General features: G+C 46.4%; 1 protein-coding gene and 2 pseudogenes across 2 annotated transcripts; 2 read left to right on the plus strand and 1 right to left on the minus strand.

Moving 5' to 3' along the window:
- The first annotated feature begins 43,887 nt into the window (after positions 1-43,887).
- Positions 43,888-46,583, plus strand: LOC123136568 (CTD nuclear envelope phosphatase 1 homolog; annotated as a pseudogene).
- Positions 46,584-46,996: 413 nt separating this feature from the next.
- Positions 46,997-52,436, minus strand: LOC123136550 (DYRK-family kinase pom1). Of its 2 annotated transcripts, none has more exons than XM_044555962.1 (8): positions 52,029-52,436; positions 51,193-51,771; positions 50,536-50,776; positions 50,169-50,448; positions 49,826-49,933; positions 49,279-49,557; positions 48,455-48,598; positions 46,997-47,466 (listed from the first exon to the last, which is right to left on the minus strand). In XM_044555962.1, exons 1-8 carry the CDS (start codon positions 52,285-52,287, stop codon positions 47,290-47,292), a joined length of 2,067 nt encoding a protein of 688 aa, XP_044411897.1. In that variant the 5' UTR covers positions 52,288-52,436; the 3' UTR covers positions 46,997-47,289. The 2 variants fall into 2 exon arrangements, with proteins under 2 accessions (XP_044411897.1, XP_044411891.1); XM_044555956.1 differs by having other exon boundaries at positions 50,536-50,836; positions 52,029-52,435.
- Positions 52,437-64,644: 12,208 nt separating this feature from the next.
- On the plus strand, positions 64,645-64,781 carry LOC123151302 (uncharacterized; annotated as a pseudogene).
- Positions 64,782-72,089: the final 7,308 nt, after the last annotated feature.

Raw genomic sequence — 72,089 nt, forward strand, 5'->3', positions numbered from 1 at the left:
GCGAGTGAAAGGCAATAATGATGATATATGATGGACTTATTGGGATGAGAAAAGCTGGTATGAACTCGACCTCTCTTGTTTTTGTAAATATGATGATTCATCGTTCCTGAGTCAGCTATTATGAAGTAAACATATTTGCAATGACATTTAGAGATTATAGTTACTTGTGCCATGCTTGATTAGCTATGAGTTATAATGGTTTACCTTGCGTGCCAACATGCTATTACAATGATTATGATGTGGTATGATGGTATGGTATCCTCCTTCTTTGAATGTATTAAGTGACTCGACTTGGCACATGTTCACACATGTAGTTGAATAAAATTAACATAGCCTTCACGATATTTATGTTCATGGTGGATTATATCCTACTCATGCTTGTATTTGGTGTGAATTAATTTTAATGCATGCTTACGACTGTTGTCGCTCTCTCAGTTGGTCACTTCCCAGTCTTTTGCTAGCCTTCACCTGTACTAAGCGGGAATACTGCTTGTGCATCCAAACTCCTTAAACCCCAAAGTCGTTCCATATGAGTCCACTATACCTACCTATATGCGGTATCTACCTGCCATTCCAAGTAAATTTGTATGTGCCAAACTCCAAACCTTCAAATGAAATTCTATTTTGTATGCTCGAGCAGCTCATGATACAACTAGGGCTGCCTATATCTTCCATGCTAGGTGGGTTATTCTCAGTGGAGTGGACTCCGCTCCTCATTCACGAGAAAGGGCCGGTAACCGGGATGCCCAGTACCATGATCCAAAAAGATCAAAGAAAGTCAAAATAATTAAACAAAACTCCCCCAGGGCTGTTGTATGTTGGAGGCACTCGTTGTTTCGAGCAAGCCATGGATTGATGCTTGTTGGTGGTTGGGGGAGTATAAACCTTTACCGTTCTGTTTGGGAACTACCTATAATGCATGTAGTATGGAAGATACAACCATCTCATAGGTGTTGCATTGACAGCAAAAGTATGCCGCTCAAAATGTTATTCAATCTCTATTTTAAAATCGAGCTCTGGCACCTCTACAAATCCCTGCTTCCCTGTGCGAAGGGCCTATCTATTTACTTTTATGTTGAGTCATCACCCTTCTTATTAAAAGCACCCGCTGGAGAGCACACTGTCATTTGCATTCATTATTATTGGTTTATATTGGGTATGACTTGACTGGATCTCTTTTACCATGAATTACAATGTTTAGTCAGTCCTTGATCTTTAAAGGTGCTCTGCATTTATGTTTTGCAGTCTCAGAAAGGGCTAGCGAGATACCATTTTGTTATATCATGTTATAATTATTTTGAGAAAGTGTTGTCATCTGAGTTTTATTATTATGGCTCGCTAGCTGATTATGCTATTGATATGAGTGATTGTGAGAGCTAAGTATTATTGTGAGTATGGTTAGTTCATAATATTTACTGAAACTTGAATGCTGACTTTTCATGTTTACAACAACAAGAGCAAATAGAGTTTGTAAAAGTTTTTCTTTATCACTATCAGTTTATCAACTGAATTGCTTGAGGACAAGCAAAGGTTTAAGCTTGGGGGAGTTGATACGTCTCCAACGTATCTACTTTTCCAAACACTTTGCCCTTGTTTTGGACTCTAACTTGCATGATTTGAATGAAACTAACTCGGACTGACGCTGTTTTCAGTAGAACTGCCATGATGTTGTTTTATGTGTAGAAAAGAAAAGTTCTCGGAATGTCCTGGAAATCCACGGAGGCACTTTTTGGAATTAATAAGAATTTTTGGCGAAAGAATTAATGCCAGGGGGCCCACAGCCTATCCACGAGATAGGGGGGGCGCCCCCCTAGGGAGCGGCCTCCTATCTCATGGGCCCCCTGGACCTCCTCCGACCTCAACTCCAACTCCATATATTCCATGTCGGGGAGAAAAAAATCAGATAAAAAGTTTCATCGCGTTTTACGACATGGAGCCGCCGCCAAGCCCTAATCTCTCTCGGGAGGGCTGATCTGGAGTTCGTTTGGGGCTTTGGAGAGGGGGATTCGTCGCCGTCGTCATCATCAACCATCCTCCATCACCAATTTCATGATGCTCACCACCGTGCGTGAGTAATTCCGTCATAGGCTTGCTGGACGGTGATGGGTTGGATGAGATTTACCAGGTAATCAAGTTAGTTTTGTTAGGGTTTGATCCCTGGTATCCACTATGTTCTGAGATTGATGTTGCTATGACTTTGCTATGCTTAATGCTTGTCACTAGGGCCCGAGTGCCATGATTTCAGATCTGAACCGATTATGTTTTCATGAATATATGTGTGTTCTTGATCCTATCTTGAAAGTCCATAGTCACCTATTATGTGTTATGATCCGACAACCCCGAAGTGACAATAATCGGGATACTTCTCGGTGATGATCGTAGTTTGAGGAGTTCATGTATTCACTATGTGTTAATGCTTTCGTCCGGTTCTCTATTAAAAGGAGGCCTTAATATCCCTTAGTTTCCGCTAGGACCCCGCTGCCACGGGAGGGTAGGACAAAAGATGTCATGCAAGTTCTTTTCCATAAGCACGTATGACTATTTACGGAATACATGCCTACATTACATTGATGAATTGGAGCTAGTTCTATATCACCCTATGTTATAACTATTGCATGAGGAATCGCATCCGGCATAATTATCCATCACTGATCCATTGCCTACGAGCTTTTCATATATTGTTCTTCGCTTATTTACTTTTCCGTTGCTACTATTACAACTACTACAAAAACCCAAAAACATCTACCTTTACTTTTGCTACCGTTACCTTTATTATCATACCACTTTTGCTACTAAACACTTTGCTGCAGATACTAAGTTATCCAGGTGCGGTTGAATTGACAACTCAACTGGTAATACTCAACAATATTCTTTGGCTCCCCTTGTGTCGAATCAATAAATTTGGGTTTTACTTCACCCTCGAAAGCTGTTGCGATCCCCTACACTTGTGGGTTATCAAGACTAATTTCTTGCTGGCTCCGGCACCTTATCAAGTGCCGTCAAGGGAAGGAAAGGAGAGGAGCGGAGAGGCCCAGAGCGGCCATCATATCGGAGGTGCATCACGCACTGTATTCGGGGAAGTCGGAACCTCCGTATCAGAGGGTGAATGGGGAGGAGAATCTAACGTTCCCTCCCCCGACGGTAAGAGAAGAGCCGCCCTCGAAGGTTGGAAGCCAGAGGCTTCCGAGCGAGGGAAGAAATCCCTATCAGGGGGCCTGAATTCAGGAGGCGATATTGTCGCACAGTGCCCCCATGAGGGCCAGCTCTTAACCGAACCGTAAGTGAACAAGGGTGCTTAATATGCTTACCCTGCTCTTTCCCCGTTTGTGAGGGTAATATTTTGAAACATATGTTTTGCAGTTCGGCCCATAGCCTCCCTCAACAATCTTCGTCCTTGGGGGATCTTCTTCCGGAGATGATGGAGGGCGAGACGCCGCCTCCTACTTCCCCGCCTCATGGGGCGGGTGACCCCGAGGTGTCGTCTCGGAGGATTTCTCCTGAGCCGCGAGGGAGTGGCAGGCCAGAAGATGATTCTTCGGCCACTCGAGGTCCGGGGTGTTCGGCTCCTAAAGGGACCAACAACAAAAGCCCCGGACCGTCCGATATACAATAGGACACATGGATGGATCTACTGCAGCAAGCGCCTATCGCAGAGGAACATTGTACCTTAATGGGTACGGTGATTGAGAGGATTTCATTTGCAAAAAGCGGATTGAATGAAGCTTTTACGAGCCTGCTAAGAGGCTTTGAGGTACGTAATGTAGCCTCTTGTTTGTACTATGGACGCCATGTGCACTTTGTATAGATAGTATCCCCTGAGACTCTGGTTGTCTTCTGAGTGGGACGATCAAAGGATCAAATGAATATGCTGAGGTGATAATTTTGCTAATTTGTACACAGATGGCTGCAGCCCCGGCCGCTGCCCGGGCTGCCCAATTTGCTGAACTGAAGCGGCAACTTGATGTGGCGGATGAGGATATCACGCTCGTGAACAAATGTCTTGATGAGGCGCAAGGTATGTATTTTGGGCAGTCAGTGCATATAAATTAGAGCAAGAAGCTGGAATTTATTGTATGCTTGACTGCAGATGGAGCTGCTGTCGTAGAGACCCTTTGGGCTGAGCTTGCCAGGACCAAAGAGCAAGCCAGGATAAGCAATGCAGCTGCCAAGAAGGCAATTGGTGAATTAAAATCCGAACAGGCTGCTCATCACCTAAGTGAGGAGAAAATTTCCAACATGGCGCTTGAGCTAAGGGACGCTACTAACAAATATGCGCTTCTCAAGAAAGAGACCAAAGAAAAAGCGGCTAACCTTGAGAAGGCCTTACAAGCGGCAAAGAAAACCAGGTCCGAGGCCAGGGCGGCACGAGAACTAAGTTCGGCGATCTGAAATATTCCCCGCTTGATCAAATGTGGAGTTCTTCGGATGCATATTTGGACTTGTCAAAGAGTGCTTCTGATGCATCGCAGTTTTTCCAGGCCCAAGAAGGCCATGAAGCAGAACAACTTTTCTGGTCGCAGTTTATCATGCCAAGGCGTCCATTGCTATTGAATGAGCAAATGGTCGTGTGGGCAGAGCTCCACAGGATATCCGGACTTGCCATGAAAGCTGTCGTGGACCGGCTGTTGCCCGGGGGACCAACTGCTGATAGTTATTTTGGTTTAGTGCAGCAGCTTGTTTGTGCGGTGTCGCATATCAATGTTGTGAAGCGATCAACATGCATAGAAGGTGGACGGATGGCCCTTGCCCGCATGAAGATGTATTGGGCGAAGATGAGCGCCACCGATGTTGCACCAAGGGGTCCACCCGGGGGTAAGGACACGCCAGATCAATATTTTGAAGAAGTATTAGAAGGTGCCCGCTTGATAGAGGGTCAGTGCTCGAAGAATGCTATGTTCGAGTTGTTGGGGAACGTTGCAGAAAATTAAAATTTTTCCTACGGTTTCACCAAGATCCATCTATGAGTTCATCTAAGAAACGATCAAGGGAGTGAGTTTGCATCTACATACCACTTGTAGATCGCGTACGGAAGCGTTAGAGGGAGCGGTGATGATGGAGTCATACTCGCCGTGATTCAGATCACCGGAGATCCTAGCGCCGAACGGACGGCACCTCCGCGTTCAACACACGTACGGAGCGTGTGACGTCTCCTCCTTCTTGATCCAGCAAGGGGGAAGGAGAGGTTGATGATGATGGCTCCAGCAGCAGCACAACGGCGTGGTGGTGGTGGAACAGCAGCACTCCGGCAGGGCTTCGCCAAGCACGTGACGGAGGAGGAAGAGGTGTAGCAGGGAGGAGGGAGGCGCCAGGGCTTATTGGTGCGGCTGCCCCTCCCTCCCCTCCCTTTATATAGGGGCAAGGGAGAGGGGGGGCGCAGCCTTGCCCCTTCCTCCAAGGAAGGGGTGCGGCCAAGAGGGGGGAGGAGTCCATCCTCCCCAAGGCACCTCGGAGGTGCCTTCCCCCTTTAGGACTCTCCCCTCCCCAAGTCTCCTTGGTGCATGGGCTTCTTGGGGCTGATGCCCTTGGCCCACATAGGCCAAGGCGCACCCCCTACAGCCCATGTGGCCCCCCGGGGCAGGTGGACCCCCAGACCCCTTTCGGCACTCCCGGTACAATACCGATAAAGTGCGAAACTTTTCCGGCGACCAAAATAAGACTTCCTATATATAAATCTTTACCTCCGGACCATTCCGGAACTCCTCGTGATGTTCGGGATCTCATCCGGGACTCCGAACAACATTCGGCTTGCTGCATACTCTTATTCATACAACCCTAGCGTCACCGAACCTTAAGTGTGTAGACCCCTACGAGTTCGGGAGACATGCAGACATGACCGAGACGGCTCTCGGGCAATAACCAACAGCGGGATCTGGACACCCATGTTGGCTCCCACATGCTCCTCGATGATCTCATCGGTTGAACCACGATGTCGAGGATTCAAACAACCCCGTATACAATTCCCTTTGTCAATCGGTATTTTACTTGCCCGAGATTCGATCGTCGGTATCCCAATACCTCGTTCAATCTCGTTACCGGCAAGTCACTTTACTCGTACCATAATGCATGATCCCGTGACCAAACACTTGGTCACTTTGAGCTCATTATGATGATGCACTACCGAGTGGGCCCAGTGATACCTCTCCGTCATACGGAGTGACAAATCCCAGTCTCGATCCGTGTCAACCCAACAGACACTTTCGGAGATACCAGTAATGCACCTTTATAGTCACCCAGTTACGTTGTGATGTTTGGTACACCCAAAGCACTCTTACGGTATCCGGGAGTTACACAATCTCATGGTCTAAGGAAGAGATACTTGACATTGGAAAAGCTCTAGCAAAACGAACTACACGATCTTGTGCTATGCTTAGGATTGGGTCTCGTCCATCACGTCATTCTCCTAATGATGTGATCCCGTTGTCAATGACATCTAATGTCCATAGTCAGGAAACCATGACTATTTGTTGACCAACGAGCTAGTCAACTAGAGGCTTACTAGGGACGTATTATGGTCTATGTATTCACACGTGTATTACGATTTCCGGATAATACAATTATAGCATGAATAAAAGACAATTATCATGAACAAGGAAATATAATAATAATCCTTTTATTATTGCCTCTAGGGCATATTTCCAACAGTCTCCCACTTGCACTAGAGTCAATAATCTAGTTACATTGTGATGAATCGACCACCCATAGAGTTCTGGTGTTGATCATGTTTTGCTCGTGAGAGAGGTTTAGTCAACGGATCTGCGACATTCAGATCCGTATGTACTTTGCAAATATCTATGTCTCCATCTTGAACATTTTCGCGGATGGAGTTGAAACGACGCTTGATGTGCCTGGTCTTCTTGTGAAACCTGGGCTCCTTGGCAAGGGCAATAGCTCCAGTGTTGTCACAGAAGAGTTTGATCGGCCCCGACGCATTGGGTATGACTCCTAGGTCGGTGATGAACTCCTTCACCCAAATAGCTTCATGCGCTGCCTCCGAGGCTGCCATGTACTCCGCTTCACATGTAGATCCCGCCACGACGCTCTTCTTGCAGCTGCACCAGCTTACTGCTCCACCATTCAACATATACACGTATCCGGTTTGTGACTTAGAGTCATCCAGATCTGTGTCGAAGCTAGCGTCGACGTAACCCTTTACGACGAGCTCTTCGTCACCTCCATAAACGAGAAACATGTCCTTTGTCCTTTTCAGGTACTTCAGGATATTCTTGACCGCTGTCCAATGTTCCTTGCCGGGATTACTTTGGTAACTTCCTACCAAACTTATGGCCAGGTTTACATCAGGTCTGGTACACAGCATGGCATACATAATAGATCCTATGGCTGAAGCATAGGGGATGACACTCATCTCTTCTTTATCTTTTGCCGTGGTCGGGCATTGAGCCGAGCTCAATCTCACACCTTGCAGTACCGGCAAGAACCCTTTCTTGGACTGATCCATTTTGAACTTCTTCAAAATCTTATCAAGGTATGTACTTTGTGAAAGACCTATGAGGCGTCTCGATCTATTTCTATAGATCTTGATGCCTAATATATAAGCAGCTTCTCCAAGGTCCTTCATTAAAAACACTTATTCAAGTAGGCCTTAATGTTGTCCAAGAATTCTATATCATTTCCCATCAAAAGTATGTCATCTACATATAATATGAGAAATGCTACAGAGCTCCCACTCACTTTCTTGTAAACGAAGGCTTCTCCATAAGTCTACATAAACCCAAACACTTTGATCATCTCATCAAAGCGAATGTCCCAACTCCGAGATTCTTGCACCAGCCCATAAATGGATCGCTGGAGCTTGCATACTTTGTCAGCGTTCTTAGGATCGACAAAACCTTCCGGCTGCATCATATACAGCTCTTCCTTAAGATAACCGTTAAGGAATGCTGTTTTGACGTCCATCTGCCATATCTCATAATCATAGTATGCGGCAATTGCTAACATGATTCGGATGGACTTAAGCTTCGCTACGGGAGAGAAAGTCTCATCATAGTCAATCCCTTGAACTTGCCGATAACCCTTAGCGACAAGTCGAGCTTTATAGATGATAATATTACCATCCGCGTCCGTCTTCTTCTTAAAGATCCAATTGTTTTCTATCGCTCGCCGATCATCGGGCAATTCAGTCAAAGTCCATACTTTGTTTTCATACATGGATTCTATCTCGGATTTCATGGCTTCTAGCCATTTGTTGGAATCTGGGCCCGCCATCGCTTCTTCATAGTTCGAAGGTTCACCGTTGTCTAACAACATGATTTCTAGGACAGGGTTGCTGTACCATTCTGGTGCGGAACGTGTGCTTGTGGACCTACGAAGTTCAGTAGCAACTTGATCCGAAGTACCTTGATCATCATCATTAATTTCCTCTTCAGTTGGTGTAGGCATCACAGGAACATTTTCCTGAGCTGCACTACTATCCTGTTCAAGAGGTAGTACTTCATCGAGTTCTACTTTCCTCCCACTTATTTCTTTCGAGAGAAACTCTTTTTCCAGAAAGGATCCGTTCTTGGCAACAAAGATCCTGCCCTCGGATCTTAAGTAGAAGGTATACCCAATGGTTTCCTTAGGGTATCCTATGAAGACGCATTTTTCTGACTTGGGTTCGAGCTTTTCAGGTTGAAGTTTCTTGACATAAGCATCGCATCCCCAAACTTTTAGAAACGACAGCTTAGGTTTCTTCCCAAACCATAATTCATACGGTGTTGTCTCAACGGATTTAGACGGTGCCCTATTTAAAGTGAATGTAGCTGTCTCTAGAGCGTATCCCCAAAATGATAGCGGTAAATCGGTAAGAGACATCATAGACCGCACCATATCCAATAGAGTGCGATTACGACGTTCGGACACACCGTTTCGCTGAGGTGTTCCAGGCGGCGTGAGTTGTGAAACGATTCCACATTTTCTTAAGTGTGTACCAAATTCGTGACTTAAATATTCTCCTCCACGATCCGATCGTAAGAATTTTATCTTTCAGTCACGTTGATTCTCTACTTCATTCTGAAATTCCTTGAACTTTTCAAAGGTCTCAGACTTGTGTTTCATCAAGTAGACATACCCATATCTACTCAAGTCATCAGTGAGAGTGAGAACATAACGATATCCTCCGCGAGCCTCAACACTCATTGGACTGCACACATCGGTATGTATGATTTCTAACAAGTTGGTTGCTCGCTCCATTGTTCCGGAGAACGGAGTCTTGGTCATTTTGCCCATGAGGCATGGTTCGCATGTGTCAAATGATTCATAATCGAGAGACTCCAAAAGTCCATCAGCATGGAGCTTCTTCATGCGCTTGACACTAATGTGACCAAGGCGGCAGTGCCACAAGTATGTGGGACTATCGTTATCAACTTTACATCTTTTGGTATTCACGCTATGAATATGTGTAACATTACGCTCGAGATTCATCAAGAATAAACCATTGACCATAGGGGCATGACCATAAAACATATCTCTCATATAAATAGAACAACCATTATTCTCGGATTTAAATGAGTAGCCATCTCGTATCAAACGAGATCCAGATACAATGTTCATGCTCAAACTTGGCACCAAATAACAATTATTAAGGTTTATAACTAATCCCGTAGGTAAATGTAGAGGTAGCGTGCCGACGGCGATCACATCGACCTTGGAACCATTCCCGACGCGCATCGTCACCTCGTCCTTCGCCAGTCTCCGCTTATTCCGCAGCTCCTGCTGTGAGTTACAAATATGAGCAACGGCACCGGTATCAATTACCCAGGAGTTACTACGAGTACTGGTAAGGTACACATCAATTACATGTATATCAAATATACCTTTAGTGTTGCCGGCCTTCTTATCCGCTAAGTATTTGGGGCAGTTCCGCTTCCAGTGACCCTTCCCCTTGCAATAAAAGCACTCAGTCTTAGGCTTGGGTCCATTCTTTGACTTCTTCCTGGCAACTGGCTTACCGGGCGCAGCAACATCTTTGTCGTCCTTCTTGAAGTTCTTCTTACCCTTGCCCTTCTTGAACTTAGTGGTCTTATTGACCATCAACACTTGATGTTCTTTCTTGATTTCAACCTCTGCCGACTTCAGCATTGAAAATACTTCGGGAATGGTCTTCACCATCCCCTGCATATTATAGTTCATCACAAAGCTCTTGTAGCTTGGTGGGAGCGACTGAAGGATTCTGTCAATGACCGCCTCATCCGGGAGGTTAATGTCCAGCTGGGACAGGCAGCTGTGCAACCCAGACATTTTGAGTATATGCTCACTGACAGAACTGTTTTCCTCCATCTTACAACTATAGAACTTGTCGGAGACTTCATATCTCTCGACCCGGGCATGAGCTTGGAAAACTAGTTTCAGCTCCTCGAACATCTCATATGCTCCATGTTGCTCAAAACGCTTTTGGAGCCCCGGTTCTAAGCTGTAAAGCATGCCGCACTGAATGAGGGAGTAATCATCAGCACGTGTCTGCCAAACGTTTAAATCGTCTTGCAGTGCTGGGAGAGCAGGTGGGTCACCTAACGGTGCTTCGAGGACATATGCTTTCTTGGCAGCTGTGAGGATGATCCTCAGGTTCCGGACCCAGTCCGTATAGTTGCTGCCATCATCTTTCAGCTTGGTTTTCTCTAGGAACGCGTTGAAGTTCATGTTGACATGAGCGTTGGCCATTTGATCTACAAGACATATTTTGCAAAAAGTTTTAGACTAAGTTCATGTTAATTAAGTTCATCTAATCAAATTATTTTAGTGAACTCCCACTCAGCTTTGACATCCCCTTAGTCATCTAAGTGTTACACGATCCGAGTCGACTAGGCCGCGTCCGATCATCACGTGAGACGGACTAGTCATCGTCGGTGAACATTCTCATGTTGATCGTATCTTCCATACTACTCGTGTTCGACCTTTTGGTCTCCGTGTTCCGAGGCCATGTCTGTACATGCTAGGCTCATCAAGTTAACCCTAAGTGTTTTGCATGTGTAAAATTGTCTTACACCCGTTGTATGTGAACGTAAGGATCTATCACACCCGATCATCACATGGTGCTTCGAAACGACGAACTTTAGCAACGGTGCACAGTTAGGGGAGAACACTTCTTGAAATTGTTGTAAGGGATCATCTTATTTACTACCGTCGTTCTAAGTAAACAAGATGCATAAAACATAATAAAGATCACATGCAATTATATAAAATAGTGGCATGATATGGCCAATATCATATAGCTCCTTTGATCTTCATCTTCGGGGCTCCATGATCATCTTGTCACCGGCTTGACACCATGATCTCCATCATCATGATCTCCATCATCGTGTCTTCATGAAGTTGTCACGCCAACGACTACTTCTACTTTTATGACTAACGCATTTAGCAATAAAGTAAAGTAGTTTACATGGCGTTCTTCAATGACACGCAGGTCATACAAAAATAAAGACAACTCCTATGGCTCCTGCTGGTTGTCATACTCATCGACATGCAAGTCGTGATTCCTATTACAAGAACATGATCTCATACATCACAATATATCATTCATCATTCATCACAACTTCTGGCCATATCACATCACATGACAATTGCTGCAAAAACAAGTTAGACGTCCTCTAATTGTTGTTGCATCTTTTACGTGGCTGCAATTGGGTTCTAGCAAGAATGTTTTCTTACCTATGAATAACCACAACGTGATTTTGTCAACTTCTATTTACCCTTCATAAGGACCCTTTTCATCGAATCCACTCCAACTAAAGTGGGAGAGACAGACACCCGCCAGCCACCTTATGCAACTAGTGCATGTTAGTCGGTGGAACCGGTCTCACGTAAGCGTACGTGTAAGGTTGGTACGGGCCGCTTCATCCCACAATACCGCTGAAGCAAGATAAGACTAGTAGCGGCAAGCAAGTTGACAAGATCTACGCCCACAACAAAATTGAGTTCTACTCGTGCAATAGAGAACTACGCATAGACCTAGGTCATGATGCCACTGTTGGGGAACGTTGCAGAAAATTAAAAATTTTCCTACGGTTTCACCAAGATCCATGTATGAGTTCATCTAAGCAACGAGTCAAGGGAGTGAGTTTGCATCTACATACCACTTGTAGATCGCGTACGGAAGTGTTAGAGGGAGCGGTGATGATGGAGTCGTACTCGCCGTGATTCAGATCACCGGAGATCCTAGCGCCGAACGGACGGCACCTCCGCGTTCAACACACGTACGGAGCGTGTGACGTCTCCTCCTTCTTGATCCAGCAAGGGGGAAGGAGAGGTTGATGATGATGGCTCCAGCAGCAGCACAACGGCGTGGTGGTGGTGGAACAGCAGCACTCCGGCAGGGCTTCGCCAAGCACGCGACGGAGGAGGAAGAGGTGTAGCAGGGAGGAGGGAGGCGCCAGGGCTTATTGGTGCGGCTGCCCCTCCCTCCCCTCCCTTTATATAGGGGCAAGGGAGAGGGGGGACGCAGCCTTGCCCCTTCCTCCAAGGAAGGGGTGCGGCCAAGAGGGGGGAGGAGTCCATCCTCCCCAAGGCACCTCGGAGGTGCCTTCCCCCTTTAGGACTCTCCCCTCCCCAAGTCTCCTTGGCGCATGGGCCTCTTGGGGCTGATGCCCTTGGCCCACATAGGCCAAGGCGCACCCCCTACAGCCCATGTGGCCCCCCGGGGCAGGTGGACCCCCCCGGTGGACCCCCAGACCCCTTTCGGCACTCCCGGTACAATACCGATAAAGTGCGAAACTTTTCCGGCGACCAAAATAAGACTTCCTATATATAAATATTTACCTCCGGACCATTCCGGAACTCCTCGTGATGTCCGAGATCTCATCCGGGACTCCGAACAACATTCGGCTTGCTGCATACTCATATTCATACAACCCTAGCGTCACCGAACCTTAAGTGTGTAGACCCTATGGGTTCGGGAGACATACAGACATGACCGAGACGGCTCTCGGGCAATAACCAACAGGAGGATCTGGACACCCATGTTGGATCCCACATGCTCCTCGATGATCTCATCGGTTGAACCACGATGTCGAGGATTCAAACAACCCCGTATACAATTCCCTTTGTCAATCGGTATTTTACTTGCCCGAGATTCGATCATTGGTATCCCAATACCTCATTCAATCTCGTTACCGGCAAGTCACTTTACTCGTACCGTAATGCATGATCCCGTGACCAAACACTTGGTCACTTTGAGCTCATTATGATGATGCACTACCGAGTGGGCCCAGTGATACCTCTCCGTCATACGGAGTGACAAATCCCAGTCTCGATCCGTGTCAACCCAACAGACACTTTTAGAGATACCTGTAATGCACCTTTATAGTCACCCAGTTACGTTGTGACGTTTGGTACACCCAAAGCACTCTTACGGTATCCAGGAGTTACACGATCTCATGGTCTAAGGAAGAGATACTTGACATTGGAAAAGCTCTAGCAAAACGAACTACACGATCTTGTGCTATGCTTAGGATTGGGTCTCGTCCATCACGTCATTCTCCTAATGATGTGATCCCGTTGTCAATGACATCTAATGTCCATAGTCAGGAAACCATGACTATTTGTTGACCAACGAGCTAGTCAACTAGAGGCTTACTAGGGACGTATTATGGTCTATGTATTCACACGTGTATTATGATTTCCGGATAATACAATTATAGCATGAATAAAAGACAATTATCATGAACAAGGAAATATAATAATCCTTTTATTATTGCCTGTAGGGCATATTTCCAACACGAGTAACATGTATCTAAATTGTAAAAACAATGCTTATGATACTGAAGGCTATTTTTATACTTTTGCCTGTAAAGTATTTTAGTGCCTCCTGTGCGATCGTTTATGTATATATGTATATAACCTGAAAGTTTGCGGTCATCCGCTTCAGCCCCCTTGCATATAACACGGGGGTGTTCGGAAAAGCACTTGATCACACTTGACCCAACGTCTTGGTCCGCTGAAGGAGGTGTTAGTGCGTCGAACTAGGCAATTGGACTATAGAGCTTTAACACTTTCACTTAGCCATAGGAGTTTGATGGTGGGGTTACTATATAGCCCCTGGTATGTCCGCATTTATCTAAATTCGGTGCGTATACATATATGACTAGGAAACCAGTCCTTCGTTAATGCGGAGGAATCGCGAAGATTCCACTGAGTCATCGAGTGGTTGACCAGCTCTCGCCTTATCATGACAGTCAGTTTTCGGCTTTCTCTACTGAGGTGCTCGTCCGGATGAACCAGGACACAATCGCAGTAGTTCTCCCTTGGCCACCTTAGCCGATAGAACGGAACGTAAGGTAGCAAGCACAGGAGCCGGGCAAACCCAACTATTGACCCAAGACATGATTCGGAGCTGATGCATATAAGGCCAAAACTCGCGACGTTGAACACTCCCGAAGGTATTCGGACTTCTCAATATATACCGGGCTGTGTACAGCCCCTGGTAATGAATCCTAAATGCAAGGCACGTGCTATGACCCGGCATGAGGAGAGAGCGCCCGTGGTGAGAATATAGTTCTCAAAACACACTGCTTGGCTGCTTCTATAACATCAATTTCAGTACGGCGAATCATAAGTTCCCAGGTACTTCCGATAGCAAGGGTGTTTTATATGCCAAGGGGGTATGCAACAATAAGAGATAACAATAGGAAAAAAGGTTTACACAGGGTCTTAATCTAAAGAGAAACCTTTGAAACGGGGCCCTACTACACATCTGAGCCTTTGTCTCCATTGTGCCATGTCCTTGAAGGGTATATCCTGATGGCCTATCTGTAAAAAGGGGAGAACTAGGTGAAAAAATCTGGTACGGTCGTGTGTACAATTTGTTAGTTTTGATGAATCGTGAACTGTAGCTTTTTGGGTCCGAATAGGGTTGAGCCGAAGTATGGAGTTATTATGTGTAGGGTGCCCCCAGCGCTACCCAAGGAATTTTGAGTGTATATTTATGTATACGGGAAAATATGTACAGTCCTCTTATGGGGCGATCTTGTGGGGGCTAGACTGCTAAACAACCGCAGGTTTATCTAAGCTTTTACATGTAGGTGTGCACTGAACACGTTTGGCTGTGTCCGTGGTCTTGAGGGCCGATGAGCTATCAAAAAGGCCGCTTAGAGCTTCGGCTACTAGAGCTGCCACATATTCTCCTATACGGAGAGAACGCTCTGTACTTCCGCTCACCGTGATAACGCCGCGCGGTCCGGGCATTTTAAGCTTAAGGTAGGCGTAGTGTGGGACTGCATTGAAACGAGCGAAGGTCGTTCGTCCGAGTAGTGCGTGATAGCCACTTCGGAACAGAGCAATATCGAAGATTAGCTCTTCGCTTTGAAAGTTGTCGGGGGAGCCAAAGACGACGTCCAATGTCAGGGTGCCCGTGCAGCGGGCCTCTACGCCTGGTATTACTCCTTTAAAGGTAGTGCTGCTTTGCTTGATTCTCGACGGGTCTATCCCCATCTTGCGGACCGTGTCCTGGTATATCAGATTGAGGCTACTACTGCCATCCATGAGGACTCAGGTGAGGTGGTATCCGTCGATTACTGGGTTGACACTAAAGCGGCCGAGCCCCCATGATGGATACTAGTCGGATAATCCCCGCAATCGAAAGTGATCAGACAGGCCGACCATGGGTTGAATTTGGGGGCGACAGGCTCTATAGCATATACGTCCCGGAGTGCGTGTTTGCGCTCCCTCTTTGGGATATGAGTGACATAGATCATGTTCACTATTTTAACCTCCGGTGGAAATTTCTTATGCCCCCCCATGTTCGGCTGGCGAGATTCATCTTCATCTTTGCTTTGCGGTCCCTTTCCCTTGTGTTCGGCGTTGAGCTTGACAGCCTGTTTGAAGACCCAACATTCCTTGTTGGTGTGATTGGCTGGTTTGTCTGGGATGCCATGAATTTGGCAGGATCTTTCGAGGATTTTATTTAGGCTAGACGAACCATCTCTGCTGCCTTTAAGTGACTTTTTCTGTTGACCGGGTCTGGAGCCTCTGAATCCGGCGTTTACCACTGTATTGTCCAGGCTTTCTCCGTTGTTCTGACGTTTGTTTTTATTTCATTGTGGCTTTCCATTGCCATCCCTGACTTCAAATGAGCGAGGGTCGCTGGTGCTGCTACGGGCCAACCAGCTGTCCTCTCCCACGCAAAAGCGGGTCATGAGTGTAGTTAAGTTTGCCATTGTTCTTGGCTTTTCCTGGCCTAGGTGTCTGGCCAGCCATTCATCCCGGACACTGTGTTTGAAAGCTACTAAGGCTTCGACGTCCGAACAATGAACGATTTGGTTCTTCTTAGTGAGAAACTGGTTCCAAAGCTTACGGGCTGACTCTCCAGGTTGTTGGGTTATGTGACTTAGATCGTCTGCATTCGGAGGTCGGACATAGATTCCTTGGAAATTGGACCTGAAGGCATCCTCAAGTTCTTCCCAGCTTCCAATGGAATTATCGGGGAGGCTTTTCAGCCAGTGCCGAGCTGGTCCTTTTAGCTTGAGGGGTAGGTATTTGATGGCGTGGACATCGTCTCTGCGAGCCATGTGGATGTGAAGAATAAAGTCTTCTATCCAGACCGCAGGGTCTGTCATTCCGTCGTATGCCTCGATGTTCACGGGTTTAAACCCTTCTGGAAATTCATGATCCAGCACCTCATCGGTGAAGCACAAGGGGTGTGTAGCACCCCTGTATTTGGCTGTGTCGCGGCATGGGCCCAACGGTTGCAGTGTTCGTTGTTGGTTGCAAACTGGTAAGTTACCTGCATATTTAGTTTGATGGCCCTGATCTTGTGCGCGTACACATTCCCTGGATCCATAAATATTTAGCTCTTTTGTCCAGGTCTTCACGTAAATCGTGTTTCTGGTTCTTGGCTGCGACCTCCTTTCCTTTATGGTATGGGGTGCGGCTTTGTGTGCGGTGTTGTTGGCCGCTCTGTCTTGATTATGAGGTGGTCGATCTAGCTGATTGACCGTATTGTTATTTGGCAGTATGGGTGCGATAGCATCATCGTCGAATTCGTGCAGCAGTTTGTGTTTGGGGTAGCTACTTGTTTGACGATTGCCGCTGTATTTTTCTTCAGTGTCGAGCACTTCGTTCCATTTATCATTGAGCATATCCTGTGCGGCTTTAAGCCGTTGTTTCTTCTTTTTCAAGCTCCTCGCGGGGGCAATAAGTCTCTGGTGGAGGTGCTCTTGTTCCAATTGTTCTTCTGGGACGATGAATGCATCGTGACCCTGACTGCTCTCCTCTTTGGAGACAGGTTGGTAATTGGAGTCTTCGGCATCACTGTGATCGGACAGGGGGCCCGGACTGGTTTGCCATCACCTTGCTCGTCGAGCTTCATTGTTGGGTCCATGGTTTCTTTATTATCTTCGGCGTCGTCCGGGATGTTATTCCCTCTTGTGCTGGTATCGCTGTTTTTACCCTGGCGTGGTTTCGAGCGGCGCTGCTGACGTCGGCGCTTTGGCTGCTTTCCAGGAGTTTTATCCTCGACTGGGTCCTTTTTGTTATTGACATTGTCTTCTTTGGGTGTATCCACCATGTATATGTCGTATGAAGAGGTGGCTATCCAGCGCCCTGTGGGCGCTGGTTCCTGTTCTTCTCCGGTATCGTCGTCCATACCATGGATGTCTTCAGAGTCGAAGTCAAGCATGTCGGTTAAATCATCGACAGTGGCTATCAAGTGGGTGGTGGGTGGGCAATGAAGTCCTTCATTGTCCGCTTCCCATTCAAGCCGGACATAGTTCGACCGAGAATCTCCTGACAATGATAGGGACTTTAGTGAGTTTAACACATCGCCTAAGGGTGAGTGTTGGAAGATGTCCGTGGAGCTGAACTCTAAGATCGGCACCCAGTCGGATTCGATGGGTGCGGATACACGCGGTTCGGAGCGTATGGTCGAAGACGAGTCCGAGGTTCCGATGACACAAACCTCGTTGGAGGTCAGATCTGTGTTTGGCTCTAGCGCCGTTAAGTCTGCGGCTTCCGTGGCGGGGTTGAGCCTCCCGTCCTCGGATGGCGCGCTCCGCTCTGGATCTAGGTCCAGTGCGGGTTACAGGTGCAATCTCCTACACACCATCCGATGACAGATTTAGGTCTCATTCATCATGGCGGCAGGGCACGACTGTCACAGGCTCAAATCCGTCAAAGATCGAGTCTCTGCAGATGTTGGCGGTGTAGTTCAAGTTTCCAAACCTGACCTGACAGCCAGGAGCGTAGCTGTCGATCTGCTCCAGATGGCCAAGCGAGTTGGCCCGCAATGCAAAGCCGCCGAATATGAAGATCTGTCCGGGGAGAAAAACTTCGCCCTGGACGGCATTGTTGATGATCGAAGGAGCCATCAAACCTTATGGTGACGACACAGTGGAACTCTCAATGAAAGTACCAATGTCGATGTCAAAACCGGCGGATCTCGGGTAGGGGGTCCCGAATTGTGCGTCTAAGGCTAATGGTAACAGGAGGCGGGGGACACAATGTTTACCCAGGTTCGGGCCCTCTCGATGGAGGTAATACCCTACTTCCTGCTTGATTGATCTTGATGATATGAGTATTACAAGAGTTGATCTACCACGAGATCGTAGAGGCTAAACCCTAGAAGCTAGCCTATGGTTATGATTGTTCTCGTCCTACGGACTAAACCCTCCGGTTTATATAGACACCCGAGGGGGCTAGGGTTACACAGAATCGGTTACAGAGAAAGGAATCTTCACATCCAAATTGCCAAGCTTGCCTTCCACACAAAGGAGAGTCCCATCCGGATACGGGATGAAGTCTTCTATCTTGTATCTTCATAGCCCAACAATCCGGTATATGCATATAGTCCGGCTGTCCGAGGACCCCTTAATCCAGGACTCCCCTCAGTAGGCGCGCCCCCCACCCTCATGGGCCCCTCGTAGCTCCATTGACGTACTTCTTTCGCCTATATATACTCTTATACCCTAGAAATATCAAAGGGAGCCACTAAACCACTTTTCCACCGCCGCAACCTTCTGTACCCGTGAGATCCCATCTTGGGGACTTTTCCGGTGATCTGCCGGAGGGGGAATCGATCACGGAGGGCTTCTACATCAACATTGTTGCCTCTCTGATGAAGCATGATTAGTTTACCACAGACCTTCGGGTCCATAGTTATTAGCTAGATGGCTTCTTCTCTCTCTTTGATTCTCAATACAAAGTTCTCCTCGATGTTCTTGGAGATCTGTTTGATGTAATACTCTTTTGTGGTGTGTTTGCCGAGATCCGATGAATTGTGGATTTATGAACAAGATTATCTATGAATATTATTTGGTTCTTCTCTGAATTCTTATATGCATGATTTGATATCTTTGCAGGTCTCTTTGAATTATCGGTTTAGTTTGGCCTACTAGATTGATCTTTCTTGCCATGGGAGAAGTGCTTAGCTTTGGGTTCAATCTTGCGGTGTCCTTTCCCAGTGACAGTAGGGGCAGCAAGGCACGTATTGTATTGTTGCCATCGAGGATAAAAAGATGGGGTTTATATCATATTGTTTGAGTTTATCCCTCTACATCATGTCATCTTGCTTAATGTGTTACCCCGTTCTTATGAACTTAATACTCTGGATGAATGGTGGATAGCGGTCGATGTGTGGAGTAATAGTAGTAGATGCAGAATCATTTCGGTCTACTTGACACAGACGTGATGCCTATGTTCATGATCATTGCCTTAGATGTCTTCATAATTATGTGATTTTCTATCTATTGCTCGACAGTAATTTGTTCACCCATCATAATGCATGCTATCTCGAGAGAAGCCACTAGTGAAACCTATGGCCCCTGGGTCTCTTTTCCAATATATTGCATATCTTTGAATCTCGTTTACTATTTTGCAATCTTTACTTTCCAATCTACACAACAAAAATACCAAAATATTTACTTTATTATCTCTATGAGATCTCACTTTTGCGAGTGACCGTGAAGGGATTGACAACCTCTTTATCGCGTTGGTTGCAAGGTTCTTGATTGTTTGTGCAGGTACTAGGTGACTTGTGCATCGTCTCTTACTGGATTGATACGTTGGTTCTCAAAACTGAGGGCAATACTTACGCTACTTTGCTGCATCACCCTTTCCTCTTCAAGGGAAAACCAATGCAAGCTCAAGAGGTAGGAATAGCACACAGGGTATTACTCCGGTGTCCGGGAGTTGCATAATCTCATAGTCACAGGAACATATATTTGACACGAAGAAAGCAGTAGCAATAAAACTGAATGATCATTATGCTAAGTTAACAGATGCATCTTGTCCATCACATCATTCCACTAATGATGTGATCCTGTTTATCAAATGAGAACTCATGTCCATGGCTAGGAAACTTAACCATGTTTGATCAACGAGCTAGTCTAGTAGAGGCATACTAGGGACATGTTGTTTTATCTATGTATTCACACATGTATCAAGTTTCCGGTTAATACAATTCTAGCATGAATAATAAACATTTATCATGAATAAGGAAATATAAAATAACAACTTTATTATTGCCTCTAGGGCATATTTCCTTCAGTAATCTTCTCTTGCTGTGTGTTTGTCGAGATCCGATGAATTGTGGATTTATGATCAGCTTATCTCTGAATATTATTTGAATCTTCTCTGAATTCTTATATGCATGATTTGATATCTTTGTAATTCTCTTCGAACTATCGGTTTAGTTTGGACAATTAGATTGGCTTTTCCTGCAATGGGATAAGTGCTTAGCTTTGGATTCAATCTTGTGGTGTCCTTTCCCAGTGACAGTAGGGGCAGCAAGGCACGTATTGTATTGTTGCCATCGAGGATAAAAAGATGGGGTTTACATCATATTCCTTGAGTTTATTCCTCTACATCATGTCATCTGACTTAATGTGTTACTCTGTTCTTCATTAACTTAATACTCTAGATGCAGGCAGGAGTCGGTTGATGTGTGGAGTAATTGTAGTAGATGAAGGCAGGAGTCTGTCTAGTTGACACGGATGTGATGCCTATATTTCATAATCATTGCCTTAGATATCGTCATAACTTTGTGCTTTTCGATCAATTGCTCGACAGTAATTTGTTCACCCACCGAGTCTATTTTCCATCATATAAGTTTCCGATCTACTATTTTGCAATCTTTTACTTTCCGATCTATAAACCATACCAAAAATATTTACTTTATCTTTTGTTTAGTTTTATCTATCTCTATCGGATCTCACTTTAGCAAGTAATTGTGAAGGGATTGACAACCCCTTTATCACGTTGGGTGCAAGTTGTTTGATTGTTTGTGCAGGTCTTGGTGATTTGTGCGTTGTCTCCTACTGGATTGATACCTTGGTTCTCTAACTGAGGAAAATACTTAACTCTACTTTGCTACATCACCCTTTCCTCTTCAAGGGAAAAACCAACGCAAGCTCAAGAAGTAGCAGGAAGAATTTATGGCATCGTTGCCGGAGAGATCTACGCCAAGTCAAGACATACCAAGTACCCATCGTAAAACTCTCATCTCTTGCATTGCATTGTTCGTCATTCGCCTCTTGTTTTCCTCTCCCCCACTTCTAAAATGATTTTCAAAAAGGTTTGCCTTTTTATTGCCCTCTTTCTGTTCGTCTTTCTGTATGCCTTCTTGCTCGTTTGCTATCTTTGCTTGTGTTTCCATGTGCTTGCATCTTTGGTTGCTAAAAATCTATTGATATGGATCCACTTAAAGTTTTCTACTTGGATCATATTTGATCCATATGTGCTCATGCTGAAACCCCAACTAGTTTAGTTGAGGAAAATCTTTAGATGAGCATGCTCATTTTGTGTGTCACTGTTTGTCTGAAAAAGGGAGACTCTTATGGAATCAAATAAATTGTTTGCTATGTTATGCTTGGAATCTTTGTGAACTTTGTGATTTTACTTGTTTCTCTAAGAACCCTAAAAAACACCTTCCCTACCTATGTGAGTTTAATGATAATGAAATTTTATCTTCTTATGAAAAGGGTGTTTATACTTACTGTGATATCGAACAAATATAAGAATTTTTTGCTTTTAAGGGTGCTTGTGAAGTTGCTTCTTTGATTGAAAAGTATGATATTACCCTCTACAAATCTGAAAATTTTGACATACTTAAATATTGCTATGAAAACTATGCTCACAATGCCCATGTCAAAGTATTTATTGAGAGAATGACCGTTGCTTTGGAAGAAAATAATGATATGCATGAATCTATAGATAGTTATGATTCTCGTGATTTGATTGAAATATCCCTTGATGAACATGATGCTTGCTATTCTTGTGGCCATGATGCCAATACCTATGGAGATGAATGTGCTATCGTTCCTTATATTAAACATGAGATTATTGCTATTGCACCCATACTTGATAGTTTCTTGAATCAAAAGCATGATTGCAATGATGTTATTATAAATTCTATTAATGTCAAATATGTTAATGATATGCAAAACCTTAAGCTTGGGTATGCTAATTTTGCTATGTCTACTACTTGTTGCAATGATCATGATTGGGGTGATAATGCTTCTTGTGATCTTGACAATTTATATGAGATTGCTAATAATATTAAAAGTGGGTTTGGAAGAGTGTCAACTTTAGATCCCCCATACTTGGAGAATGTTCAATCTTATGAAATTTTTGATAAAAGTGGGCTTGGAGAGGTCATGACTTTAGTTAATGTTGATCCCACTATTTTGGAAGAGTATCAACTTCGCATGCATGTGGATCGTGTTGGGAATATGTTATGTGATAGCTATATTGTTGAATTTGCTTATGATCCTACATGTAATTATTATGAGAGAGGAAAATATGTTTATAGAAATTTTCATGTTACTAAATTACCTCTCTTCATGTTGAGATTGTCTATGTTTTATTCTTCTTCCTTGCATATGCTAGTTTTTTCTTGCCTTGATAATTTGTTTGCTTATAAAATGCCTATGCATAGGAAGTATGTTAGACTTAGATGTGTTTGTCATGTGTTTTATGATGCTCTCTTTATGCTTTAATTCTTCTCTTTTATGTGAGCATCGTTGAAATTATGAATGCCTAGCTAAAAGGCTTTAAAGAAAAGCGCTTGTTGGGAGACAATCTAATATATTTCCTTTTTGTTTTGTAATAAATAATTCATATAGCCTCTGGTTAGATGTGGTTTTGTGTTTTAATTAGTGTTTGTGCCAAGTAAGACCTTTGGGATGGCTAACAGTGATAGTTGTTTTGATCTTGCTGAAAAACATAAACTTTTACGCCCAGGAAAATAATTTTCATAATTCATAGGAGAGTAATTTTGATCTGATTCTTTTTGAAAAACATTGGTACACAAAGTTCCTAGGTTTTCCTAATTTTTTTCAGAATTTTGGGAGTTACAGAAGTATTCAAAGTTTCCAGATTGCTATAGACTGTTCAATTTTTGACAGATTCTATTTTCTTTGTGTTGTTTGCTTATTTTGATGAATATATGGGTAGTATCAGGGGGTATGAACCATGGAAAAGTTGGAATATAGTAGATATTACACCAATATAAATAAAGAATGAGTTCACAACAGTACCAAAAGTGGTGATTTATTTTCTTATTCTAATGGAGCTTATGAGATTTCCTGTTGAGTTTTGTGTTGTGAAGTTTTCAAGTTTTGGGTAAGGATTTGATGGACTATGGAATAAGGAGTGGCAAGAGCCTAAGCTTGGAGATGCCCCGGAAGGCATCCCCTATTTCATCTTCGTCTATCGGTAACTTTACTTGAGGCTATTTATTCACCACACGATATGTGCTTTGCTTGGAGTGTCTTGTATAATATGAGTGTTTGCCTTTTAGTTTGCCACAATCATCCTTGTTGTACACACCTTTTTAGAGGGACACACATGATTCGTGATTTATTAGAATACTCTATGTGCTTCACTTATATCTTTTGAGCTAGGTAATATAACTCTAGTGCTTCACTTATATCCTTTTAGAGCACGCGGTAGTTTTATGGAAATTGTTGAATTCTCATGCTTCACTTATATTATTTTGAGAGTCTTTTTAAACAACATGGTAATTTGCTTTGGTTATAAAATTATCCCTAATTATGATAGGCATCCAAAAGGGATATAATAAAAACTTTCATATAAAGTGCATTGAATACTATGAGAAGTTTGATTCCTTATGATTGTTTTGAGATATAAAGATGGTGATATTAGAGTCATGCTAGTGAGTAATTGTGAACTGGAGAAATACTTGTGTTGAGGTTTCTGATTCCCGTAGCATGCACGTATGGTGAACCATTATGTAACAAAGTTGGAGCATGAGGTATTTATTGATTGTCTTCCTTATGAGTGGCGGTCGGGGACGAGCGATGGCCTTTTCCTACCAATCTATCCCCTAGGAGCATGCGCGTAGTACTTTGTTTCGATGACTAATAGATTTTTGCAATAAGTATGTGAGTTCTTTATGACTAATGTTGAGTCCATGGATTATACACACTCTCACCCTTCAACCATTGCTAGCCTTTCTAGTGTCGTGCAACTTTCACCGGTACTATGCACCCACCATATACCTTCCTCAAAACAGCCACCATACCTACCTATTATGGAATTTCCATAGCCATTCCAAGATATATTGCCATGCAACTTTCCACTATTCCATTTATTATGAAACGCTTCATCGTTGTCATATTGCTTTGCATGATCATGTAGTTGACATCGTATTTGTGGCAAATCCACCTTTCATAATTCTTTCATACATGTCACTCTTGAGTCATTGCACATCCCGGTCAAGCTTTTAAATCTAGGCCAATACGACCGATATATAGGCCGATATATCATTTTTGGGGCTCTACCGATATAAACATAACATATCATTTTGTAAATATCATTTTCAAACATATCATCCGATATGGACCAAAATATCGACCGATATGGCCGATATCTAGCCCGATATGTTCACCGATATAGAATGATATGTAGATGACAACAATTATTTATTAGAATGTAGTGAAATAAGATTATGCATTTACAACTTCATTATATATTATCAAAGTCATGCACAATGTTTCATGCAAATGCATATATATCGTATTGTTTTTTAATCATAGAGCAAGGATTTTGTGAATATTTCCTTAATAGTTTCTTAATCAACTAATCAAGAAACTAGGAATCTAAAAGTGTAATGTTAAAGCATTGACATCATACATTTTGTTTTACTAAAAATAAATGTTTTGAACAAGAATAATGCAATAAAAACTACACATGTTTTCTCTGATATATCTACATATCATCTGATATATCACCCGATATCCGACATCCAATATGTCAAAGCCAAACCGATACGAACACAATATCTGATATTTTGAAGCTTGATCCCGGTACACCGCCGGAGGCATTTATATAGTTTTTGTTCTAAGTATCGAGTTGTAATTCTTGAGTAGTAAGTAAATAGAAGTGTGATGATAATCATTATGAGAGCATTGTCCCATGTGAGGAAAAAAAGAGAGGCCAAAGAAACCAAACAAAAAAATGAGAGAAAAAGAGAGAAGGGGCAATGTTACTATCATTTTTCCACACTTGTGCTTCAAAGTAGCACCATGATCTTCATGATAGAGAGTCTCCTATTTTGTCGCTTTCATATACTAGTGGGAATTTTTCATTATATAACTTGACTTGTATATTCCAACAGTGGGCTTCCTCAAATCGCCCTAGGTCTTCATGAGCAAGCAAGTTGGATGCACAGTGATGTCTGCTAGAAATACATCGGTATTTTCCCAAAGAGGAAGGGATGATGCAGTATAGCGACAATAGGTATTTCCCTCGGTGATGATACCAAGGTTATCGAACCAGTAGGAGAACCTCCTCACACCACGTAAACAACACCTGCACACAAATAACAAATACTCGCAACCTGGCGTGTTAAAGGGGTTGTCAATCCCTTTCGGGTACGGCGCCTCAAGATAGGCAAATAACATGAGGTAAAAGTGGTAGATAGGATAAATAGATCGCAAAACAAATAAATTGCAGAAAGGTATTTTTGTATTTTTGGTTTAATAGATCTGAAAATAAATGCAAAGGAAAATAGATTGCAAAGGCAAATATGATGAAAAGAGACCCGGGGGCCGTAGGTTTCACTAGTGGCTTCTCTCGAGAAAAATCGCAAACGGTGGGAAAACAATTAATATTGGGCAATTGATAGAACTTCAAATAATCATGACGATATCCAAGCAATGATCATTATATAGGCATCACCTCCAAGATTAGTAGACCGACTCCTGCCTGCATCTACTACTATTACTCCACACATCGACTGCTATCCAGCATGCTTCTACTGTATTAAGTTCATGGAGAAACGGAGTAATGCAATAAGACCGATGACATGATGTAGACACGATCTATTTATGTAGAAATAGACCTCATCTTGTTATCCTAAATAGCAACGATGCATACATGTCGTTTCCCCTTCTGTCACTGGGATCAAGCACCGTAAGATCGAACCCATCACAAAGCACCTCTTCCCATTGCAAGATAAATAGATCAAATTGGCCAAACAAAACCCAAATATCGGAGAAGAAATACGAGGCTATAAGCAATCATGCATATAAGAGATCAAAGAAGACTCAAATAACTTTCATGGATAAAAACATAGATCTTATCATAAACTCAAAGTTCATCGGATCCCAACAAACACACTGCAAAAAGGCTTACATCATATGGATCTCCAAGAGACCATTGTATTGATAATCAAGAGAGAGAGAGAGAGAGAGGAAGCCATCTAGCTACTAACTACAGACATGTAGGTCTACAAAGAACTACTTACGCATCATCAGAGAGGCACCAATGGAAGTGGTGAACCCCTCTGTGATGGTGTCTAGATTGGATCTGGTGTTTCTGGACTCTGTGGCGGTTGGAATTGATTTTCGTCGACTCCCCCAGGGTTTCTGAAATATTGGGGTATTTATAGAGCAAAGAGGCGGTTTAGGGGGCACTCAAGGTGGGCACAACCTATCTGGCCATGACTGGCCCCCAAGCGTGCCCTGGTGGGTGCTGCCCCCCTCGAGGCACCCTAGGTGCTTCCTTGGCCCACTGGATGTCTTCTGGCCCAAAAAATACTCAAAAAGTTTCGTTGCGTTTGGACTCCATTTGGTATTGATTTCCTGCGATGTAAAAAACATGTAGAAAACATCAACTCGCACTGGGCACTATGTCAATAGGTTAGTACCAAAAAAGTATATAAAATGGTTGTAAAACATCCAAGAATGATAATATAACAGCATGGAACAACAAAAAATTATAGATACGTTGGAGACGTATCACACACCCACTTAGTTTCTTTTTGAGCTTTCATAAACTTATAGCTCTGAGTGCATCCGTTGCATGGCAATCCCTACCCACTCACATTGATATATATTGATGGGCATCTCCATAGCCCGTTGATACAACTAGTTGATGTGAGACTATCTCCCTCTTTTTGTATTCTCCACAACCACCATATTCTATTCCACCTATAATGCTATGTTCATGGCTCACGCTCATGTATTGCGTGAAAGTTGAAAAGGTTTGAGAACACCAAAAGTATGAAACAATTGCTTGGCTTGTCATCGAGGTTGTGCATGATTTGAATATTTTGTGTGTTGAAGATGGAGCATAGCCAGACTATATGATTTTATAGGGATAAGTTTCTTTGGCTATGTTATTTTGAGAAGACATAATTGCCTTGTTAGTATACTTGAAGTATTATTGTTTTTATGTCAGTATTAAACTTTTGTTCTGAATCTTATGGATCTGAACATTCATCCCACAATAAAGAAAAATTACATGGATAAATATGTTAGGTACCATTCCACATCAAAAATTCTGTTTTTATCATTTACCCACCCGAGGACAAGCAGGAATTAAGCTTGGGGATGCTTGATACATCTCCAACGTATCTATAATTTTTTATTGTTCCATGCTATTATATTACCTATTTTGATGTTTTATATGCATTAATATGCTATTTTATATTATTTTTGGGACTAACCTATTAACCTAGAGCCCAGTGATAGTTTCTTTTTTTCCTTGTTTTTGAGCTTCACAGAGAAGGAATACCAAACGAAATAAAACCTTTGCGATGATTTTCTTGGACCAAAAGACACCCAGGAGACTTGCAGATCAAGTCAAAAGAGCCACAAGGTAGCCACAAGGGGGTAGAGCGCGCCCAGGGGGTATGGCGCGCCCCTGCCTTGTGGCCCCTCCCCCCCCCCCCCCCCCCTCGTGACTCGACCGACCTACTTCTTCGTCCTATATATTCCCAAATATCCCCAAACCACCAGAAGCATCCACGAAAACAGGTTTCCACTGCCGGAACCTTCTGTACCCGTGATATCCCATCTAGGGGCCTTTTCCGGCATCTTGCCGGAGGGGGATTCGATCACGGAGGTCTTCTACATCAACTCTATTGCCCTTCTGATGAAGCGTAATTAGTTTACCTCAGACCTACGGGTCCATAACAAGTAGCTAGATGGCTTACTATCTCTCTTTGATTCTCAATACCATGTTCTCCTCGATGTTCTTGGAGATCTATCCGATGTAATCTTCTTTTGCGGTGTGTTTTCGAGATCGAATGAATTGCAGATTTATGATCAGCTTATCTATGAATATTATTTGAATCTTCTCTGAATTCTTATATGCATGATTTGATATCTTTGCAAGTCTCTTTGAATTATCGGTTTAGTGTGGCCTACTAGATTGATCTTTCTTGCAATGGGAGAAGTCCTTAGCTTTGGGTTCAATCTTGCGGTGTCCTTTCCCAGTGACAGTAGGGGCAACAAGGCACGTATTGTATTGTTGCCATCGAGGATAAAAAGATAGGGTTGTTCTCATATTGCTTGAGTTAATTCCTCTACACCATGCCATCTTGCTTAATGTGTTACTCCGTTCTTTATGAACTTAATACTCTAGATGCATGATGGATAGCGATCGATGTGTGGAGTAATAGTAGTAGATGCAGGCAGGAGTCGGTCTAGTTGACATGGACATGATGCCTATGTTCATGATCATTGCCTTAGATATCATCATACCTTTGCGCTTTTCTATCAATTGCTCGACAGTAATTTGTTCACCCACAATATTATTTGCTATCTTGAGAGAAGCCACTATTGAAACCTATGGCCCCCGGGTCTATTTTCCATCATATAAGTTTCCGATCTACTATCTTGCAATCTTTTACTTTCTGATCTATAAACTGAAAATACCAAAAATATATTTACTTTATCTTTTGTTTAGTTTCATCTATCTCTATCAGATCTCACATTTGCAAGTAACCGTGAAGGGATTGACAACCCCTTTATCGCATTTGGTGCAAGTTGTTTGATTCTTTGTGCAGGTCTTGGTGATTTGTGCGTTGTCTCCTATTGGATTGATACCTTGGTTCTCTAACTGAGGGAAATACTTATCTCTACTTTGCTGCATCACCCTTTCCTCTTCAAGGTAAAAACCAACGCAAGCTCAAGAAGTAGCAATGCCTATATATTGATCATTGCCTTGGATATCATCATAATTATTTGATCTTCTATCAATTGCCCAACGGTAATTTGTTTACCCATTGTGCGCTATTTTCTTGAGTGAAGCCACTAGTGAAATCTACTGCCCCGGGTCTATCTTTTATCATATTGCTTTCCGATCTATCTTTCGCCGCATTTATTTTCAGATCTATTATTCCAAACAATTACCTTGCTGCACTTTTTATTTGCATCTTTTATTTTGTGTTCTTGAGCGATCTACTTATCCAATCTTACACAAACCAATCTATCTTTTTACCATGGAGAGATTGACAACCTCTCTTACGCGTCGGGTTGCAAGTTTTTGTTCTTTGTGTGCAGGTACCGTTTACATAGTGTTGCTTGATTCTCCTACTGGATTGATACCTTGGTTTCATAACTGAGGGAAATGCTTACTGTAGATGTGCTACATCATCCCTTCCTCTTTGGAGAAATACCGACGCAGTTTTCTAGCCACGTCACACCACGCCCCGCACATGGAATGCAACCATGGAGGAGACCGGACTGCCACCAGGCCCAGCAACTGCACCATCCGCGTGGCCAGAACAGCCGCCAACCACCATGAAGGTAGCCTCTTGCCCAAGATCCAGAGAGCCGCCACGCTGCAAAGGCTCAGGAGAGCCCCACCGTGGTCGTCTGTTACACGGGCTTCGTCCAACCCTGTCATTTGGTGGTGCGGAGAGGAGGTGTAGGAGAGAGGGGTGGAGCTATTTGGGAAGGCTCCGCCCGAGCCACCCGAAGGCGGCGTGGGAATGAGAGGAACGGGAAACCAAAAATAGTTACTCCTTAAATTATAAGGATATGGGTCAGATAAGGAGATAACTTCTAACGGATTTGCTAGAGATGCTCTTATCCAAAACTGGGACAAGCCCAAGGTGTCCTGAAACTCGGGTGACAGTGTCCTAGACTAGGGGGTACCAACCTAGCTAGCCCGTAGTCCATGGGCCGAGCTTCCGGCCCACCGTTCTCTTAAGGAAGGATTCAGAAGCCTCATACTTCAATGTGATCAAGATGGACTTCACCGAAAACTTGATGTGCACTCCAAGACTTGCATCGGCCTAGCGGCGTGCATATCCCTAGATTGGGAACCACCATGTGTAACCCTAGGTACCCCTTGTCGGTGTCAAAACCGGCGGATCTCGGGTAGGGGGTCCCGAACTATGCTTCTAAGGCTAATGGTAACAGGAGACTGGGGACACGATGTTTACCCAGGTTCGGGCCCTCTCGATGGAGGTAATACCCTACTTCCTGCTTGATTGATCTTGATGATATGAGTATTACAAGAGTTGATCTACCACAAGATCATAGAGGCTAAACCCTAGAAGCTAGCCTATGGTATGATTGTTGATGTGTCCTACGGACTAAACCCTCTGGTTTATATAGACACCGGAGGGGGCTAGGGTTACACAGAGTCGGTTACAGAGAAGGAGATCTACATCCGAATTGCCAAGCTTGCCTTCCACGCCAAGGAGAGTCTCATTCGGACACGGGACGAAGTCTTCAATCTTGTATCTTCATAGTCCAATAGTCCAGCCAAAGTATATAGTACGACTGTCCGGATACCCCCTTATCCAGGACTCCCTCAGTAGCCCCCGAACCAGGCTTCAAAGACGATGAGTCTGGCGCGCAGATTGTCTTCGGCATTGCAAGGTGGCTTCTCCAAATCCAGAGTACCTGTTGTGGCGAACAGTGTCCGGCCTCCATCAATGTCATCCTCCTCGGCTTCAGTGTTTCAATAATGGCTATCTCCACGTGTCAAGTGAATACGAGAAGTCAGGGCATTTTTACATTTGCCACCCTGACCTTGTAGACTGATCGTCTATTTGAGGAGACGGGGATCCTCAAATCCAAATCACACCATCTACCTCCCAGCAAGCATTCAACAGAGCGGGCCTCAGAAAAGCCATTCCATCATGGTCGGCCGCTGAAGCTCCTCCTCTCGCACCCCTAGCTCTAAGCCAGGCGATTGGGAAAAGTGTTCTGTCCCTCATAGCCGATTAGTAGAGTTGCAGACCCAGGGGTTCCTCCCACCTGTATACATGGTCCCCGTCCGAGCCGGACTAGCCACCTATAATGGAGGGGAGCAGACGGAGACCTTTCCGAACCCATCCAGAGGGGAGCGAATATGCCTTGTCCGGTATTTTCTGAGGGGGCTTGGGTTTCCAATCCACCCATTCCTCCGCGGGCTCCTGGAGTTCTATGGTCTCCAGCTGCACAACTTCACTCCTGCCTCCATACTACACATCGCAGGGTATCTTGCCTTCTGCAAGCTTTTCCTGGGCCGCGAAGCTTATTTCGAGCTATGGAAGAGGCTATTCTGCCTCGTCCCTCGCAATCAGGAGGGATCTATATATCAAGTGGGTGGAGCCAAAATATGGCGCATCGCCCAGGCCAGATACTTGTCCGGTACTCCAAAGAAGGCATCCAAAGATTGGCCCTCGGAGTGGTTTTATGTAGATGATGTTCCCCTTCCGGACCCAGTCCGGACGGGCCTTCTGAGTTTACCAACGCCCCGCTGAAGAAACGCCAAAACTGGCGCCCGCGGAGCCCCCAGGAGGAAGACGACAGAGAGGTCCTTCATCTGATGGGCCGGATAAAAATTCTGGCCAAATCAGGATTGACAATGATAGAGGTTATGTCAATATGCATCATGCGGGGGGTGCAGCCACTTCAATATCGCGGAAAACCCATGTGGCGCTTCAACGGAGAAGGCGACGCCACCCGCTGTGGTCGTAAAGGTCTGGACTCTGCTGCCGCACTGGCAAAAATATTGTCTGATTTGTACAAGGGGAAGAGGAGGAGTTCCTCTGTATTAAGCCGCGGGATGGATTTTCCATGTACAACCACCCAAGCTGGGTAAGCTGTAATTTCTTCACTCGACTCTATCCACACATGTGTCCTTTGTCACCAGTTAGTTATCTTGATTTTTCCATAGCAGGAACTGAGGAGGGTCATGGAGGAGTTCAACAGCCCACCTCTGCAGCCAGAGGATCCTGGCCGAGCTCTCGACCCCGGACTTGAAGAAGATCCGGATATATCCATGGAACTTGTAGACGGGAGATTTTATCAAGCAAGCCGCGATGGCGCTTTAGTGGCCATCCTTGCTGATTATCCCGGGCTGCTCCCGGTGTCAAACGTAAGTAAAGTCAGAGCCCTAAATTCCGGATTGTGACGTGCCCTTAGTGCACATGTTGTATTTTTGCAGAAACGGCCATCAGGACGCCGAGCCGAGCCCATGGGGGCTCATCTGCCAGAGGCATCCGGTGTGGCCAGGCGTAAGAGGAAGGCGGTTAGAACTGAGACGCCGGGGCAGAGGTATGAATTGGACTTTGCTCTATGATTATCTTTGCCAGATTATGACAATTTGCGTTGTGTCTTGGCAGGAAAAACATCCGCCGGACTACATCCGGATCTCCTGCTGGCCACGCCTCAAGCAGCCGGATTCCGGGAACGGATTCACGGGTGGAGGCTGATGTGGGGGCGACGCCGAATTGTCCGCCCACAGAGGATGTGGACATGCTTTCTGCTTCCAACTCCAAAGTGAGGAGTGCCATGAATCATCGGCGTAGACGGGCCGTACTTCGCAATGGTATTTTCTCCGAGGAGGCTTTCGATGCCTTCAACTCTGGAGATGCATATATTCGAGTCGCTCAAGATGGACTTGCCAGAGCAACAGACCAGTATGCGAAGGATATACGGGTAAGAAAATCTGATAAGTGTGTGTAGTAGTAGCCCCTGAGACTTGAAACAGTTGGCACAACTGATTTAAGGATCATTGTATGCATAGGTTCTTATAGACCAGAATACCCATTTATCTCAAGAACTGGATGAATGCAAGGCCCAGCTGAAGGACGCCGTTGCCGAACAAGAGGAGTCAAAAAGGGCCTCTTCTGGTAAGACTATCCTTGTACCAGTTATTTATTCGGCATGGTTTATAAATCTAACAAAAGATATTTCAGACGATCCCGGAGAGAATCCGAAGATTGTGGAAGATAATGAGCCACATCTGCGAAGTCAGCTGAAGGCGAGCGAGCGTGTGCTGACAAAGGCTATTCGAGAGAGAAATAATCTCCAAGATGCCAATATCCGACTGAGTGTCGAATTAAAAGATGTTCGGGCTCAGCTCGCTGACTCCGTTAGGGAGAACAGGAGGCTTCGACGCGGCATTTATAGTAAGTGCTTAAACAAACTATAGTATAGTTCAGCGAGGAAGCGTGTTGACAGAGTTATGTCTGCAGGTATGCTGACGGGCCGTCCTGAAGAAGAGATGCCCGGATCCGTAGGAGATATGCTGCAAGATCTTTCACAACTGCACGAACGAGCACGGCAGGTGATGCAGGGTATTGCCCAGGCCTTGTGGCCATCCGCTTCCCTGCCAGGAGGCATGAACGAGCTTGTGGAGATGCTCAAAGGAGCACGGCAGCGCTTCCGGTTATGGAAGATATCAGCTTGCCGACAAGGTGCGAGGGAAGTGTGGTCCATGGTGAAGACGCGATATGCCAAGGCTGACCCAAACCATATGGCCGAAATCGGACCAGCAGGGGCAGATGGGCAAGAGGTACCCGTAAGTCTGGTATATGACCAAGTAGTGTTGGCCGCAAAGTATTCCCAACAGGATTGTAAGCTAGACAGCTTGTTGGATGGTATAGAGGAAGAATACAGCCGGTCTAAATGACTATGTAATTTGAATGGACTTATGTATTCCCTAGCCGGATTGAAAATCATTTGTCATGGCGGACCTTTTCGCTTCAGCCCCCGGACCCGACAGTCCTGAGTGTATCCGAAACCCGCACAGTTATAAAAAACCGGGGTATACATGGAAACCAGGCGTAGGGGTCATAAGTGCTTGAACAGACAAGTACCCAACTAGTTATGTTATATTACATGGATAGTAAGAAACATCTTCCAGAGAGAATAGTTCAATTAGGGGTTCCTTTCTCTGGGTGCGCATGCATCAATATGCATGTCCGAACTGCGAACAGAAGCGCAGGAAACAAAACATCTGGGGATTTACGTTGTAATGAACGAGATCATCTTTTGTTCACCGACCGAATATTCCCTTAAGATCGCTAGCTTTCGGCTTCACCCAGTCTGAGGTACACATTCGGCTCAACCGACAGTAACAATCACAGAGGTGCTCCCCTTATGCCCTAGCCAAATTAATGGGAACGTAGGGCATAAACACAAGAGCCAGGCAACCCAGCATGGCCAAAACTTAAGTCATATCGCTGCATATAATGGTGAAGAAAAGGCACATATGGGAAGAAAAACGCATATGTGGCTGGCGAGAAGCCATGAAGTTAGTTATATTTAGCTTCCGGATAGGAAGCCCCCAGGTATAGTGTGCACGCATAGTGCGGTCGGAGCGATCAGGGCATCCATGCAGTTTTGCAAGGCTGTATGCAAAAAAGGGAAAAGAGGGCGAGACAGGAAGAAAAATAACGTAATTAAAGAAGCGGAGGGAAGGAGACGAACACTGAGTTCGGCACTAGGCGTAGAATCTTCGAAGTCTGGCCGTGTTCCATGGGTTCGGCTCGAGTCTGTTGTCAGATGCACTGTGCAGACGGTACGCTCCTCCGGTGAGAACTTTATCGATGATGAAGGGACCCTCCCACTTGGGTTTGAGCTTGTCCTTCTTCTTCTCGGGGAGGCGTAGAACTAGTTCGCCAATGTTATAAGTTTTAGCCCGTACTTCTCTGCTTTGATACCTTCGAGCCTGTTGCTGATAGAATGCGGAACGGGCTTTTGCGACGTCACGTTCCTCCTCCAAAGCATCTAAGTTGTCCTGCTGATCCAACTCGGCTTCCTTCTCTTCGTACATGTGCACGCGAGGTGAGTCATGGATTAGTCGCAGGGTAGTACTGCTTCTGTGCCGTACACCATAAAAAATGGTGTGTATCCGGTGGTACGATTCGGCGTGGTCCGCAGCCCCCAAAGTACGGAGTCGAGCTCCTCGACCCAATGTGTGTCCGATTCCTTCAAGGATCGCACTAGTCTGGGTTTGATGCCGCTCATGATGAGACCATTTGCACGTTCGACTTGACCGTTTGTTTGGGGGTGATAGACAGAGGCGTAGTCGAGCTTGATGCCCATTTTGCCGCACCAAGTTTTCACCTCATCTGCTGTGAAATTCGAGCCATTGTAAGTGATGATGTTGTGTGGGACACTGTAGCGGTGTACAACCCCTGATATGAAGTCTATCACTGGTCCGGATTCGGCTGTTTTAACTAGTTTGGCTTCTATCCATTTGGTGAACTTGTCCACCATGACCAATAAATATTTTTTCTTATGGCTTCCCCCTTTAAGGGGTCCCACCATATCTAGCCCCCAGACCGCGAAGGGCCCAGTTATGGGGATTGTTTGGAGAGCTGTAGGGGGCATATGGCTCTGATTGGCAAATAGTTGGCAACCAATGCAATGTTGGACAAGGTCCTGTGCATCTGCCCGGGCTGTCGGCCAGTAAAAACCTGTCCGAAAGGCCTTGCTTACAAGTGCCCGGGCTGCAGCGTGGTGCCCGCCGAGTCCAGCATGGATTTTGGTTAAGAGCCGCCGCCTTCCTCCTCGGAGATGCATCGTTGGAGCACTCCGGTGGTGCTCTTCTTGTAGAGCTCTCCTTCATGAACTTTGTAGGCTTTAGAACGCCGCACAATGCAACGTGCCTCATTCTGGTCTTCGGGGATCTCTTGCCTATTTAGGTAGGCCAAGAAGGGCTCGGTCCATGGGGCGATAACAGCCATGATTTCGTGGGCCGAAGGTGTTATTTCGGTGGCAGAGCCTCTGATTATGTCAGACTGTTCGGAATCTGGGGTTGTGTTCGGAGCCGGGCTAATGTTGTCGGACTCCCCTTCCCATACCACGGACGGCTTGAACAGCCTTTCCAAGAAGATATTAGGTGGGACGGGGTCGCGTTTAGCGCCAATGCGGGCGAGAATATCGGCCGCTTGATTATTTTCTCTTACCACATGGTGGAATTCGAGCCCCTCGAACCGAGCTGACATTTTGAGGACGGTGTTACGATAAGCTGCCATTTTCGGATCTTTGGCATCAAAGTCTCCATTTATCTGAGATATTGCGAGGTTCGAGTCCCCTCGCACTTCGAGGCGTTGGATGCCCATGGAGACTGCCATCCGAAGACCGTGCAATAGAGCCTCGTATTCGGCTACATTGTTGGAGTCTATGTATAGTATTTGGAGTACGTATTGAACCGTGTCTCCGGTGGGGATGTCAGGACAACACCTGCTCCCGATCCGGCCAGCATTTTAGAGTCGTCGAAGTGCATGATCCAATTGGACTACGCGTCGTACTCTTTAGGGAGTTTGGCTTCTGTCCATTCAGCGACAAAGTCGGCCGGAACTTGCGACTTAATGGCCCGCCATGGTTTATATGTTATGTCGAACGGAAGGAGCTCGATAGCCCATTTAGCAATTCGGCCCGTGGCGTCGCGGTTGTTTATTATATCGTTGAGTGGTACTTCGGAGGCCACCATAATCGAACACTCTTGAAAGTAGTGTCGTAGCTTCCGGGATGCCATGAAGACCGCGAATGCTATCTTTTGATAGTGTGGGTACCGAGATTTGCATGGAGTGAGGACAATGGATACGTAATATACCGGCTTTTGTAGCGGGAACCTGTGTCCGTCTGCTTCTCGCTCGACGATGAGCACTGCGCTTACAACTTGGTGTGTTGCAGCTATGTATAATAGCATGGGTTCGCCAGTATTTGGCGCGGTCAGGACTGGATTGGTGGCCAAGAGGGCCTTTATTTCTTCCAGTCCTGCCGTGGCCGCATCCGTCCACTCGAAGTGTTCGGTGCGTCGAAGATGGCGATAAAGAGGTAGTGCCTTTTATCCTAACCGAGAGATGAATCGGCTTAAGGCAGCCACACATCTAGTTAATTTCTGGATCTGCTTGAGATATGTTGGGATAGCCAACTGTGACAGAGCTCGAATTTTTGCCGGATTTGCTTCAATTCCTCTATTGGAAACGATGAAGCCGAGCAATTTCCCGGAGGGTACACCGAAGACACATTTCTCCGGGTTGAGCTTGATGTCGTATGTTCGGAGGTTGTCGAACATGAGCCTCAAGTCATCTATTAGAGTTTCAATGTGTCTTGTTTTAATGACCACGTCGTCCATGTAAGCCTCTACTATTTTGCCGATTTGTTTTTCCAGGCATGTCTGAATCATGCGTTGATAGGTTGCGCCGGCGTTTTTTAGCCCGAAAGGCATTGTATTGAAACAGAAGGGGCCGTATGGCGTGATGAAGGCCATTGCGGCTTGGTCAGACTCTGCCATCTTGATCTGATGGTATCCGGAGTATGCGTCGAGGAAACACAATGAGTCGTGTCCTGCGGTGGCGTCGATAATTTGATCAATGCGGGGGAGGGGGAAGGGATCCTTGGGGCAAGCCTTATTGAGGTCTTTGAAATCGACACATAGGCGCCAGGATTTGTCCTTTTTTGGTACCATTACCAGGTTTGCTAGCCAATCCGGATGTTTTATGTCTCTGATGAATCCGGCCTCGAGTAGCTTGGCTAGCTCCTCTCCCATGGCTTGCCGCTTAGGCTCTGAGAAACGCCTAAGAGTCTGCTTGACTGGCTTGTATCCTTTCAGAATATTGAGGCTGTGTTCGGCCAACCTGCGTGGGATGCCCGGCATGTCTGACGGATGCCAGGCGAAAATATCCCAATTCTCACGCAGGAAATCTCGTAGTGCGGCGTCTACTGTGGGATTCAGCTGTGTCCCGATGGAACCTGTCTTTGTAGGGTCCGTTGGGTGGACCTGGAATTTCACTATCTCGTCCGCGGGCTTGAAAGAGGTGGACTTGGGTCGCTTGTCTAGTATCACGTCGTCTCTGTCCATCGTGGCTCGCAGCGTTGTCAGTTCTTCGGCCGCGAGGGCTTCTGATAATGCCTCCAGGGCTAGTGCGGCAGTTTTATTTTCGGCACGGAGTGCGATGTCCGGATCACTGGCTAGAGTGATTATTCCATTGGGCCCGGGCATTTTGAGCTTCATGTACCCGTAATGGGGTATAGCTTGGAAGCTCGTGAATGCGTCTCGCCCTAAGAGGGTGTGGTATCCGCTGCTAAACGGGGCCACTTGGAATGTGATTTCTTCGGACCTGTAATTCTCCGGCGTGCCGAATACCACATCCAGTGTGATTTTTCCTGCACATCGCGCCTCCCGACTGGGGATGATTCCCCTGAAGGTTGTGCTGCTTCGCTCAATGCGGTTCTTGTCAATTTCCATCTTGCTGAGGGTTTCCTCATAGATGAGGTTTAGTCCGCTTCCGCCGTCCATGAGCACTTTAGTGAGCCGGAAGCCGTCCACGATTGGACTAAGGACCAAAGCGGCTGGTGCCCGGACTGTTCGGAATTGAGGTTCGTCACTGGCATTATAGGTTATAGCCGTGTCGTTCCATGGATTTATTGTTGCCATGTGGCAAACTTCGGCGAGACTGCGTTGAGCTCGCTTGCGCCTATTGTTTGAGGCAAAAGTCTCGAAGACTGTCAATACCGTATTGTTATTTCCAGCGGGATGTTGTTCTGTTGTATGGTTTATGAGGAGATCCTCGCCACCCTTCGCTACCTATCGGAGTATCCAACATTCTCTAAGGCTATGAGTTGGCATGGCGTCCGGTGTGTTGTGAAGTTTGCAAGGCCCATTGAGCCATTCCTCCAATACGGTTCCACGCCTTGTATCAGGCTTTGGTCTTTTTGTAATTAAACCGGGTAACTTACGAGAGTTTGCCCTTTTAGTTCGGACGAGGGGTTTAGCGAGAGCCGGATTGTCCCAGAAGTTTGTTTGGGTTTTCCAAGTGCTTTCCATTGCGCAGTATTTCTGCACTATAGCCGCTAAGTCAACGAAGTGTACTATGTCACGGCGACTTATAGCGTTGAGGATCCCTTTGTTCGTGCAATTGTTGCAAAAGAGGGAGATCGCGTCTTCCTCGCGACAGTCCTTAACCCTGTTTAACACAAGGAGGAATCTGGCCCAGTAATGATGTACTGTCTCTTGTGGCTCTTGTCTGATATGCAGAAGATTGAATAAATCTGGGTGGGTGGGTGTTTTTGAATTCGAATCCTGGCCCCATCCAAAACCCAGGGGCCAAGAAGCTTCCGAGTTTAACCGCTCGGGCTCCGAGATGTTGCCCAATTTCTTCGGCCCGCCGCCCGACTCTGAATTCGGGGTTTGGGCCATGTCCTCCCGCGAGCAGGTGTCCGGCTCAGGGACCTCGGAAATCCGGACATAGTTCGTCCTCAGGATAAAAGGAGAATGCGGATGATGCTCTTCCACTACCGATATCTCATGGGTGACCGGCGGAGAGTAAATCTCCCTTTGGTCGGGTTTAAGCCCGATCTGGTCATAGTCCGTAGCGACGCCCAGGGCGGCGATGCGATCCAAGAGCTCATTGAGGGAAGAGAGCTCCATTGGGTCCATCTGTTCGACGAATTCCGAATCGACATGGAGGCTGTTTTCGATGACTCGAGAAGTCATCGTCGGTGCGACTGCCGATTGGGCGGTCATGACAAAGCCGCCCAGCCAAAGAGTTTGGCCTAGGGCCAGGGCTCCCCCAAAGGTGATGTTGTCCGTGACAACGAGACGAGCCATCAAGCCTTATCGTGACGACACAGTGGAACTCTCAATGAAAGCACCAATGTCGGTGTCAAAACCGGCGGATCTCGGGTAGGGGGTCCCGAACTATGCGTCTAAGGCTAATGGTAACAAGAGACTGGGGAAATGATGTTTACCCAGGTTTGGGCCCTCTCGATGGAGGTAATACCCTACTTCCTGCTTGATTGATCTTGATGATATGAGTATTGCAAGAGTTGATCTACCACGAGATCGTAGAGGCTAAACCCTAGAAGCTAGCCTATGGTATGATTGTTGATGTGTCCTACAGACTAAACCCTCCAGTTTATATAGACACCGGAGGGGGCTAGGGTTACACAGAGTCGGTTACAGAGAAGGAGATCCACATCCGAATCGCCAAGCTTGCCTTCCATGCCAAGGAGAGTCCCATCCGGACACGGGACGAAGTCTTCAATCTTGTATCTTCATAGTCCAATAGTCCGGCCAAAGTATATAGTCCGACTATCCGGATACCCCCTTATCCAGGACTCCCTCACCCCCCAGTGTCTAGATAAACTGGGAGGTTTAGTCCGTAGGAGGACGATCACAATTACTGCCACCTATCCTTGGGGCTAGTACTCGATACACAATCATCAATACAATCAAAGCAGGACATAGGGTATACCTCTTCAAGAGGGCCCGAAGCTGGGTACATACTGTCTCCTTCATCCCCTGTTACCCATAGATCTGAGATCCACAGCCCGGGACCCCCTACCTCGAGGTCTGCCGGTTTTAGTACCGACATTGATTCTTTCATTGAGAGTTTTGTTGTGCTAAAACCGGCAGACCCCCATGGCTCGTTTGCAGTTCAACTGCGAAGCCAGCCGCGACGACACCTTCGTCCCTGACCAACTCTTTGTGTTCGGCAACATTATTTTACATGCCGATTCGATTGGCCATCTCGCCCAGATCGGAAATTTTGCTCTGAACCAAGTTGTTACATTCGGAAGTTTGCATTACACTACATATCCGTGTGGCAAGCTCGTCCTCTCTGGTTGGACACTGAGCCAGATCGAGAGCTGCCCCACCACCTCGGGCTTGACCCTTGAGCCCCGACTCGAACTACAGATCAGGTCCCAAAGTGAGCCCAACTTCGGGCACGGAGCCAGCTGCCGTCACGACGGGCTTAGATTCGGGTATGGACCTTGTCGTCCCCTCAAGCCCTAATCTCTACTCCAGCCAGAGCTCGGATCTGGCACCAACCTCGGATCTAATCCCCCTCGTTATTGGCCACAAATCAGCCATGGTCGAGCAACATGCTGAGGTTGCATCAAGCGACCCGCAACCCACACTCCAGATCGGCCTACAGCCAGGTCATGGACACTGAGGAGCTATCTCACCTTGATGATATGTTGGAACGTTTTAATAGTTATCAATATTGAATGACCAGACCTCGGGTTGCGACAAGGTCAGGCTTAGAGCCGATGACAACGAAATTTATATCCCACGCACCACCCACCTAGTGCCACTATCGATGACTTAACCAACGTGATGGACTACACTTCTAAGGAGGCCACCAACATGGATGAAGATGTCGGCGCCACACTTGGAGCGGCCACGCCCTCAACTCATACATGCGAATGGACCACAACATCCACTTATGACGTCTATATGGTCGATACCCCCAAGAGTCCCTCAAGACACTGTCGCCGACATCCCATAAGTACCGACAGTGGCCACAGCAGGCACGCCACTGTCGCTGCTGATGATGGATTGATGGCACCACAACCAATGAAGCCGAAGACCGGGGACAGGACATTCAAGCCTCCCCGAACGGTCGAACAACCCAATTGGAATACCCGAGGACGAAGACCCTGATGATTTCTTCGACGTGGCCGATAGCAACTATTTACTTGAATCAGCATCGGACCCGAGGAATACATAGTCCCCGAAGACCCATTTGAGCAATAGCGGTTCAGACAACGGCTTGATGGCAACCGCGAGAAGCATGAAAAAGAAGCAGCAACAGTTGTATGCCGATCAAAACGAGCTCAACGACAAATGGGTGAAAGTTCTTGCAGTAGAGCAGGACCTCGAAGAACGGCGGGAGAGCGCACCTAAATCCTACACGCGTCGGCTTCTTGTGCCGGAATTCAATGACAAGGCAGCTGACAACATGCTTTTAACACGTGGTTGTGTGGACCAGCCTGACCGCCCCCTGTAGGACGTGACAGGCCAACAGGGGAACATAGGAACCCCGAGACAACAACATGCCATTATGGCAAGGATCCTATTGACTACACCCGAGCCCTACGACGCACATAGAAGGATAGAGGCCAATCGAGCGCCCTCTTCGATCCATCCATGGGTCAAGAGGGCACGCGCCAGCCGGACTTGATGGCTACGAGGCCTGGTTAGACCGGAATGGCAGAGCTCGAGAACAGACTCATGCATGGATGTCTCCCGATGTTCGGCACGTTACAACTGGCAGCTGCACAAGCTTGCCTCTGTGTGCGCAGGTAAGCAGGGCGGCGCAAGTCGACAACCACAGGGCAGGCGGGCGACGGGGGGAGACAGAGGCTGGGGCGCGCGATGTCCGCGGCGTCAGGGGAGGAAGGAGGGTCGATTAGCACAATATTTAAAACTTTAAGTTTTTTTGCGAAATTACAACTAAACTATGTTAGGACATGCTTTTTTGGATGAAGGGAGTACATCACTATGCCTACGCGTGGTAAGTTTCTAACATCGTGAACCAGATCATCACACTCGTCAAGGAGGTCAGAACGAAGTCTTGTTCGAAAAGAAACGTTACAATAAGCATCCATAATAACTTCTTTAACAATGCAGTTTTCATCGTGACAAATAGTACTCGTACAAGAAAGAATAGGAACTTGAAGTTTCAAGGGGGGCACCGTTAAGCCAAGGACCATCCAGAAGCTTCAGCCTTCAAGCACCGATCTCTTCTAAATGCGGGGGAGGACGATGTCGCAGCATAAGTCCTGGGTCAGGAGCTCATCAATGAAATAGCCAACGTCTGTCAGTGTGAATTCTTCGTCGCTGATCCTTTCCCTGATCTCTCGGTGGTCGTTGGAGAGCGGCTCGAGGTACTGGTGGACGTCGGCGCCGGTGCCGGTGAGGCGCAGGTAGAAGGCCCCGAGAGCTCGAAGGTACCTGTGTTCCTCGTTGTTGATGAACCCGACGACGGTCTCCCTGTCGGGCTGCATCTGGAGCATCTTGAGGGCGAGGCACAGGAAGGGGGTCGGCCTGTTGCGGCCGTAGGTGCCGCCGACGTGGTCGAGCTCCATGGCCCTGTCCACGAGGGTCTTCGCCGTGAGGCCGAAGCACCGCTCCCTCCAGTAGCTGCTCCGGTAGATGCTGGACCGCACGGTCTTCTCCACCAGCCACTGCAGGTTCGCGGCGATGCGGCGGCGGAACTCCACGGCCCAGTCGACGGGCGTCTCCGCCGTGAGGCCGGAGCAGCACTGCTCCTCCGTCTCGCTCTCGCTCTCGTAGATGTTGGACCACTTGAGCTTCACCACTAGGGGCTGCGGCTGCGGGTTCGCGCCATAGAAGACTACGAACCGCGGGGCCGTGCTGTTCGCCATCGTCCCCGGTCGGTTCTATGGCGCGGGCGGCCGAAGCGGTGGGACTGGGATTGGGGTTTGCGGGCAATACCCTGGTAGACTATTTATAGACAAGCCAACCCCCGCGGGAGCTTTTGAACCGACCTCAGCACGGCCACGACGGCTGTGGGACCAATAGCTGTTACTGTATTTATAGCAAGTATATTTTCGAGACAATTTTAGACACAAGTGGACTAATATTACTGGGCTGTCAGGTTCAAAAAAAAATCACTGGGCTGTCTTGTGAACTGGGCCGTCCTGTCACAATTTCACCGTTCCTCCTCGCCCACGACCGACGACCGGCGCGCCCTTATGATTGCTTCCTCCCCTCCACTTCGCTCCTCCCGCCCGGTCTCCGCCTCCGCTTCCACCCCAGCATTATCTCATATCCCCCGTCCCCGGCGACCGCGGGCATGGCGGCGGCGACCGAGGTCTACTCTCCGACGCCGGCGGAGCAGCATCGGGAGCAGGCGGCGTGGCGGGCGGTGGTGGGTTGGCTCGGGCTCCTCCTGCAGGTCCTTCTCCAGGTCATCCGCGGCGCGCCCTCCTCCCTGGCGAAGCTCCTCAGGTCCCTCGGCCTCCGCCACCCCCTCCTCTCTGCCGCCCCCGCGGTGACCTTCGTGCAGCTCCCCTCCAAGGCCCCCGCCGACGACTTGCCGCCCCTGTCTCCGCCGCCTGGGCGGCTCACGGTACGGACCCATGTGTTGCCGCGCGAAAGGATATAGTCTGCTATGGTAAGGATCACCGTGGTGGTTGGGGTTTATACGAGTTAGTGGTTAACTGCAGCTAAACCAGCTGCGGTTCTAGAACTGGATCGCTATCTGCAGACAGGAGTGTCGAGCAAGGTTCATTCCGAGTATGATTTCTTAGGCATGATTAACAGATTAGCACTATGTCTATCTTAATTAAGAAGCATGGTACTGTACACTACAAATGTTTGTTTATTTGTTGTTTTCGATATCAAGTCTTCTTCGGTGAGCTTCCTTTCTGACTGCATAACACATACATTTTGGGGGTGTATCTTCAGGTAGTGTTGGACTTGGATGAAACATTAGTCTGTGCATACGAGTCGTCGAGCCTTACTGCCGCCGTGCGAACCCACGCGGTCGAAGCAGGGCTGCATTGCTTTGACATGGAGTGCATATCATCCGACAAGGCAAGCATGTGGCCATCTTTTCCCCCTTTTTCCTATGATATTGCTGTTAACTTCTCACTTTCTCAAGAAGATACTTATGGGAATTTCTATTTCTTGGTGTAAAAGGATGCCAAAGGCAGACAGAGGGTGAATCATGTAACTGTCTTCGAGCGTCCTGGTTTACAACTTACAAGAGTTTTTGCAGAAAACTAATGAATTTGCCGATCTTATACTCTTCACCGCTGGTTTGGAAGGTTTGTCTTGTTGAACATTCAGATTGCTCTCCATCAAGAGCCCTGTATCTAACTGATCTGTGCTTCCCCCAGGATATGCAAAGCCTTTGGTTGACAGGATAGATGCTCACAATAGGTTCTGTCGCCGTCTCTACAGACCATCAACTGTTACTACGTAAGTTTGTCATTAACATCTCTATAAGCTGTAAATAATGGACTCTTTGTTCCAGACTTTATATAGAGGATAATTCTCGTGCTCGCTGAAATACTGAAGTGCGACCCCGATTTATTTTAATGGGAGGCCTTTGCAAGTAGTAACTTAAATATCACAAGTGCCTGTACAAGGTACACAATAACACGGTGGCATTCCATTCATGCTAGTGGAACTTTTGCATTTCTTTTGATTTGGTGTCATCTACAACTTCTATCAAACTTTATTATCATGTTGTGCAAATTGGAGGTACACCACCAGTATGTGCATATCCAAGATTGAAACCATGTCTTTTTTTTTCAGAAGCGATTGAAACCATATCTTCTTTTAGAATCAGTTTCTTAGAAAAATGCCACCAAGGGTTAGTTCTGGTTGGTAGAGTTTTCTTCTTTCTTGTAGAACAGATTGAAACCAGATCTATGGGGCACGTTTGCACTGGACCGTTTGCCAACACAAGCATTCATGGTATTATTTTTTGTTCTATATACTACCTTTGCCTGATGTTATCTTGTTTATGCCCACTTTATGGAAACAGATTATTGTACCGTATGTTCCTGCCAACTTGTGTATGTTGTTGATCCTAGTCTGTTCGTCCTCCTGTTTATCAAGCTTTCTGCTGCATTAGTTGAGCTGGTTCAGTTTTCTAATGCTGGCATGCTCCCAATTTCAGGGAATATAGAGACCATGTGAAGGATCTTTCTTGTTTGTCCAAAGATTTCCGTAGAATTGTGCTTGTCGATAACAATCCATATAGCTTCCTACTACAGCCGTTAAATGGGATACCGTGCCTTACGTTTTCAGCTGGACAGCCCATGGATGATCAGGTAAAGTGGCACTGTTGATAAAATCGTTCTTTGATTCTAAACTTAAACTCTCCACTGTTATTGATCCAATTATGTTCGAAACATTTTAGCTTATGAGAGTGATATTTCCGCTTCTCAAGCGCCTCTCTCTCCAAAATGATGTGAGGCCGGCATTGCATGACGCGTTTCACATGCCAGAGTGGTTCCAAAGAAATGGGATCCCACAAATTGACCAGGGAATGTAAGTTTTGCAGCAACTCTGCAACCTGAATTGGATTAGTAGGTGAAAGCTCAAAAGCTAGCTGTTGTTCCTCTGGGGGGTATACTTGTACAGTTATATTCGTTTAGGTCCTTCCATACGAGCCATTGTTCAACATGGAGTAACCCTACCCGCAGAGAAGAAAGATGTACTGTAATATCCTAGCTCTGGCAGATTTTTCTTTCTGTAATGAACCTTAATTTATCATTGTATAGCACTTTTTGGTTGCTGAAAGTTCAGACAACCTTCCTGATGGTTTTACGTGTACCAGGGAGTAAAGGTCTGCAAAGCTTGGTCAGGGTTGTACATCAGTGATTAATTTATCCTTGTATATAGCTCTTTTTGGTTGCTGACGAAAGTCGCTTGTTGAAGTTACAATGCCTCTTATTCCGCTTTTACATAGAGTAACTTCTAATTTATTCCAGAACTCACATCATATGTCTGTAAACCTTCTCCTGTGTGCTTGAGTAGCTGAGTTCAGTCGTTATCCTGCTTCTGCCCAGTCTTTCAGGAGCTTAGCGGCACCGCGCCAAAGAAATCGGTAGCATGGCAACTAAGCCTGCGCCTATTGAAACTTGAACTCAACCATTGGGTTTACATTTTGATTAATTAGGTGAAATGAGGATGTGGGATATATTTTTGGAGCTTTGCTATTTAATTCAATTTTGAACTGAATATCAAAACCTTCCAAAGACACACATACCCCCAATCCAAACAATCTTCCAGTGCCAAAGATAGAGCCCAGGACTGCCTAAAGCAAACTTGATTTTGCTATATTATGAATTAGAAGTACATCAGGGTAGTATTTTAAAAAGCTCCATCAGAGTAAACGCCAGCTGTACAGGCAGGAACCTTTTCTCATATTTACATGCATGAGCAGGTATGTATTCACCTAGCAAAGCAGGCCAAGAATTGCCAGGCAAAAAAAGGCACACGAACAAAAACCCAGTTGCAAAAGGAAGAAAAAAAAACGTGTCGTTCATGAGCTGAGGAACTGCGAAAATGTCCCCTCCATGTGAAGAATGGTCTTTGATTGGCAGCTCAACGATACTTGTGTGAAAACCATCGATGCCGCAACGCTTCCCTGGCTGTTGGTCTCTTTCTGGGGTTGATTTGCAGCAGGCAGGACAGGAAATCAACAAACTTGGAGTCGGAGCATCGCAAGTGGCGCCGCAAGGAGGATTTCTCTGGTATCAAATACTCCAGCTGACCCGTCTCCTAGAATAGGAAGAGAAATGGAGTTGGAAAAATGAATGCCATGTTCTAAGTAACACTTGTGTGGTGATCAAAGTTTAAAAAACACTAGGCATTCATTGTGCGTTCTGCCACTGCCTTGTGCTTTTCTGACCAAAGCGCAAACTTAAGCACAATTATGTGCACATTAAGCGCTAGGCATTTTGGTATCACCTAGAGCACAGGCACGCCTTTTTTTAACTATGGTGGTGATACCAGTGGAAGTGCCATAGAACAGCTGAAATCCTTATGGAAAGAACTTTGCAGTGATGACAAAGAAGTTTCTTTCTCAAGATTATGTACAGGGATGGCGTTCACCAAATTGGCATACTCAATGTACCTGAGGGAACCAGATCCCAAAGAATAAAAACCAACCAACATGGGTACCCTTGAACAGCTGTAAACCATATCCCTTGCACAAAACACATTGGCCAACTACTAAAACACAATTCCTCCAGTAACAGAAGGCAACAGTTTTTCCAACTAGTGTCTTGTTGGTAATGTTACTTGTGGAAAGTATTTCAGTTGTTGACTTCATTTCTTCACAACTCAAGATGTTGTACAGGGCATAATATTTTTTGAAGTGTGCGGCACAACAAAATTTAAAATAAAACTGCACTGTAAATAATCTTCTATGGCAGCATACTTGTGCACAATACTGTCATTTGCATTTACCATGCCAAGCATGTGGGACACAAAGAGGTCCCTAAGACAGAGACTGGTCTTCTTTCAAATGATATGCAGAAACCCAAGGATTACAATGAAAAACAGCACCTAATTTTGCTTCAACTTAAGTGTGCATGCAAACTAAATTAGGCTCATATTATGTCATGCACATCGCCATCAAACAAAGACTGGAAAAAGGTAACAAAATAATATTGGTTTTCTTAAACACACTTGGAAGTATGTGTGATGGGAACTTATGATATTTGAAAAGACAGGCACAAACCGAAAAATGTAAACAAGCATGTACCTCGTTCTTGTGGAAAAGGTCGTACTCTTCTGTAAAGTACTTCGGAGTCTCCTGTCCCAACGCAAGCATCTGCGTGTCAATTGGGCCAATTGTTCCAATCATCCGAGCAAGAATTGTTGACACCGATTCATTAGGAAAGAGCACCTGTAACATGTAGCCATCATCCTCAGTCTCTACTTCTCTAGAAATAGAAGAACATGGCTATTAGATCAGATAGATGTAATTCTACCAGTACCAGACATCACATTAACTCCTCAACTTTACTCTGGAGGGTGCGCTAATGCTCTGGTTTTATTTTTCTAGTGTTTTGACCAAAGATTCTAGACACATTATCTTCAGTTCATACCAGATCAAACAGGTAGTTCTGTTGTATGTGCAATGTTACTAGAAGGTTCTTCTTTGCTTACATTGTACTCCCTCTGTAGTGATCTAAACGGTCTTATATTTGTTTACAGAGGGAGTAGTATTCTGCAGAAATATACTGTCATGCACTTTTGAATTCACTCTCCTGTTCAACTTAAGACCAAAAAACAAGTCCTACTCAACTTGTGAAGGGCGGAAGAGCTATAGCATTCAAGCATGTTGCAGACTTGCAGTCTTGGAATGAAGTGAGTGGTTAAACAAGCACCAAACACTAGCCCCAACAGGACAAAAAAAATCGAGATTGAAGAGGACAAGTATCCATTTAGTTGTAGATAAACTCTGGTGTATATTTGGCTGTGATTGGCTTAAACCGTAGTAGATAAAATATATGTTGATGCGTCTCACAGATGTCATGCAAACCAAACAGAAATGGAAATTTGTAAGTCAACATGTAAACTTACTTCACCAGAGTACAGTTCAGCGAATATACATCCAAGAGACCAAATGTCAATCCTCTGGTCATATGGAAGACCCAAAATAATCTCAGGAGCACGGTAAGAACGTGACTGGACGTATAGGCTTAAGTTATCTGTCAAGAAGCAACTGCTTCCAAGATCAATAACCTTGACTTCACATCTGCTGTAGCTCTTCATAAGGATGTTCTCTGGTTTCAGGTCACAGTGAACTATATTTAAATCATGCAAATACACCAAAGCTTCTAAGCACTGTCGAGCTATAGCCTGAAAATGAAGGGAAGGTCTCCTGTTTCAGTAGGTATTTTTATATTTTCAAGAAATAAACTAATTATGCTTAAAGTACATTCCAGACTTCGCAAAAATATCACACAGAGAAATGCGGAACAAAAGAACCGCAACATAGATATGGTGCTACTAATTGCAAGTGATGACATCATTAATAAAATCAGAAGATACACAATAAGGTTACATAGAGTGCTTTGGTAGCAGAACAGGAGGTACTCTCAGAAAAAAAAAAGTAATAATCAGATACCTGTATTCTGGGCAATGAAAAGTAGACCTCATCACTGGACTCCTGGTTATACTTTTGAAATTCATATAGATTTGCCCGTAGCAATTCGGTAACAATGAAAAGATGTTCCTGTTGATTGTTTCAGCTGTCAGCACTATGCGACGTCAAAAATGAAATAGAATGCTGGGATTAATATTTAACAGGCCAATAACTGAAGCACACATCTTGCATAAAAAAGAACAGCTCATAAGTGTTAAGATTTGGAAGAATATGATCTTTTTTTTCTTTTTTGAAAGCAATTTGACTCTTCATTGTAAGGTATGGTGTAAAAGCAAGTCAATGGTTTGTATCCCCATATCAATACCTGATAGTAGAAAAAATCATATAGGCGCAATATATGATGTGCATCTGCCGGATCATGTTTATTTACAAACTTAAGGAGCTTTATCTCATCCAAACTCTGATCAAAGAAATCCTTGTCATTTTTAATTATTTTAAGGCAGACATCCATCCCCGTGCGAAGATCATGTGCCTGTACGACCCTGCTGAATGCAGCGGAACCAAGATATTCAGTGATGCGATATCTTCCGGCAACAACTGAATCTACCACAATAGGAAAATCTTTGTTTTCCTCAAAGCCAGTCCTGCAGGAGAATCCTATCACATGAGCATACAAGTATATCCAATAATTAGTTGACAGAAATAAATAGAAAAGGTATTGGATAGTGAACCTGTTCTTCCGGTGGAAAATCCTCAGCTCAAATTCCTCATATTCTTGATGAAAAATAGAGCTTGCAAGATCAATCTCCGTTTTCGGACCTTCATCGATATTATGAGCAGCATTTTCAACATTTGTATCCGCTGGCCCGAAGTCCTCCATCCCATAAATATCTTCAGGAATACTAATCTCAGGAAAAGGGTGCACGCTGTAACTATCCTTTAGAAATTCCTTGTCATCGACAATTTTGTCATCTGTTATAAGGTCAATATTTAGTTCATCTTTTACTCTGAAGTCATGGTTAAACCTATGGTCTGAAAGAGATAAATAAAGTCAGAATGGAACCAACTAGTACACAAGCAAAAATAAATAAATTCACTTCATATGAGGACAACGAATTTTGGAATTACAAAGGTACGCGAATCTGGATCAACCAGAAAAACTACATCATATCAACCAGCAAAATCACATCATAATTCAAGTCCGTTCTGGGTTCGTAATTTAAGCATATACCAATGTTCTAAAATTGCGACAGTCAGGTGCTAGTACAAAATATAATCTCTTCAGAAAACAATCCAATCACAGAGTGAATCGTTTCAAGCTTGTTAAAGAATTTTGCCAAACATGACAAATGATCCTGAGGAATGTGAAAGGGGGCAGAAGCACTTACTGTTAGCAGCATTTGCGTCTTCAGACAAGTACGGACTGAGCATCTGAAGCTCCTTCTCCAGAGCACTGAGATCAAACTCCTGGTCATCTCCACTCCTGGAATCCACCAACGGACCGCCCTTGAGCGTGGCATCGTCATTCACATTGCGCCTGAACTGGTGCGCGTCTGCACCGCACTCATCAAGCACCTCCGTCAGGTCGTCCATGATCTGATACCTCCCGTACACAGCAGACCAAGAATCCCTCACAAACTCCCGACCATTCTTGTGATCCATTTCCCCGTGGCAGCAACTGCAGGGCGGTTTCGTATACGCCGCTGCATTGCCCTTGCTGCGCTCGTGGCGTCGGCTGCGGTCGTCGCCAATCTCGCCGACGTTGGGGTCAACAATGAACTTGTCCTCCTCGTCGCCGTCGCCGCTCTTACCACTGATCTCCGGCTCGCGGTGGAACAGGTGGTCGTCGTAGAGCCAGTTCTCGCCGAAGAAGAGGTCGGTGGTGTCGTACTCGCGCGCCGTGCCGAACTCCGACGCCTCCGACGGCGCGCGTGGCGGCGACCACACCCCGTAAGGATTCAGCAGCCCTGATCTCCAAGCGAAACAGCCAAACCGAAACAGAAGCGACAAAATTCGGATCAGAATTCAGAACTCGAGCAAAAGCACACACGCGAGCTTGAAGCATGCATCTCCCGTTGACGCGCGGAGATCGAGATTCACAGCGGCAGCCAGTCAATCACACGCCCCGCTCTCGGGAGGCCGGCCGCGCGCGCCGAGGACCAGGAGGGTTCAGCACACTGGGGAAAAACTAGTGGACTGCGTCTCGTGCAAGCACGCAGTGTACCTGAAGGCGTGGAGGTCGTGCTGAGGAAGGCGTCGGAGGAGGAGCTGGAGGCAGGGCTGGCGAGCGCGGCCCCGGCCCCGTCGGAAGCGGAGTAGGAGGCGCCGAGCCGCAGCGGCGGGAGGCGGGGGTCGTCGGAGTCGGTGGATTCGTCCCCGCGCCTCCCCGCGTGGACGCCGTGCCGCAGCGCGAGGCCGTGGCCGGCGTCGGCGGGGAACCCCAGCCCCACGACGCCGACGGCCTCCTCCGCGCCACGCGCCATGGCCAGTGAATCACTCGTGCGCCCGCCGCTGACTCCGCGCCGCCACCAACACCATTTGAAGCGAGGCGAGCGGGTAGCGCGGCACGCGACGCGACTGCGACGAGAGCGAAGCAAAGCACCGAGAGACTGGACAGCACTAGCAGGACAGGGGCGAGGGCCGCACGGGATCCAACCAACACGCCCGCACACGACAGCGCCTTCTCGGGGCGGGCCGTCCCGCTGACGGGCGGGGCCCGCGGGCCAGCGTGTCGATGTCGGCGTCGGCCCGGGTGCCGCTGTCGTCGATGGGCGCCGCGGTGGGTGGTCTGGTGCGCGCGGCCTGCGATCCGACGTGGAGGGAGCGGGGCCGTCATTATTGTCAGTCGCTGTTGCGCTGGACGCCCCCGCCCCTCTCGCCCCGCTGGGTGATCCGGATCCTCTGCGGCGCGCGGCGCTCGTGACGGACACGGCGGATCGGCCGATCTACCACTCCTACCAGGTAGTACTACTACCAGGCACCAGCGTCCAGCGGCAACGACGTCAGATCTATCTGCCTGCCGTGGTAGGGCAGGCCGGCCTTCCCTTCGCAGCAGAGCAGAGCACCTTTCTTTCCCGGGCCTACCGTTGGAACCGCACCTGCTCCGGCTTTAGCGAGCAGCTGAGAGCATAATTGCGCTCTCGCCGGGCCGTGCGATCGTACCACCACGCCGGAGCGGAGCGGCCGTGCGATCGTGCACTGGCTGGTTACCGAATGGATCAACGAATGATGCTTCTGCATAATTGCACGAAGTTTCTCTTCGGTTTGGTAGATGAGCGTTACGGGCTACTAGCTCGCAGTGGGGCGCGTGGATTTTGTGCGATCGAAGAAAGAAAAAGGCTACAGTAGAGGACTGGTTGACAGTGCAAAACGGGTCGCTGGATGAGATGAGTGAAGCTCTGCGACTTGTTTGTTTACCACCTGAAAAACATGGCGGGCGCTTCAATTTTTTAGTCTCGTCTGGTTAGGCGTACCGTCCAGTAAAAACGACGTCGCACTGGAGACTTCCTTGTCATGGTAGTTCGGGGACTGACTAGGAGTATAGTAGGGTGAAAACAAAAGAAACGTGCTTAAATAAAGGAAGTAAAAGGAAAGGATTGCGTTCGTGCTGTTTGTACGCTTAATGATTGCAGTTACAGAGAGTCACAGATGTGATCTTAATTGACGACCGCTGGAAAAGCGATTTATAAAAGAAGAAGAACGTCCCAGCGAGCAGTTCATGTCCTCTTCAAGGTCTGGTGATAACGCCAGTAAATACTGGCCTCATCTATGCTCCTCTTTATTTTTATTTTTTTAGAAAAGAAGGATGACCCCTGGCCTCTGCATCTGCATCTGGACGATGCATACGGCCACTTTATTAATTATTCTCAAAAGACCTTACAAAGACATATAACAGCAAGACTAAAGCCATTGTCTAAGCAACAACTGTCGCTACACCTATCCAATTGATGAAGGGGCGCAGATAGCCAGGGCCTAATATCAAACAGACATCGCAGCCAAACCTAAACATCTAAGACCTGAGGTCCCAACCAGGACGCCTGCCGGGTATGGGGCACCTACCAGTCCGGCGCACTCCTCAACCAGGACGCCTGCCGGGTATGAGGCCGCCGCAGCCACCTGCCATCAATCCATCTTCAGTGTTATACTGCTGCATCAACCTTGTCCGGTCCAACTGCCGTCGACACCATCACGACGCCAGACAGCGCCACCTCCCTGTGCGAGTTCATATCCGCGCATCGGACTCCGAATCTCCACAGCGCCACGCCGCCAAGATCCGCTGCCATCAATGTATAAGATGAAGTACCACTCCACCAAAGAAACCGTCCTCTGTTCCCCAAGCCCGTGTGTACCTCCATGAATGACGCCTCCAAGGGGGAAAACGACACCAGAGCGCCGCTATCATCCGATCAACTGATTTAGGGTTTCCTCAGGAGGTAGCAGAGAGTGACCTTGAACTTCTCCACGGCGATGCCTTCAAGAAGGGAACGACACAAACAACACCGCCACCGCTGGCCTTTGCAGTAGTCAAAAGCAAGTTTTCACTCAGATATGTTCGAAGAAACTTCATCTCTCGTGCACGGGCCGCCGCGTCCTGCGACGTCCCCGGGAGCGGGACCCCAAGATCTGCTGCCACCGACGCCGCCACAAGGACCCACCACCCGACCGTCATCCCTGAAGGGGACGACGCCACCACCGTGCTCGGATCCGGCATCACGCCAACGCCTTCGGCCGCCCCCAATCAGATCGGTGAAGGATGTTGGGGAACGTTGCAGAAAATTAAAAAATTTCCTACGGTTTCACCAAGATCCATCTATGAGTTCATCTAAGCAACGAGTCAAGGGAGTGAGTTTGCATCTACATACCACTTGTAGATCGCGTGCGGAAGCGTTCGAGGGAACGGTGATGATGGAGTCGTACTCGACGTGATTCAAATCACCGATGACCAAGTGCCGAACGGACAGCACCTCCGCGTTCAACACACGTACGGAACGGACGACGTCTCCTCCGTCTTGATCCAGCAAGGAGGAAGGAGAGGTTGAGGAAGACAGCTCCAACGGCAGCACGACGGCGTGGTGTTGGTGGAGAAGCAGTACTCCGGCAGGGCTTCGCCAAGCTCGTGACGGAGGAGGAGAGATGTTGGGGAGGGGAGGGGTTGCGCCTTGGCTTGGGTTTGCAGCCCTCCCCTCACCCCTCTATTTATAGGGGAAGGGGGAAGGGGGCCGGCCCCTTTAGATGAGATCTAGAGGGGGGGCGGCGGCCAGGGAGGGGGGCTTGCCCCCCAAGCAAGGGGGGCGCCCCCTCTAGGGTTCCCCCCAAACCCTAGGCGCATGGGCCCAAGGGGGGGCGCGCCCAGCCCTCCAGGGGCTGGCTCCTGCCCCATGCGGCCCATGTGCCCCCCCCGGGAGGGGTGGCCCCTCCCGTTGGACCCCCGAAACCCCTCCGGTGGCCCCGGTACAATACCGATATGCCCCCGAAACTTTCCGGTGTCCGCATGACAACTTCCCATATATAAATCTTTACCTCCGGACCATTCCGGAACTCCTCGTGACGTCCGGGATCTCATCCGGGACTCCGAACAACATTCGGTAATCACATACAAGTCTTCCTAATAACCCTAGCGTCGCCGAACCTTAAGTGTGTAGACCCTACGGGTTCGGGAGACACGCAGACATGACCGAGACGGCTCTCCGGTCAATAACCAACAGCGGGATCTGGATACCCATGTTGGCTCCCACATGCTCCTCGATGATGTCATCGGATGAACCACGATGTCGAGGATTCAATCAACCCCGTATGCAATTCCCTTTGTCAATCGGTATGTTACTTGCCCGAGACTCGATCGTCGGTATCCCAATACCTCGTTCAGTCTCGTTACCGGCAAGTCACTTTACTCGTACCGTAATGCATGATCCCGTGACCAAACACTTGGTCACTTTGAGCTCATTATGATGATGCACTACCGAGTGGGCCCAGTGATACCTCTCCGTCATACGGAGTGACAAATCCCAGTCTTGATCCGTGTCAACCCAACAGACACTTTCGGAGATACCTGTAGTGCACCTTTATAGTCACCCAGTTACGTTGTGACGTTTGGTACACCCAAAGCACTCCTACGGTATCCGGGAGTTACACGATCTCATGGTCTAAGGAAGAGATACTTGACATTGGAAAAGCTCTAGCAAAACGAACTACACGATCTTGTGCTATGCTTAGGATTGGGTCTTGTCCATCACGTCATTCTCCTAATGACGTGATCCCGTTGTCAATGACATCTAATGTCCATAGTCAGGAAACCATGACTATCTGTTGACCAACGAGCTAGTCAACTAGAGGCTTACTAGGGACGTATTTTGGTCTATGTATTCACACGTGTATTACGATTTCCGGATAATACAATTATAGCATGAATAAAAGACAATTATCATGAACAAGGAAATATAATAATAATGCTTTTATTATTGCCTCTAGGGCATATTTCCAACAGTCTCCCACTTGCACTAGAGTCAATAATCTAGTTACATTGTGATGAATCGAACACCCATAGAGTTCTGGTGTTGATCATGTTTTGCTCGCGAGAGAGGTTTAGTCAATGGATCTGCGACATTCAGATCCGTATGTACTTTGCAAATATCTATGTCTCCATCTTGAACATTTTCACGGATGGAGTTGAAACGACGCTTGATGTGCCTGGTCTTCTTGTGAAACCTGGGCTCCTTGGCAAGGGCAATAGCTCCAGTGTTGTCACAGAAGAGTTTGATCGGCCCCGACGCATTGGGTATGACTCCTAGGTCGGTGATGAACTCCTTCACCCAAATTGCTTCATGCGCTGCCTCCGAGGCTGCCATGTACTCCGCTTCACATGTAGATCCCGCCACGACGCTCTGCTTGCAGCTGCACCAGCTTACTGCTCCACCATTCAACATATACACGTATCCGGTTTGTGACTTAGAGTCATCCAGATCTGTGTCGAAGCTAGCGTCGACGTAACCCTTTACGACGAGCTCTTCGTCACCTCCATAAACGAGAAACATGTCCTTCATCCTTTTCAGGTACTTTAGGATATTCTTGACCGCTGTCCAGTGTTCCTTGCCGGGATTACTTTGGTACCTTCCTACCAAACTTACGGCAAGGTTTACATCAGGTCTGGTACACAGCATGGCATACATAATAGATCCTATGGCTGAGGCATAGGGGATGACGCTCATCTCTTCTTTATCTTTTGCCGTGGTCGGGCATTGAGCCGAGCTCAATCTCACACCTTGCAGTACAGGCAAGAACCCTTTCTTGGACTGATCCATTTTGAACTTCTTCAAAATCTTATCAAGGTATGTGCTTTGTGAAAGGCCTATGAGGCGTCTCGATCTATCCCTATAGATCTTGATGCCTAATATATATATGCAGCTTCTCCAAGGTCCTTCATTGAAAAACACTTATTCAAGTAGGCCTTAATGCTGTCCAAGAATTCTATATCATTTCCCATCAAAAGTATGTCATCTACATATAATATGAGAAATGCTACAGAGCTCCCACTCACTTTCTTGTAAACGCAGGCTTCTCCATAAGTCTGCATAAACCCAAACGCTTTGATCATCTCATCAAAGCGAATGTTCCAACTCCGAGATGCTTGCACCAGCCCATAAATGGATCGCTGGAGCTTGCATACTTTGTTAGCGTTCTTAGGATCGACAAAACCTTCCGGCTGCATCATATACAGCTCTTCCTTAAGATAACCGTTAAGGAATGCCGTTTTGACGTCCATCTGCCATATCTCATAATCATAGTATGCGGCAATTGCTAACATGATTCGGACGGACTTAAGCTTCGCTACGGGAGAGAAAGTCTCATCGTAGTCAATCCCTTGAACTTGCCGATAACCCTTAGCGACAAGTCGAGCTTTATAGATGGTGACATTACCATCCGCGTCCGTCTTCTTCTTAAAGATCCATTTGTTTTCTATCGCTCGCCGATCATCGGGCAAGTCAGTCAAAGTCCATACTTTGTTTTCATACATGGATTCTATCTCGGATTTCATGGCTTCTAGCCATTTGTTGGAATCTGGGCCCGCCATTGCTTCTTCATAGTTCGAAGGTTCACCGTTGTCCAACAACATGATTTCCAGGACAGGGTTGCCGTACCACTCTGGTGCGGAACGTGTCCTTGTGGACCTACGAAGTTCAGTAGCAACTTGATCCGAAGTACCTTGATCATCATCATTATTTCCTCTTCAGTTGGTGTAGGCATCACAGGAACATTTTCCTGAGCTGCACTACTATCCTGTTCAAGAGGTAGTACTTCATCGAGTTCTACTTTCCTCCCACTTAGTTCTTTCGAGAGAAACTCTTTTCCAGAAAGGATCCGTTCTTGGCAACAAAGATCTTGCCCTCGGATCTTAAGTAGAAGGTATACCCAATGGTTTCTTTAGGGTATCCTATGAAGACGCATTTTTCCGACTTGGGTTCGAGCTTTTCAGGTTGAAGTTTCTTGACATAAGCATCGCATCCCCAAACTTTTAGAAACGACAGCTTAGGTTTCTTCCCAAACCATAATTCATACGGTGTCGTCTCAACGGATTTAGACGGTGCCCTATTTAAAGTGAATGTAGCTGTCTCTAGAGCGTATCCCCAAAATGATAGCGGTAAATCGGTAAGAGACATCATAGACCGCACCATATCCAATAGAGTGCGATTACGACGTTCGGACACACCGTTTCGCTGAGGTGTTCCAGGCGGCGTGAGTTGTGAAACGATTCCACATTTTCTTAAGTGTGTACCAAATTCGTGACTTAAATATTCTCCTCCACGATCCGATCGTAAGAATTTTATCTTTCGGTCACGTTGATTCTCTACTTCATTCTGAAATTCCTTGAACTTTTCAAAGGTCTCAGACTTGTGTTTCATCAAGTAGACATACCCATATCTACTCAAGTCATCAGTGAGAGTGAGAACATAACGATATCCTCCGCGAGCCTCAACACTCATTGGACCGCACACATCGGTATGTATGATTTCCAACAAGTTGGTTGCTCGCTCCATTGTTCCGGAGAACGGAGTCTTGGTCATTTTGCCCATGAGGCATGGTTCGCATGTGTCAAATGATTCATAATCGAGAGACTCTAAAAGTCCATCAGCATGGAGCTTCTTCATGCGCTTGACACCAATGTGACCAAGGCGGCAGTGCCACAAGTATGTGGGACTATCGTTATCAACTTTACATCTTTTGGTATTCACGCTATGAATATGTGTAACATTACGTTCGAGATTCATCAAGAATAAACCATTGACCATCGGGGCATGACCATAAAACATATCTCTCATATAAATAGAACAACCATTATTCTCGGATTTAAATGAGTAGCCATCTCGTATTAAACGAGATCCAGATACAATGTTCATGCTCAAACTTGGCACTAAATAACAATTATTGAGGTTTAAAACTAATCCCGTAGGTAAATGTAGAGGTAGCGTGCCGACGGCGATCACATCGACCTTGGAACCATTCCCGACGCGCATCGTCACCTCGTCCTTCGCCAGTCTCCGCTTATTCCGCAGCTCCTGCTGTGAGTTACAAATGTGAGCAACGGCACCGGTATCAAATACCCAGGAGTTACTACGAGTACTGGTAAGGTACACATCAATTACATGTATATCAAATATACCTTTAGTGTTGCCGGCCTTCTTGTCCGCTAAGTATTTGGGGCAGTTCCGCTTCCAGTGACCCTTCCCCTTGCAATAAAAGCACTCAGTTTCAGGCTTGGGTCCATTCTTTGACTTCTTCCCGGCAACTGGCTTACCGGGCGCGGCAACATCTTTGCCGTCCTTCTTGAAGTTCTTCTTACCCTTGCCCTTCTTGAACTTAGTGGTCTTATTGACCATCAACACTTGATGTTCTTTCTTGATTTCAACCTCTGCTGACTTCAGCATTGAAAATACTTCAGGAATGGTCTTCACCATCCCCTGCATATTGTAGTTCATCACAAAGCTCTTGTAGCTTGGTGGGAGCGACTGAAGGATTCTGTCAATGACCGCCTCGTCCGGGAGGTTAATGTCCAGCTGGGACAGGCGGTTGTGCAACCCAGACATTTTGAGTATATGCTCACTGACAGAACTATTTTCCTCCATCTTACAACCATAGAACTTGTCGGAGACTTCATATCTCTCGACCCGGGCATGAGCTTGGAAAACTAGTTTCAGCTCCTCGAACATCTCATATGCTCCGTGTTGCTCAAAACGCTTTTGGAGCCCCGGTTCTAAGCTGTAAAGCATGCCGCACTGAACGAGGGAGTAATCATCAGCACGTGTCTGCCAAACGTTCAAATCGTCTTGCAGTGCTGGGAGAGCAGGTGGGTCACCTAACGGTGCTTCAAGGACATACGCTTTCTTGGCAGCTATGAGGATGATCCTCAGGTTCCGGACCCAGTCCGTATAGTTGCTGCCATCATCTTTCAGCTTGGTTTTCTCTAGGAACGCGTTGAAGTTCATGTTGACATGAGCGTTGGCCATTTGATCTACAAGACATATTTTGCAAAAAGTTTTAGACTAAGTTCATGATAATTAAGTTCATCTAATCAAATTATTTTAATGAACTCCCACTCAGATTAGACATCCCTCTAGTCATCTAAGTGTTACACGATCCGAGTCGACTAGGCCGTGTCCGATCATCACGTGAGACGGACTAGTCATCATCGGTGAACATCTCCATGTTGATCGTATCTTCCATACGACTCATGTTCGACCTTTTGGTCTCTTGTGTTCCGAGGCCATGTCTGTACATGCTAGGCTCGTCAAGTTAACCCTAAGTGTTCTGCATGTGTAAATCTGTCTTACACCCGTTGTATGTGAACGTAAGGATCTATCACACCCGATCATCACGTGGTGCTTCGAAACGACGAACTTTAGCAACGGTGCACAGTTAGGGGGAACACTTTCTTGAAATTATTATAAGGGATCATCTTATTTACTACCGTCGTTCTAAGTAAACAAGATGCATAAACATAATAAACATCACATGCAATTATATAGTAGTGACATGATATGGCCAATATCATATAGCTCCTTTGATCTTCATCTTTGGGGCTCCATGATCATCTTGTCACCGGCATGACACCATGATCTCCATCATCATGATCTCCATCATCGTGTCTTCATGAAGTTGTCACGCCAACGACTACTTCTACTTCTATGGCTAACGCGTTTAGCAACAAAGTAAAGTAATTTACATGGCGTTCTTCAATGACACGCAGGTCATACAAAAATAAAGACAACTCCTATGGCTCCTGCCGGTTGTCATACTCATCGACATGCAAGTCGTGATTCCTATTACAAGAACATGATCTCATACATCACAATATATCATTCATCATTCATCACAACTTCTGGCCATATCACATCACATGACAATTGCTGCAAAAACAAGTTAGACGTCCTCTAATTGTTGTTGCATCTTTTACGTGGCTGCAATTGGGTTCTAGCAAGAACGTTTTCTTACCTACGAATAACCACAACGTGATTTTGTCAACTTCTATTTACCCTTCATAAGGACCCTTTTCATCGAATCTGCTTCAACTAAAGTGGGAGAGACAGACACCCGCCAGCCACCTTATGCAACTAGTGCATGTTAGTCGGTGGAACCGGTCTCACGTAAGCGTACGTGTAAGGTTGGTCCGGGCCGCTTCATCCCACAATACCGCTGAAGCAAGATAAGACTAGTAGTGGCAAGCAAGTTGACAAGATCTACGCCCACAACAAAATTGTGTTCTACTCGTGCAATAGAGAACTACGCATAGACCTAGCTCATGATGCCACTGTTGGGGAACGTTGCAGAAAATTAAAAATTTTCCTACGGTTTCACCAAGATCCATCTATGAGTTCATCTAAGCAACGAGTCAAGGGAGTGAGTTTGCATCTACATACCACTTGTAGATCGCGTGCGGAAGCGTTCGAGGGAACGGTGATGATGGAGTCGTACTCGACGTGATTCAAATCACCGATGACCAAGTGTCGAACGGACAGCACCTCCGCGTTCAACACACGTACGGAACGGACGACGTCTCCTCCGTCTTGATCCAGCAAGGAGGAAGGAGAGGTTGAGGAAGACAGCTCCAACGGCAGCACGACGGCGTGGTGTTGGTGGAGAAGCAGTACTCCGGCAGGGCTTCGCCAAGCTCGTGACGGAGGAGGAGAGGTGTTGGGGAGGGGAGGGGCTGCGCCTTGGCTTGGGTTTGCAGCCCTCCCCTCACCCCTCTATTTATAGGGGAAGGGGAAGGGGGCCGGCCCCTCTAGATGAGATCTAGAGGGGGGGCGGCGGCCAGGGAGGGGGCTTGCCCCCCAAGCAAGGGGGGCGCCCCCTCTAGGGTTCCCCCCCAACCCTAGGCGCATGGGCCCAAGGGGGGGCACGCCCAGCCCTCCAGGGGCTGGCTCCTGCCCCATGCGGCCCATGTGGCCCCCCGGGAGGGGTGGCCCCTCCCGGTGGACCCCCGGAACCCCTCCGGTGGCCCCGGTACAATACCGATATGCCCCCGAAACTTTCCGGTGTCCGCATGACAACTTCCCATATATAAATCTTTACCTCCGGACCATTCCGGAACTCCTCGTGACGTCCGGGATCTCATCCGGGACTCCGAACAACATTCGGTAATCACATACAAGTCTTCCTAATAACCCTAGCGTCGCCGAACCTTAAGTGTGTAGACCCTACGGGTTCGGGAGACACGCAGACATGACCGAGACGGCTCTCCGGTCAATAACCAACAGCGGGATCTGGATACCCATGTTGGCTCCCACATGCTCCTCGATGATGTCATCGGATGAACCACGATGTCGAGGATTCAATCAACCCCGTATGCAATTCCCTTTGTCAATCGGTATGTTACTTGCCCGAGACTCGATCGTCGGTATCCCAATACCTCGTTCAGTCTCGTTACCGGCAAGTCACTTTACTCGTACCGTAATGCATGATCCCGTGACCAAACACTTGGTCACTTTGAGCTCATTATGATGATGCACTACCGAGTGGGCCCAGTGATACCTCTCCGTCATACGGAGTGACAAATCCCAGTCTTGATCCGTGTCAACCCAACAGACACTTTCGGAGATACCTGTAGTGCACCTTTATAGTCACCCAGTTACGTTGTGACGTTTGGTACACCCAAAGCACTCCTACGGTATCCGGGAGTTACACGATCTCATGGTCTAAGGAAGAGATACTTGACATTGGAAAAACTCTAACAAAAACGAACTACACGATCTTGTGCTATGCTTAGGATTGGGTCTTGTCCATCATGTCATTCTCCTAATGACGTGATCCCGTTGTCAATGACATCTTATGTCCATAGTCAGGAAACCATGACTATCTGTTGACCAACGAGCTAGTCAACTAGAGGCTTACTAGGGACGTATTTTGGTCTATGTATTCACACGTGTATTACAATTTCCGGATAATACAATTATAGCATGAATAAAAGACAATTATCATGAACAAGGAAACATAATAATAATGCTTTTATTATTGCCTCTAGGGCATATTTCCAACAAAGGAGGATAGCCAACGCGAGCGCCCACCATCGCTTAGGGCCGCCGGACGGCGCCCGAGCCCGACCACCCGAAGGAGAACCGATCTGGGGCGGGAAACCCCAGATCCGCCACCGCCAGCCCCCGCAGCGCCGCCGGGATCCCATCGGGCCACCGCCCGAGCGCGCCAACTCCGCCTCCATGCTGTACGCCCAGGGACGCCGATGCATCTCAGCGAGAGGATCCCCTCGTGAAGAAAGGAGGAAGGCCCGTCGTCCGCCGTCCGCCGGGTGAGCTTTGCTCGCCGGCCTCCTTCGGCGGCAGGGGGGGAAGAAGGGGAGGAAGGAGGTTGAGGGCGGCGGTGGTTGGGGCGCCCGAGTCGCCCCCCTGGAGGCGACGCGAGCGAGCGAGCAGTTCCTTGCTTCCGCTGTTTCTTCTTTCTCCTCCTCTTTATCTTTATAGTAGTGAAAGGGGAGCAAAGCTTGGTCTGTTTACTTTACCGTCTTTATTACCTGAATGTGAACACTCCAATCTCCAGCCTGTTAAACTCATATATGCGCACATTATTGTAACAAGGACGTGTAGACATAATACACATATCTTGAGATAGAGTTAGTTTGAATAGATTATTAGTATTTAGCCTATCTTCTTTCAACCACATCTCTATCTCTATATCTTCTTTCCTTGTACTCCAACTTTGTATGCCTTGTCAGGGATTCGTCCCCTGCCTATAACATGAAGTCGTCGCTACCAGGAAAGGTACGACGTTACAGCAACTCGCACATGGTAATCAGAGCCCATCTCTTCCATCACATCTAGCTTCCATCCCTTCCACCACCTACGCTCGCTGCCATGGCTTCCTCTACCGCCACCGTAACCTCTGGTCTCTCTGGCCAAGTCACGGAAAAGCTTTCCCGCACCAACTTCATCCTCTGGCGCACCCAAATCACACCGCAAAACAGAGGAGCGGGATTCTTCGGGTATGTTGATGGAACGAACCCGGAGCCGGCCAAACAAGTTGTCATCAAGGACAAAGATGGGAAGGAGGAGACCATCCCAAATCCCCTTCGCGCTGTCTAGATCCGAGAGGATCAGCAGGTACTCGGCTATCTATTGAACAATCTCACCAAAGAAGTTCTAGTGCAGGTTACCTCCATCTTCCATGCACATGAACTCTGGGCAGCCTTGGCGAGCATGTTCTCGTCCCAGTCGCTGTCGAGGGTCAACAACATCCGCATCGCACTAGTGAATGCACAGAAGGGCACGCAGTCCGTGGCAACCTACTTCGCACACACGCGCTCTCTGGCGGATGAGCTTGCTGCAGCAGGCAAACCTCTTCAAGATGACAGCGAGCTGATCTCCTACATCCTTGCTGGATTGGATATGGAGTATCAGCCGCTAGTCTCTGCCCTCGATACCCGCACACAGCTGGTCACCCTGGATGATCTCTTCGCCCAGATGAGTAACTTCGACTAGAGAGTCGCGCTATTCCAGGGAAACAACTCTGGCGGTGGGTTCAAGTTGTCTGCTAACGCCGCTTCACGTGGCCGCCGCGGCGGCGACGGCGGCTCCTCACGCTACCGAGGGCCACCGCGCAAGCCAAAGGCGACCAGCAGCGAAAACAGCGGCGCCCCTAACTCTCGCGGCAACAACAACGGCGCACGACCCTCCTACACCAACCCTAAGGGCCGCCGCAACAACTCCAGCAAGTCTCGTCCAGATGATGTCCGTTGCCAGATTTGTGGCAAGCTTGGACACTCGGCGAGGGACTGCTGGTACCGCTTCCAGGAGGACAACGACTCGTCTGGTGATGAGAAAGTCACTGGAGGAGTGGATGGCTCGTACGAGGTCGACACAAACTGGTACGTCGACAATGGTGCTACCAACCACATCACCGGTGAGCTGGAGAAGGTGACCATGAGGGAGAAGTACCGCGGCCCCAATCAAATCCATGCAGCTAATGGAGAAGGTATGGGAATCCGTCACATTGGCCATTCAATTATTAAAACTCCTCACAAAAAATTCATCTTAGAAAAATCTTGCATGTCCCTAGAGCATCAATGAATCTTCTATCCGTTCATCGCATTGCCATTGACAATCATGTGTTTCTCGAGTTTCACCCGTTTTTCTTTTTGATCAAGGATCAGGCCACGAAGAAAATCCTGTATCGAGGTAGATGCGTTCGAGGACTCTATCCGTTGATTCCGGAGATTAGGAGATTCAATAAGCAAGCATACGGTGTCACCAAATTATCCTCAACACGGTGGCATGATCGACTAGGGCATGCATCATTTTCTTTAGTAGAACGAGTGCTTAGGAAAAAATAAGCTTCCATATGTTGGGGAGTGTAGTCTTGAAACAATTTGTGATTCTTGTCAAAAGGCCAAGAGCCATCAGCTACCATATCCGATTTCTTCTAGTATTTCTACCAAATCTGTAAGTGCATCTAGTGCCCCTTAGTGATTTTGGTGTATTGAAGACTTATAGGTTAAGGGACTAATGCGTTTGTGAGTGTACACAGGTCTATAAGTCTATGAGGAGTTTGATATTTACAGAGAAAGTCGACCCATAAAAATGAAGTTCTTCAACTGAAGACTTTGATATTCTGAAGACTTTGAAAGTGAAGAAATTGGTGTGACCTTGAAGACTTGATATTCATTTGTGGAACATGAAGCGTGAAGACTTTTGTTTTCGTAGTTTCATTTTCTCTTTCTTGAGTCATAGGAAACACCGTGCTGTTAAAGGGGGTCGAGGAAATACTAAGGAAAATTTTCCATGTGATGCTCAACTCAAAATCCTACACCTATCAATCCCTTCGAGTGAAGCCTTTGGAAATCTCATACAGTTCAGTCACTTTCTTCAGTGACAGAGACGAAGTTCTTCTGGTCGATGATGAATTTGTTCTGACTGAGGAGTTAGGAATTCGTCAGTACGAATTACCTACACAGTGAGGAACATGATAGCCCTGAGGAATTTGAGAGTCAAATTTCCGACCGTTGCTGTGCTGCGCGCCAGCTGTCCCAAAATATATTATCCACCTAACGGGCATATCATTGAAGGGCATTTATGTCTTATCATGTCGGGCTGCTCCCTAGGCTATAAATAGCCGTCCCCTACAACCACTAGCTGGTTGGCTGCTCCGAGAGAACTTGACACTTGTCATTTGAGAGCAACCCATCCTCCGAGGACTTTGAGCAAAAATCATCAAGTGAGGAAAAACCCCAAACCCAAACACCTACAAACCCAAAGTGATTGAGCATCACTGAAGAAATTGATCCTGCGTGGATCCGACGCTTGTTACCTTTGAAGACTGTGCTTCTTCCAGACGGTTAGGTGTCAAGGTCTAGAGCATCCAAGAGGAATTGTGGATCGCCGAGTGACCAAGTCTGTGAAGGTTTGGAAGTCGCATGAAGACTTACCACGAGTGATTGGACGGGATCTGTGTGATCTTAGTTCAAGGAGAATACGGTGAGGACTAGGTGTCCTGAGCTGCGTGCTCAGCGACTGGGTGTCCGGAACTGTGTGTCCTCGAGTTTAAATACTCAGCCGCTCCAACCAGACGTACAACTGAGACAACAGTTGGAACTTGTCTACCAAATCATTGTCTTCACCAACCTACTGGTTCTATTTCCTCAACCCTTTCATTTCCTCATTATTGTGTTGAGTGCTTGTTCATATTTGTGTTTGAAGACTTTGACTGAAGACTTTCTCAATTTCCTCAGTTCAATTTCTTCAGTCTGATTGTCTTCATCTTGTGTTATCTTGTGATTACGCTTTCTATACTCCGTGCTAGTCTTCATTTCATCATGATGACCATGCTTGTATTCTGTTATGCTTACTTCTAAGTACTTATTCCGCTGCTAATAGTTCTTCGCTAAGGAATTTCCTCACCGGCAAATTCCTCAGTGAAGAATTCATAAAAATCGCCTATTCACCCCCCTCTAGTCGACATAACGCACTTTCAATTGGTATCAGAGCAAGGTACTCCCTTGTTCTGTGTGATTTTGGTTTAACCGCCTGGAGTTTTAGTTATGTCGACCGCAGGTATGAAGAAAGTGACATGCCCTATCTTTGACGGTCATGATTATCCCAAGTGGAAGGCCATGATAAGGAAGCGCCTCATGGCAAGGGACAGCAAGCTGTGGACCGTCACTGAGATTGGTCTTACTGATCTATGCAAGTCGGCGAACGCAGATGATTTCGCAAATACACTCGACTTGACTTCATGGCGAAGGATATCATCTGTTCCTGCCTATCCAGAGATCAATTCAGGCACATTATGCATCTTTGCAATGCAAAGCTTATCTGGGACCGAATCTCCGGCGTCTATGAAGGTCATCGAACCCGTCATGATCCTTGGTTTGAGGACTTCAAGGAATCTCTCAAAACGATGACTTTCGAACCAGAATCATCATCTTCTGCATCATGTCTCATGGCAAAGGGTGTCGAGGTAACCGAATGTTCCTCATCTGAATTTAGTGACTGTGAATCTGATGATGATGAATCTGATGACGATATTGAACCTAGCTATACCAAACTTGTTTGCATTGCCACCAAACAACAACATGCCTTGGAAAAGGTTCAAAACATGCTAGACAAAAGTGATGATATGTTGGGTGAAGAAATGGATCGCACTAAAGCCCTGACTGATAATCTTCAGAGACTTCAGTCTAGGTTTGATAACCTTCAAAGTCATCATAACACTCTCTTATCTGATCATGAGAAACTTTCTTATGAATTTCTTCAAAGAAAGCAAGATCTTGAGAAGCTAAGAGTGAGTTATGAAGATCTTCAGAAGGAGCGCGATTCATTACTTGCTCAACAAATCAGCACTTCTCAAGAAGAATTTGTTCCTCCATGCTTAAAGTGCATTGAATGTGAATCTGCTAATTCTTCACCTGAATGTTCAAATGCTTCAACTGTTACAAATTCTTCACCTGCCTCTGTTATCACTAATTCCTCATCTGAGGACATTGCTAGTATCACTGACGATGCAGGGCTGAAGGAACTGTACACGACAGGCATGTACAAAAGCCTCAAAGGGCATAAGATTCTTTGTGATGTGCTCAAAAAGCAGATCCTCAACAGAAACCCTAGGAAAGAGGGTATTGCCTTTGAGAGGAAACTTAATGCTGATGGAACATATTGGAAACCTGAGCAGTACCCCAAAACCTCATGGGTTGCTGCAAAGGGACCTCCAGTTGATCCATCCATGTTATCTGGCTTTACATGTGAATCTCCTCATTCTTCTGATGAGTCATTTGACTCCAACTATAAACTGTTCAAAAATCAGAATGGTGAAGTATTTGCTAGATATGTTGGGACTAACTGCAGGAACGGTTCCCCTATGAAGAAAATCTGGGTTCCTAAAAGTTATGTTGAAAGTCTTCAGGTGAATGTCCTCATGACACCACCTGAGAAGAATAGGAACCCCAGATCAAACTCTTCATATGGACCAAATTCTTCATATGGATCCAAGTCCTCATACGGACAAAATTCCTCACGTGGATAAAATTCCTCAACTGGATCAAAGTCCTCATATGATCATCATCATGCTAACAACTCTGTTTCGCAGGGTAGAGCTAAGGGCTATGAATATGCACATTATTCTTCAAATCATTATGTTCATAAGTCCTCGAAGAATTTCTCTGCTTATTCATATGCTTACCCTAACCCCTCTTATGTGAAACGAAATGGTTTGACTTCTATGCCACCATTCTCGTATGGTGCTCGCAGAGTGATGAACTCTTTGCCACCCCTTCAGATGTGGGTGGTGAAGAAAAAGAACTAATCTCTTCTGCAGGGTCAGGTCTCTAGTCGTGCCTTAACGTCTGAAAAAAATGCTAGGGACCTGACAAAATTGCCTGAAAGGGCGCAGGCTAACCATGATGAAATGAACTTTCATTTCACACGTCCTCCTACTGCTATATCTGTTTACCACTTGATGAAATTCATTTGATAAACTTGATATCATATTCTTCACTGATGAAGCATATGAGATTGTAAGTTACACTAATTCATCTGCAGGATGATCAACCCAAAACCACTGAATGGGTCCTCGATAGTGGATGTACAAATCACATGACTGGTGACAAGAATCTTTTGATAGATGCTCCCTTATCACCGTCACATCTGAAGCATATCATCTTTGCTGACAAAGGCAAAAGTCAGGTATTGGGTCTTGGTAAGGTTGCGATCTCTAAGGATAAACACATGGACAAAGTCATGCTTGTTGAGTCCTTAGGATACAACCTCATGTCAGTCTCAATGCTTTGTGATCTTGATATGGTTGTTGTCTTTGATAAGTATCGTTGTGTTGTGATTATGGAAGCTGACAATTCCAAAGTCTTCGAAGGCTTTAGGAGAGGAGATTTGTATATTGTTGATTTCTCTACAGGACCACAACCAGCCGTGTGTCTACTTGCAAAAGCTTCATAAGGCTGGCTATGGCATCGACGACTTGGTCACGCAGGCATGAGGAATTTGCACACGCTTGCGAAGAAGAAGCATGTCATTGGCATTGAGAATGTCAAATTCCTCAAGGATCACTTATGCGGAGCCTGTGAAGCTGGAAAAATGACCAAGGCCAAGCATCCAGCGAAGACTATCATGACCACTACTCATCCATTCGAATTGCTTCACATGGACCTCTTCGGACCTAATCATTACTCGGCATTCTCTAATGCTGCATCTCTATATGGTTTTGTCATTGTTGATGATTACTCTCGATATACATGGGTACACATTGTTACTTACAAACATGAAGTGCAGGAAGTCTTCAAACGATTTTCCTCGAGGGCTTCAACCAACTTTGGTGTGAAGATCAAACACATCAGAAGTGACAATGGAACTGAGTTCAAGAATTCCGGTCTTGATGACTATCTTGATGAACTTGGTATTACTCATGAGTTATCTGCTCCTTATACTCCTCAGCAAAATGGCGTCGTGGAGCGCAAGAACAGAACTCTTGTTGAGATGGCTCGCACTATGCTTGATGAATACAAAACGCCTCATCGTTTTTGGATTGATGCAATTGATACTGCGTGCCACATCATCAACAGAGTATATCTTCACAAATTCTTCAAGAAGACGGCCTATGAACTCCTCACTGACAAGAAACCCAATGTGAGTTATTTCAAAGTCTTTGGTGCAAAATGTTGGATTAGAGATCCTCATCACAATTCTAAATTTGCACCGAAAGCACATGAAGGTTTTATGCTTGGTTACGGAAAGGACTCGCACACCTACAGAGTCTTCAACATCGCTCATCACAAGATTGTTGAAACTGTAGATGTGCGGTTCGATGAAACTAATGGCTCGCAAAGAGAGCACCTACCTTCTGTGTTAGATGAACCAGCACCTGAGGATTCTATCAAATTCAAGGCAACTGAGGATGTCATTCCCGCTGAAGAATTCATTCCAGTACGCAAAGAACGTCGAGCTGACGCACCTGAAGATAATGCTGAAGACAATGGTGCTGAGGAAAATGATCAAGTACCTCGACGACAACTAGCTCATCCTCGCGTTGCAAAAGAAGTACAAGTTGACAAGATCATCGATGACATTGAAGCGCCAGGTCCTCTCACATGCTCAAAAGCTTCACATTTATCTAAGTTTTGTGGGCACTATGCTTTTGTCTCTATCACAGAGCCCACTAAGGTAGATGAAGCATTTTTGGAGCCAGAGTGGATTCAGACTATGCAAGAAGAATTACATCAGTTCGAGCTCAACAATGTCTGGGAACTGGTCAAATGTCCAGATCCTCGCAAGCATAATATCATTGGCACAAAGTGGATCTACCGCAACAAGCAAAATGAAAATGGCCTTGTGGTAAGGAATAAGGCACGATTGGTAGCTCAAGGCTACACACAGGTTGAAGGAATTGATTTCGATGAAACTTTTGCACCTATTGCTAGACTTGAGGCTATTCGCATATTACTTGCTTATGCTAATCATCATGATATCATCTTATATCAAATGGATGTGAAAAGTGCATTCGTCAATGGTAAGCTTGAGGAAGAAGTATATGTTGCTCAACCCCCAGGTTTTGAAGATCCAAAGAATCCTGACAAAGTCTTCAAACTTAATAAGGCCCTCTATGGCCTCAAGCAAGCCCCTCGGGCGTGGTATGATACATTGAAGGAATTCTTCGTGAAGAATGGCTTCACACCCGGTTCACTCGACCCTACTCTCTTTACTAAATCATATGATGGTGAACTGTTTGTGTGCCAAATATATGTTGATGATATTATCTTTGGTTGTACTGACCAACGTTATAGTGATGAATTTGCCTATATGATGAGTGAAGAATATCAAATGTCTATGATGGGAGAGTTGAAATTCTTCTTAGGTCTTCAAATTCGTCAACAGCGCAATGACATATTCATATATCAGGAGAAATACCTCAAAGATGTACTGAGGAAATTCGGCATGCAAGATTGCAAAGGCGTCAAAATTCCTATGCCCACAAAAGGCCATCTATGCACTGATGAAAATGGTATTGACTTCTATCACAAGGTATACCGCTCCATGATTGGCTCTTTATTGTACTTATGTGCATCCAGGCCAGATATAATGCTTGGTGTTTGCATGTGTGCCCGATTTCAAGCTGCACCGAAGGAATCACACCATAAGGCTGTGAAGCATATTCTTCGATATCTAGCTCACACACCAACACTAGGATTATGGTACCCCAAGGGCACTGTTTTTGATCTCATTGGATATTCTGACTCTGACTATGCTGGTGATCATGTGGACCGCAAGTCAACTTCTGGCACTTG

This window comes from Triticum aestivum, chromosome 1B (assembly GCF_018294505.1).
Source record: "Triticum aestivum cultivar Chinese Spring chromosome 1B, IWGSC CS RefSeq v2.1, whole genome shotgun sequence".
NCBI classification, from domain to species: Eukaryota; Viridiplantae; Streptophyta; class Magnoliopsida; order Poales; family Poaceae; genus Triticum; species Triticum aestivum.

What these genes read in the sequence shown, in the direction of transcription:
- LOC123136550 (XM_044555956.1), bottom strand. Translation starts at nt 52,287, where the DNA reads ATGGCGCGTGGCGCGGAGGAGGCCGTCGGCGTCGTGGGGCTGGGGTTC. An exon ending in AGACGCAAATGCTGCTAACA is followed by an intron (nt 50,837 to 51,192) that starts GTAAGTGCTTCT and finishes TATCTCTTTCAG; the next exon opens with ACCATAGGTTTAACCATGAC. An exon ending in ACCTTTTCCACAAGAACGAG is followed by an intron (nt 47,467 to 48,454) that starts GTACATGCTTGT and finishes TTCCTATTCTAG; the next exon opens with GAGACGGGTCAGCTGGAGTA.